At 40.9% G+C, this 72,089-nt stretch overlaps 2 protein-coding genes across 4 annotated transcripts; both read left to right on the forward strand.

Annotated features, from left to right (window-relative positions):
• The first annotated feature begins 1,829 nt into the window (after positions 1-1,829).
• On the forward strand, positions 1,830-23,426 carry LOC120058182 (regulator of nonsense transcripts 3A-like). 2 transcript variants are annotated; one of them, XM_039006664.1, is made up of 11 exons: positions 1,830-2,001; positions 3,762-3,868; positions 4,205-4,311; positions 7,110-7,208; positions 7,675-7,785; positions 7,865-7,920; positions 10,955-11,113; positions 13,109-13,242; positions 14,425-14,722; positions 18,488-18,580; positions 21,682-23,426. In XM_039006664.1, exons 1-11 carry the CDS (start codon positions 1,861-1,863, stop codon positions 21,847-21,849), a joined length of 1,473 nt encoding a protein of 490 aa, XP_038862592.1. In that variant the 5' UTR covers positions 1,830-1,860; the 3' UTR covers positions 21,850-23,426. The 2 variants fall into 2 exon arrangements, with proteins under 2 accessions (XP_038862592.1, XP_038862593.1); XM_039006665.1 differs by having other exon boundaries at positions 18,503-18,580.
• Positions 23,427-23,876: 450 nt separating this feature from the next.
• Positions 23,877-34,242, forward strand: asmtl (acetylserotonin O-methyltransferase-like). 2 transcript variants are annotated; one of them, XM_039006666.1, is made up of 16 exons: positions 23,877-23,955; positions 24,809-24,875; positions 25,142-25,250; positions 25,498-25,629; positions 25,760-25,807; positions 25,901-25,965; positions 26,077-26,141; positions 26,327-26,435; positions 26,888-27,188; positions 27,367-27,606; positions 29,946-30,114; positions 30,274-30,458; positions 31,250-31,382; positions 31,608-31,748; positions 31,930-32,052; positions 32,917-34,242. In XM_039006666.1, exons 1-16 carry the CDS (start codon positions 23,892-23,894, stop codon positions 33,120-33,122), a joined length of 2,157 nt encoding a protein of 718 aa, XP_038862594.1. In that variant the 5' UTR covers positions 23,877-23,891; the 3' UTR covers positions 33,123-34,242. The 2 variants fall into 2 exon arrangements, with proteins under 2 accessions (XP_038862594.1, XP_038862595.1); XM_039006667.1 differs by lacking the exon at positions 24,809-24,875 and having other exon boundaries at positions 23,878-23,955.
• The last annotated feature ends 37,847 nt before the right edge of the window (positions 34,243-72,089 follow it).

Raw genomic sequence — 72,089 nt, forward strand, 5'->3', positions numbered from 1 at the left:
AATCCATATGCATTGATATGCTTTAACATTAGGATTATGATGACATTGTAAAACAAAAACCCCTTCATGGTTGACTCAAGCTATCATCCTGTGAGTTCTCTAATAACCTCCTTCTCGGGGGGAACTTAAAGATAATATTTCTAGAGAGAAAAACCCTCCCTAGACCCAATAAGTTAGAGCAGTGCACCCACCCCTCGCAGTTTGAGGGTAGCGCTTTTCTCATTACAACCTCTCTGTTTTCCTGTCGCGAGTGGCATGGTCATGAAAGATCGGTATCTCAATGCATTCTTAGTCTAAATTACTATGAATTTCGCAGTGTGCATTCCTCCTCAATAAACCTGACACCCCAACTAAAAAATGATGGCATGGTTGACCACCCCCTCTTCTCCCGGCACTTATCTTTCTAGCGTGTCTTCATGGGTTCCTCTTCGGATAGTGTTATAGTTCATCTTCCCATCGGCACATATATAACTTATGCCTGTCACAGTTGATGGCCCTTGATAATGTCCCAATATCAATATCCACATAGATGAATCAGTTTTTTCCAAATACACGAGTCTCTCACCTGAGCGCCACCACCATTCTGTCTGGTCCATTTTTCCCACCGGTACACCACCAGCATGTGAGAAGTCTGAACGTGATCTCTCTCCATGCTCACTCCACATGCGCGGTCTCAGGAATCATGGCGCACTCCTGCCGCCCGTACCCATGTTGATGGCTCCGACTCAGGTCACAGTGTTAAAAGTCACGGTCGTTTTGAATGCCTTTGTTGCTCTTTCTTCAGCCAGTTAGGGAGGGTTTTGAGGTTCACACACTGTTCGTGGTCAAATGATCCCTTTCATGCATTAAGACACAATCTGAAGCCCACCTTGCCATTACTTGAGAGAGGACAGAGCAAAACAACAGTTTAAGACACTTAATGACTCCAACCTAATGTAAACTTCCAACTTCAACTGTAAATTAACCTTATAAAATTTCACAGACGTTTAATAAAGCTCTTTGGGTCATACAGCTGCATAAGACAAAATACATATTCACACAAGCACTGATATTTAACACTTTTTCCTATGCTGAGTCTCCTTCTACACATCTGAACAGCCAATGCATCTCTGTTGCTAGACAGAACCTTAGTGATATCTGTTCTCCCTCACGTCTGACCTCTTCCCCAAAGTGCTCACTCCTCCCCAACTCACGGCTGTCATGTTGACTCGAAAATGTTCTTAACTGATTTGCCAAGTAAATTTTGTTGTTGTTGCAGCGCTCCATTTTAAATTAATGTAGCCTACTTCTGGAGTATCCAAACGCAATCACTTTCGGTCTGATTGAGGCATAACTATAGGACTCTCCCTGCAACATCAGACGCGCACTGAGGTCCACGAGGAATCAAAATTCTCTTTTTACTTTCTTAAAGAACTTCAAGTTTGGGGAATGTTGATTTCCCTTATGGATGTCACTGATGTTATCGTTTATTGCCAAGAATATCCCGGGAAAGAACACAGTATTTCTTAAAACATCTTATTAAGATGCAGTAGACCTACTTCCTCACACATCCCACCAGCGACCAGCCTACTAACATAATATTGTCCTATTCGCAGCTCAGACCTGCAAAGACTGTTTATAACATGTGAATACTAAATAAATCAATAAACTATAGAAGTCGCACTTATTGTATATTAAAAACGTATTTTTTTTTATAGACAAACTGATAAATGAGAAGTGCGCACGACATAAACAACACAGCAGCACAAGCTCTTGCGGAGAGCGTCCTTGCTGAGGCATTGAAGAATCGCGGTACTTGGTTTAGAACTCTCGCGAGGGGACATAGTGACTTCCACAGGAGAGGAAGAGAGATGGAGAGAGATGAGGTCTGAAAAGGACCAAATGCCCGGAGGCAGGGAGAAAAGTATCGTCGAGATACAATTTAGAGACATTCCGAGGGAACAGGACGCCGTCTTTGTCAACTCAAAGCAGAAAGAAGAGAAGAAGGAGGTATTTACTAAGGTAGGCAGAGCGCTGTGATGGCGTGTTTGTTATTGCAGTCGGCCGCAGATGTGAACGAGGCAACATAATCGGCACCACAGGCAGCGAACGCGAGAGGTATGCTAAGATACAATTTATGCTTGATCCGAAAATGTTGTCGGTTCTCCTTATGGAGGGTGTGACGCATTTACGGAGCCTCCGGAAGGCACGCAGAGGCCAAATTGAGCTCTCTGTCTGTACTGCATCGCCATGCGCCTACCACATTTTCTAACGATCTGCATTAGGCGCATGCAATATATGTCAACAACAACATACACTACATGACCAAAAGTATGTTGACACCTGCTGTTGAACAGTTCATTCCAAAATCATTCATATTGAGTTGTTCCCCCCTTTGCTGCTATAACAGCCTCCACTCTTCTGGGAAGGCTTTCCACTAAATGTTGGAACATTGCTGCGGGGACTTGCTTCCATTTAGCCACAAGAGCATTAGTGAGGTCGGGCACTGATGTTGGGCGATTAGGCCTGGCTCGCAGACGGCTTACCAATTTAATCACAAAAGTGTTTGATGGGGTTGAGGTCAGGGCTCTGTGCAGGCCAGTCAAGTTCTTCCTCACCGATCTCGACAAACCATTTCTATATGGACATCACTTTGTTCATGGGGGCATTGTCATGCTGAACCAGGAAAGGGCCTTCCCCAAACTTTTGCCACAAAGTTGGAAGCACAGAATCATCTAGAATATAACTGGAAATAAGGGGCCTAGCCCAACCATGAAATACAGCCCCAGACCATTTTTCCTCCTCCACCAGACTTTACAGTTGGCACTATGCGTTCGGGCAGGTAGCCTTCTCCTGGTATCTGCCAAACCCATATTCGTCCATCGGACTGCCAGATGGTAAAGCGTTGTTCATCACTCCATAGTCAAATTTCTGCCCTGGAAATGCGTTCTAACTGATTTACTGGAAAGGTGCCATCTGATGACAGTGCCACGTTGAAAGTCACTGAGCTCTTTAGTAAGGCCATAATTCTGCCAATGTTTGTCTATGGAGATTGCATGGCTGTGTGCTTGATTTTATACACCTGTCAGCAACGAGTGTGGCTGAAATAGCCGATTCCACTAATTTGAAGAGGTGTCCACATACTTTTGTGTATATATAGTGTATCTGATGTAGTAGGCCACAGGTGTCAAACTCATTCCACGGGGGGGGGGGGCGAGTGTCTGCGGGTTTTCGCTCCTCCCTTGTACTTGATTGATGAATTAACATCACTAATTAGTTAGGAACTCCCCACACCTGGTTGTCTAGGGCTTTATTGAAAGGAAAAACCAAAAACCTGCAGACACTAGGCCCTCCGTGGAATGAGTTTGACACCCCTGTAGTAGGCCTATGTTTGAACAAAGTAATATGTCTGTTTGCTGTACTATCGTATGCATGTCACGCTACTGTAGCTTATGCTATGTTGATAAAGTGGCAAAGGTATAGGCGGTGCACTTCTGCCACAAGAATGCCTAGAACACATTGCTCAATTCAATGAACATAAATACCCACCTGTAAACAAGCACATGCTTGTGTATTATAGACTATATTTAGGTCTACCTGTCAAGGCAATGGAAATTGTCTATAACTAGATATGAAAAGACACACAGTACGAATTCAACGATTAAGAGTAAATTCCATCCAACTATTAACGTGACCATGAATGTCTTTGGTGTCTTGCCAATTCTAGTGTAATTTCAACCCACTATTTTGTGTTTGTGCATGTATGTCCTTCTCGGTTCCAGGTAGTAATAAGGCGACTTCCACCCAACCTGTCCAAGGACCAGCTGGAAGAACAGCTCAGTCCTCTTCCATCCTTTGACTACTTTGAGTTCTTCCCTGCAGATCAAAGGTGAATATTTGGTAGGATACTCCATGTGTTGGGACAGGGTGCCTGCACAGGTCAGTGTTTTTCTCAGATCTGCATCGGGTGATGCCAACATCATGATATTGACATTACCCACAGATATTAAACAATTGGCTTCACCAAACCTTGGTTTGTGGATGAATTCTAAATGATCTTGCCAAAACAAAGCTAAAACACTAGCACAGCAATCTAATCATTTGTTTACCACCTAAAATCAGGGTGTATCAGAGAATATGTCATCATCACCCTTTTAACTCCACATTTTAGATAGGCTGCTCTTGATGGAATGGCTTTCTAAAACAACCTCTTAATTCCACGCAGCCTCTACCCACACTTGTACTCCAGAGCTTACATCAACTTCAAAAACCCAGAGGACATCCTGCTCTTCAGAGACCGCTTTGATGGCTATGTTTTCATTGATAACAAAGGTATATTTATTATGTACACTACCGTTCAAAAGTTTGGGGTCACTTAGAAATGTCCATGTTTTTGAAAGAAAAGCTAAAAAATGTTGTCCATTTTAAAATAACAACAAATTGATCAGAAATACAGTGTAGACATTGTTAATGTTGTAAATGACTATTGTAGCTGAAAATGGCTGTTTTTTTATGGAATATCTACATAGGCTTACAGAGGCCCATTATCAGCAACCATCACTCCTGTGTTCCAATGGCACGTTGTGTTAGCGATTCCAAGTTTATAATTTTAAAAGGCTAATTGATCATTAGAAAACCCTTTTGCAATTATGTTAGCACAGCTGAAAAATTTAAAGAAGGAATAAAACTGTCCCTCTTTAGACTAGTTGAGTATCTGGAGCATCAGATACTCCAGAAATGTCCAGAAACAAAGACCTTTCTATTGAAACTCATCATTCTATTCTTGTTCTGAGAAATGGCGACTCTGGGATGCTGGCCTTTTAGGCAGAGTTGCAAAGAAAAAGCCATATCTCAGATTGGCCAATAAAAAGAAAAGGTTAAGATGGGCAAAAGAACACAGACACTGGACAGAGGAACTCTGCCTAGAAGGCCAGCATCCCGGAGACGCCTCTTCACTGTTGACGTTGAGACTGGTGTTTTGCGGGTACTATTTAATGAAGCTGCCAGTTGAGGACTTGTGAGGCGTCTGTTTCTCAAACTAGACACTCTAACGTACTTGTCCTTTTGCTCAGTTGTGCACTGGGGCCTGCCACTCTTCTTCCTATTCTGGAGATTCTCCATCGATCTTGCTTTTTAGTGCAGGTCTAGGCTTAATCTGTGTCGGGGAAACCTATCCTAAATATTTCCTATTACCAATGTGTTAGTGCTTAGTAGTTAGTGTTTACACAATGTTTTTGAGCAGATAGTCCTTTGGGTAGAAGTACGGTGCCTTTGGAAAGTATTCGGAACCCTTGACTTTTCCACATTTTGTTATGTTTACAGCCTTATTCTAAAATGTATTACATAAAAATAATTTCTCAGCAATCTACGCACAATATCCCATAATGACAAAGTGAAAACAGGTTTTTAGAATGTTTTGCTAATTTATGTAAAATATAAAACAGATACCTTATTTACAAAAGTATTCAGACCATTCGCTGTAAGACTCGAAATTGAGCTCAGGTCAATCATGTTTCCTTTCATCATCCTTTAGATGTTTCTATGACTTTATTGGACTCCACCTGTGGTAAATTCAATTGATTGGACATGATTTGAAAAAGGCACACACCTGTCAATGTAAGGTCCCACAGTTGACAGTGCATGTCAGAGAAAAAAACCAAGCCATGAGGTCGAAGGAATTGTTCGTAGAGCTCCGAGATATGATTGTGTCGAGGCACAGAACTGAGAAAGGGTACCAAAACATTTCTGCAGCATTGAAAGTCCCCAAGAACACAGTGGCCTCCAACATTCTTAAAAGGAAGAAGTTTGTAACCACCAGGACTGGCTGCCCCAAACTGAGCAATTGGGGGAGAAGGGCCTTGGTCAGGGACGTGTACAAGAACCTATGGTCACTCTGACAGAGCTCTAGAGTTCATCTGTGGAGATGGGAGAACCTTCCAGAAGGACAGCCATCTCTGCAGCACTCCACAAATCAGGCCTTTATGGTAGAGTGGCCAGACGGAAGCCACTCCTCAGTAAAAGGCACATGACAGCCCACTTGGAGTTTGCCAAAAAAGCACCTAATGACTCTCAGACCATGAGAAACAAGATTCTCTGGTCTGATGAAACCAAACTTGAACTCTTTGGCCTGATTGCCAAGCATCACGTCTGCAGGAAACCTTGCACCATCCCTATCGTGAAGCATGGCGGTGGCTGCATCATGCTGTGGGGATGTTTTTCAGCGGCAGGGACTGGGAGACAAGTCAGGATCGAGGCAAAGATGAACAGAGCAAAGTACAGAGATCCTTGATGAAAACCTGCTCCAGAGTGCTCATGTCATCAGACTTTGGCGAAGGTTCACCTTCCAACAGGACAACGCCCCTAAGTACACAGCCAAGACAATGCAGGAGTGGCTTCGTGACATGTCTCTGAATGTCCTTGAGTGGCCCTGCCAGAGCCCGGACTTGAACCCGATCAAACATCTCTGGAGAGACCTGAAAATAGCTGTGCAGCAACACTCCCCATCCAACCTGACAGAGCTTGAGAGGCTCTGCAGAGAAGAATGGGAGAAACTCTCCAAAAACAGGTGTGCCAAGCTTATAGTGTCATACCCAAGAAGACTCAAGGCTGTAATCACTGCCAAAGGTGCTTCAACAAAGTGCTGAGTAAAGGGTCTGAATACTGATGTAAATGTGACATTTAAAAAAAAAAAAATATTTTTTATTTTTTACAAATTGGTAAACATTTCTAAACCTGGTTTTACTTTGTCATTATGGGGTTTTGTGTGTAGATTGAGAGGGGGAAAAAAACAATTTGATCAATTTTAGAATAAGGCTGTAACCTAACAAAATGTGGAAAAAGTCAAGCGGTCTGAATACTTTCCGAAGGCACTGTAAATAGTGGGTAGAAGTATAGTGCTGCTGGATATATATAATGCAATTAAACACATCCTCAATGGTCAACGTTAAGTGTTTTCTTGTGATGCTTCTTGTTTTTTTTGTGGTGCTTTATTGTCTGTGTGTGTGTGTGTGTGGGCTCTTATTTGTCATGAGACAGGAGGGTTTCACAACCCCAGATGCCATGGTAATGGTTTGATCATTGTGTCAGGTGTTGTCTAATGATGGTCTGTCTCCATGTCAATATTTGCTCAGGCCAGGAGTACCCAGCTGTGGTAGAGTTTGCACCCTTTCAGAAAGTATCCAAGAAGAAACTCAAAAAGAAAGATGCCAAAGCTGGAAGCATTGAGGAAGGTGGGTGCTGGACCTGTGTCTTTTTTTTAATAGAAACTATCCAGACATATAGCCTGGATGCCTGATTGTTTCTGCGTTCAATGTCAAAACATGTTGGGACTGGCAAACACAGACTGGAACCCATGCTACCCTTTACATTTATAGTATATGGGTTTTCAGCCCCCTCATTGTATTTTATGCATTTATCCAGCATCTGATTAATAACACAAATAAAAAAATCTGGGATGTAGTGAAGGATAAACGCACACAAAGGCAGATAACAAAGCTTTCTATTTTCTGAATAGAGATACACACCTATTACACCAAATGAGCGTATTCAGCAATGATAACATTACCGCCTGTCATCTGAAGCTTTAACCCTATATTTTACCCCCCTTTTCTCTTTACCACCACATCCTTGGTAACAATGTGACGACTGGACCTCATCCCTCTCCTTGACTCATCCTAATCCTTCTCCCCCCCGCAGACCCGGAGTACTGTCGCTTTCTGGAGAACTACTCCTGTGATGAGGAGAAGTCCATGGCCAACCCTGAAACCCTGCTGGGAGAGATAGAGGCCAAGACGAGGGAACTCATAGGTACTAGGATCAAGCAGTCAACCAATAAGTCCGGCATTCGATCAATCTGACTTTGCATTATATGTGATTTTCATTTCAGCCAAAAGAACAACACCTCTTCTGGAGTACATCAAGAATAAGAAACTTGAGAAGCAGGTAAGAGTACTGTGACAGTGGAAAATAACGTGTTTATAGTTGTCCTTTGTGGACTCTTATCCAGATATGCAGTGGTTCCTCAATTAAAAGTTGCGTTATACTTCGACGAAGCCAATTTATGCTTGATCTGAAAATGTGGTCGGAGGCGCCGTATGAATGGTGTGACGCAATTACGGGGTCTCCGGAGTCATAGAGAGGCCAAATTGAGCTCCGTACCACATCGCTGTGCACCTCTCAAATTGTGTAACAATACGGAGGGCTCTGTGTAGCTCCGCATTGACATAATTGGTTGACGGTAGGTGAGGGCGGTAGGTCCTGTACAAACTCACTTCCTTGACAATTAATAGTGTTCTGTATTATGTTATGTTTTATGTGGACGTCAGAAAGAGTAGCTGATGCTTTTGCAGCGGCTAATGGTGATCCTAATAAATACCAAAACTTCCAAAAGTATGTTTGCTCTGACTTCTGCAGAGGCCACATCGCAGTAAATGCTGTGTGGCCAATGCAGACGTCGGATTGACCATGCAGCGCCTTTTACAGTGCTTGCCGTTAATGCTTCTTTTAAGATCACCATGACATGCAATTTGTGAATACACTTCATGATTAGAATTGAATTATATATTTCATTGTAGACCTATAGGAGGAAAAAAAGGAAGATCAAGCAAGCTGAGTCCCAATATGGACAGAATATTGTATGAAATATTTGGATGGTTATAGGCCGAAATCTGATTGTTTCTATTGAAATGTGACTCGTTCCATTATATCCTGGCCTTTATTTACGATAATTTTAGTTGTAGCCGGTTCTCCTATTCACAGCACTGTTATGGGTTTTGACTGACAGCCATTATAAACTTCAGCACTGTGTGACAAGAAGCCCCTATCTCTCCCGCTAATTGGAATACTTTTGGATATTTGTTGTGTAAATGAGGGAGGGATATTCTGTAAATCGAAATGCCACCAGATGTTTGTTTCTATTGTTGTTATCTATTCGGTAACATTCCATAAATCTATTCATTCAGAAGGTCAAAATCAATAGGCACACTGTGCTCGCTCCTATCCTCGCTCAGATGACGGACCGCAGCATTTAACAGTAGCCTAAACTGTGGCACAAATTGGGGTTTTAACACCTTGCCGAGTTATTGGTGGCGTGAATGTTTCTGTCCGAGAGTCTCTCCTCTCGCACTATAGAGTCTTGCAAAAATACAGCTTCGTAGTGATTTACCATGAATAAAAATAAAGAGCTATCTCATCAGCCCAAAAATCATTTGGCATGTGGTCCTGGAGTTGAGCGAGGAAAAAAGAAAAAGGATACTTGTGCCTTACATTATATAAACAAGGAGTGGGTGCTTGTGGAGAGGGAGCTATTGATCATGGAGTGGGACAGTTCCCAGCACAAAACTGCAGATAACAGCTATTGTGAAAGAGGGATGTTGTTGATGTCCTCTATCGCTTCAAAGAGGTCACACTCGCTGTTGAGGCAGGCAAACGGCCTACTCTTCACCTGGTAATTGTGTTGTTCCAAAGGGCAAAGTGTCACCTACAGCTGGATAGGCCTACAGTATATCTAACTTTTTTTTTTTTAATCAACTGAAAACATTCATCCATAATTCTACCAAGCCTACAAGCGTTTTGGCTCGAGAAGACTTTTTGGCTCGAGAAGACGTTTTGGCTCGAGAAACTTACAATGCAGTAAATACATTGATCATCTCAGCAACATTTTACCCATGGTCATGGAGTGGAAGTGCAACTTAAATTTAGTTCAAATGCAGTTGAAATAAACATCTGCATTTTAAAACATACTTTTTTAAATCATTATTTTATTGACATTAAGATGTTGATGAACAAATACTGTAGATCAGGGGTGTTAAACTCATTCCATGGAGGGCCTAGTGTCTGCAGGTTTTAGATTTTTCCTTTCAATTAAGACTTAGACAACCATGTGAGGTGAATTCTTTACTAATTAGTGACCTTAATTCATCAAATCAAAGGGAGCCTTGACTAAGTAAACAATAAATAAACCGCAACATGTTGGCTAAAGGAATTGCATTCACGAGTACATGCAAATGTTTTTAATCTTAGAACAGATAAAACATTCTTTATAAATGATTTTTGTATTTCTTGTGTTTACACTGTTCCAAATGGTAAAAAAGATTGTTCACCTGTTTGATACAAGTCCCTAAAAATAGAAATCAACTCGGCGTCAAGGGTCTATTGATATACTATGACAATGCATTTCAAAATAACAGAATAGCATGTTTTGAGTTTTCTTTACCCGTGCTTAGTAGCCGAGGCTATATGGCTGCACCACCAATTTATTAATTTAGGAGTCATCACTCGCGTATTTTCAGTCAACACATCAACACATATATTTTAAGATGATAATGGAATATAACATTACATTTTTGTTTGTCTTACAATAAAAGCATTACAGTGTAACAAGAGTTATAGTAAGTAATAGGCTACAGTCCACTTACAGCTTCTTCTGACAAGGTAGAAACAAAAAAAATACATGTCTTTTTCTGGGTGTGCACGCGGGACAGAGGAAGAGCAATTCTTATCCATTTTTTATTTCACCTTTAACTGCCTACCAGGGAACTGTGGGTTAATTGCCTTGTTCAGAACTACAGATTTTTACCTTGTCGGCTCGGGATTTGATCCAGCAGCCTTTTAGTTACTGGCCCAATGCTCTAACCACTAGGCTACCTGCCACCCTAAATGCAATCACCCTCTTCTTCTTCATCATTCAGTTTATTCAAATTCAATTGTGAATTCAAGAGGCAATTATCAGTTTCTATGACCCATTCATCAACGCACATCATTCAGATAGAAGAGAGACACATTGGCACCTAGGTACCAGTGCTTTACTCCCAACCCAGAAGCATAATCAGTGTTCTAGCTCCCCCTTGCGGTGATGCAAAGTACCACACTATACCACAATCTACCTCAGTGCTCTGCAGCATAAACTCAACACTTTTTAATTTAGGAACCACTGTAGATTAACTCTCACTACGAGATGCCATTTTTCCCCCTGCAGAGGATAAGAGAGGAAAAGAGAGAGGAGCGTCGACGCAGGGAGATGGAGAAGAAACGCCAGAGGGAGGAAGAGAAAAGGAAGCGGCGGGAGGAGGAGAGACGCAAACGCAAGGAGGCGGATAAACTGAAGAAGCTGTCGGAGAAGGAGATCAAGATTAAGGTGGTCACTGATTCTGTTGAAACTAAGTTCAAATCAACGAACATTTTGAGTAGTATATGCACATTCACTGAATTCAAGCGTTTAGGAAGCCCTTTGTATGCTGGGTTTTGTTAGTCTTAAGTTTTAGTTAGTTCGTAAACTTGGGACCTAGAGTTAAAGCTGCAATCAGCAGTAAAAATAATAACAAATCGCCGTCCCAGCCTGTTTCGGTAAAAAACTGAGGGATGGGGCTGGAGAAATGTAATCACTCTCAAATTCATAGTGCTAAGGATGACCAAAATTTGAGTTTTAGCCATATTTTGAGGCTATATAGTGTTTGTGTACATTTACTTTGTTTACAAACATTAGAGTAAAACAAACATATACAGTTGAAGTTGGAAGTTTACATAGACTTAGGTTGGAGTCATTGACACTTGTTTTTCAACCACTCCACAAATTTCTTGTTAACAAACTATACTTTTGGCAAGTCGGTTAGGACATCTACTTTGTGCGTGACACAAGTAATTTTTCCAACAATTGTTTACAGACAGATTATTTCACTTATAATTCACTGTGTCACAATTCCAGTGGGTTAGAAGTTTACATACAATAAGTTGACTGCCTTTAAACAGCTTGGAAAATTCTAGAAAATTATGTCATGGCTTTAGAAGCTTCTGATAAGCTAATTGACATCATTTGAGTCAATTGGAGGTGTACCTGTGGATGTATTTCAAGGCCTACCTTCAAACTCAGTGCCTCTTTGCTTGACATCATGGGAAAATCAAAAGAAATCTGCCAAGACCTCAGGAAAAAAAATTGTAGACCTCCACAAGTCTGGTTCATCCTTGGGAGCAATTTCTAAATGCCTGAAAGTTACCACGTTCATCTGTACAAACAATAGTACGCAAGTATAAACACCATGGGACCACGCAGCCATCATACCGCTCAGGAAGGAGACGCGTTCTGTCTCCTAGAGATGAATGTACTTTGGTGAGATATGTGCAAATCAAACCTAGAACAACAGCAAAGGACCTTGTGAAGATGCTAGAGGAAACAGGTACAAAAGTATCTATATTCACAGTAAAACGAGTCCTATATCGACATAACCTTAGTGGCCAGTCAGCAAGGAAGAAGCCACTGCTCCAAAACCGCCATAAAAAAGGCAGATTGCGGTGCAGGAGGGACTGGTGCACTTCACAAAATAGATGGCATCATGAAGGAGGAAAATTATGTGGATATATTGAAGCAACATCGCAAGACATCAGTCAGGAAGTTAAAGCTTGGTTGCAAATGGGTCTTCCAAATGAACAATGACCCCAAACATACTTCCAAAGTTGTTCCAAATGGCGTAAGGACAACAAAGTCAAGGTATTAGAGTGGCACAAAGCCCTGACCTCAATCCTATAGAAAATTTGTGGGCAGAACTGAAAAAGTGTGTGCGAACAAGGAGGCCTACATACCTGACTCAGTTACACCAGCTCTGTCAGGAGGAATGGGCCAAAAAGCTTGTGGAAGGCTACCTGAAACGTTTGACCCAAATAAAACATTTTAAAAGCATTGCTACCAAATACTAATTGAGTGAATGTGAACTTCTGACCCACTGGGGATGTGATGAAAGAAATAATAGCTGCAATAAATCCTTCTTTCTACTATTATTCTGACATTTCACATTCTTAAAATAAAGTGGTGATCGTAACTGACGTAAGACAGGGAATTTCTACTAGGATTAAATGTCAGGAATTGTGAAAAACTGAGTTCATATGTACTTGGCTAAGGTGTATGTAAACTTCCGACTTCAACTGTATTTTGGGTTCTGATTGGGTGGAAGAGTTGAATTCAGCTCATGAGGCATTTTTTAATAGATTCTTCAAGAATCAAATATAATTTATAAGTCAAAAAATGTATGTAGCAACTGGCCATTCAAGGATTAAAGAAAGAATAGATAGTTAGTGACTGTGTTTTGCTAATAACTGTTAGTAGTTTTTGGGTAGTAAGTGTGTTTTGGGCTTGCCTCAGCTCCTAAAGAAGAGTGACCGGGACGATGACATGGACTCTGACAGGCTCAAGGACAAAGGGGACAGTGGGGATATGGAGAGGGCCAAGTGGGACAAACCCAGTGGACAAATGAAGTTCAAGGAAGCCAAGGACAAGTAAGTACCTTTTTTTTAAGTGAACTATTCATGTAGATAACTGTTTATTTTTTTATTTTTTTTCAAGATGCTTTGTTTTTCTCAGTTCTGACAAACCAAAATTGGAGTTAGCTAGTGGTGGGATGTTTTCTATGCCTTAAGCCCTTTTCTCACCAACTGCATAGCAATCTTTTCATCCGAATTCACCCAAAATTACAAATTCAGATTTTGAAGCACTAAACCATTCACACAAAGTCTGATGCATATTTCCTTCCACTTTTCCAAACCATTCGTATAATATCACCAATGCTGCTGTGGTCATTCTCAGTACTAATTTGCTGTTCATAGTAACTAGAGAGGATGCAGTAATGAGACAAATAATACACTACTGGAAAAACCAATATGCGACTGAAAATATTAGGGATAGGCTTTTCATCTATAGGATGGATCATGACTCAATATGATATTATTGGCTACGTTTCATTCAGTGGCACATTTTAATAAGAGAGGAAACGCAAAACTGGCACCTGTCATCATTTCTCACACATACAGTATGCTGACCATCATGATGCTTGCTGCCTACAGTTTTCTTTCTATCTGATTAAAGAGATGAAGTCCAGACAGGCTAGGTCTATTTTATTAAACTATGTGAATGGACATAAAGAATTAACGAACTCATAGCCTACACGCACACCCACTCACCCACCTAAAAGGACCTATCAATCAAAGCCTCCTGCAGCGCATCTTACTCAGACACAGAAGCAAATCACATTTCTCCATTAACTTCAAAATCATTTCTGTTGGATATCAAAAACTAGTCTACGTTATAGAAAGTGCTCAATCATTAAAATTGATGAAGAAAGTCTGTACGGGAGTTGCAGCGATGAGAAAGGACTGTAACAACTACCAATTGGATACCACAAAATTGGGGAGAAAAAAGGGGTGAAAAATACAACAAAACCCCCCCAAAAAAGATGTGCTCGTATAAAAAAAAATTGTCCGAATCAAGGACTTGGTTAGAAAGAGCCTTTTACTTTGAGCGAAACTTCCTTATCACAGTGGGATGCCAACTTTGGCCATGACCCACCTACAACCTTACCTTTACAAAACAAATGTTTCTATTCAGGGCCAAGGTCTTAAACTGATACCACAACCCTCCAGTGTGATAACCATTCTAACTGTTCTTCCCTTTCCTGCCACTAGGGGTCAGATGGAGAGCGATAAGGGAGAACATGGCCGCAGGCAGAGAGACAAAGACCACAGAGGAAGAGACGAGGAGAGGAAACGACAGCGCCACCACTATGAGTTTGACAAGTTCATACGGCGCAAGGAGGAGACAAAGTGGGGTAAAGGCTACTGCCAGGACCGGGCCAAGAAAAATGGCGACCACCACGGCTCCTACTCCTACTGCCCCAGTATGGGCGACAAGGTGGGTAAGGAGGACAGGGAGGGCATTGGCGCTAGCAGGAAGGACCGCACCCGGAACAAGGTGAGCGACAAGGTGAGCAAGAGGTTCTGGTGTTGGGGTAGGTTCTTTTTGTGGTTCATTTTTATTGAAAGAACATTGGTAATGTACAGAAGGTTACGTTTTACATTACAGTGCCTTTATTACTGTGTAATTATTCCTGTACGTACACTGTAAAAACTATTGTTGCAAGGTTGGATTCGTTTGGACTTTTAAGTATTTTTAAGTTAACAAAGGTTGTTTTACATTCTTCTGATATATTCCGTTTTTTTTAACAATATAACCCCACCATACAGTGGTTTCTCCTTTAAAAGTTGTGAGCTTACACCGCGGGACTTAGAGGTACCCAGCGTCACAGCGTCATTGCTCCAGACCACCACAAGAGGGAGTTAGAGCACTCATTATGCATTTGGGTCCAAAGGTTTTTATATGACTAATCATATTGAGTGGTTCCAATGACGAATTTGACGCGGGCCACCTGTCCCTGGTGACTTCAGCAAAGATGGCTGACAAAACATTACTGGAAGCAAATGTATGTAGTTATAACATCATAACGAGTCAAGAATTTTTTTTACAATTGAGAGGAATATGTTAGTTAATGTAGAGACAAATGATTGTGAATATTTTTTTGTTATAAAGTTAATTTACAAAAATGGCTATTTAGCAAGTTTTTTTCCCCCCCCAGCCATATCCAATACCAGGTGTATCAAACTAATTCATTATAGCAAGCAGGGAGCAGGTTTTCGAACCCTCAACATTCTTGCCCGAAGTCCAGCATGCTATCGACTGTGCCCAAATGTATTCATTTGGGTTGGGGTCGATTGTGGCTAAAAACACTGTGTCAATTGGAATCTTTTACGTGGAAAGGGGAAAAAGTATTATTATTAGTTTTTCACAAGCATAGCAGGATGGGCTATTAGCTGAACAATAGACTATTCAACCTTTACTAAAGAATTGTCTAATAGCCAAGCTAGGTGTGAAACTCCCTCCTCCCCAGCTAACAAATCATTTTCAGGACTATCTAGAAAAAGCAGCGGAGATTCGCAATAGGTTTCTAAGAGGACGCTGTTCTCCACAATGTGTGGATGAAGCTCTTTAATTTTTTATTGGGGAAACCACGACAATGAACTGCTACAAAAAAGACCCGCTAAAGAACACTCTAATGTTCACAACTACATGTACTTTGAACACGCGGAAAGTGGGAGATGCGGTCAAGAAACACTGGCATGTTTTATTTATGCGATAAATTGGTCCACGCTAACTGCCAGCCACAAAAGAAAATCAGCCAAAATGTTTTGGGATTTTCACCCTCCAGACATTATTTCCCAAAGGTCTTAATTATGAAATGCCTATGTATGTAATGTTGTAAATTTGAACATGAATTATGCCCCTATTTCAGATTACTCGTTTTACTTACACTGGACCCAATGATTTATGAAAACTTGCTTGGTAGGTCGATGTCCTTATTGTGGTTTTACAGACGTGTTTAAGACGTTTTATGTACACACTTTATTTGAATATTTATGAAATGCATATTGTTAAATTTGGTAGCACTTATGTTTTTCCTTCGCCTCCAACCCCTTTCGATGTGTGGAACGGATGTGGGTGTGGCTAGGTCTACATCAGGGTGCTAATTTTAAAAAACTCATAAAAGCTCTGATGAAGGCTGTGAGGCCGATACGTAAAGCTTATTAATGATCAGTGATACGATCAAGAGCAGTGTGCGGGTTCCTTCTTTTTCCTCATCTTATCCGGCTGTTGCCATGCACCTGCAAAAAAGATAGCTCAGATGCGCGAGTGCCTTTTTGAATTTTGAATTTGACTTCACAAACAACAAGAGGGCTTAATTGGAGTCTATTTCTTCGGAGCCTAGACCTATATAAAATAACTTAACTGGCTGAGGTAGGCTGAGGCTTTATTAGGCCTACTTACAATTGCAACTGGTCAAAAATGTAGCATCCTACATAGAACAATCATTTAAAGAAAAAAAAGTCTGCACGTTCGAACTAAAACAATGTAACTAAAAATAAAGCGCACATTTGTAATTCCCAAACTCTAAAAGTAATTGAAAAGGTAGATACAAATGATGTATGACATTTTGGTTACAATAAAAAATGTAGCCCATCATGCAAATGATTCCTATTAGCAGGACAATATACTTTTTATAGCCCGGCTACTGTTGTGAAAATCCCTCAACTTGCAATGTATTCGATTAAGTACTCTAAAGTGTTACACGGAACCCAAACCGGCTGCGCGCGTGCGCTATCGTGCATAAATTTATTCCCCCCCCCCCCCACACCAAACGCGATCACAACACGCAGGTTAAAATATCAAAACAAACTCTGAACCAATGACATTAATTTGGGGACAGGTCGAAAAGCATTAAAAATGTATGGCAATTTAGCTAGCTAGCTTGCACTTGCTAGCTAATGTTAATTTGTCCTATTTAGCTAGCTTGCTGTTGCTAGCTAATTTGTCCTGGGATATAAACATTGAGTTTTTATTTTACCTGAAATGCACAAGGACCTCTACTTCGACAATTAATCCACACATAAAACGGCCAACCGAATCGTTTCTAGTCATCTCTCCTCCTTCCAGGCTTTTTCATCTTTGAACTTATATGGTGATCGCATGTAAACTTTCATTGTATTACCACGACAACCGGCAACAAAGTTCGTCTATCAGTCACCCACGTGGGTATAACCAATGAGGAGTTGGCACGTGGGTACCTGCTTCTATAAACCAATGAGGAGATGGGAGAGGCAGGACTTGCAGCGCGATCTGCGTCAGAAATAGGAACGACATCTATTTTAGCCCTTGGTGTCGCAGACGCTCGTTGGCGCACGCAAGCAGTGTGGGTGCAATAATTGAATAACATGGATTTCTATATTTATTTTGCGAGTAATTCTTTATGGATCCAACTAAATCAACATCTGCATTTTGAAATAGTTTTTGAAATAATTATTTTATTAACGAAATGTGTTTGTTTATTAGGCTACTGTGCAGTCTACAATACATACTGTAGTTAACATGGGACTCTTTCAAAATGCAGATGTTGATTTAGTTATGGATCCATAATGAATTACTATGGGAATAAATATCACTGATTTACAGAAATATTGGAACAAAGTTGTCTAATGAAGGCAAACAATTTAGAATCCTCCAATCCTGTAGCCTACTCCCAACCGTCATGTTGTACATCGCCGTATTTTCCATTCCATCCTAACGGAAACCCTGAGGGTTTTGTTTTTCGTTTTTCTCTGAATAGAAACACCATAATATTAATCAAATTAATTAAGCCAAATTTCTTAAAATCAATCCCATATTCTATGTTATTACAAAAAAGGTTTTAAATTCTCTGGTAATGCCAATATGGAATACTATCAAATGCTTCTCAAAGATGCCCTCTAGTGGTCAAACTAACATTAACTTGCAGTAACAGAAAAAATGGCTGAGAATTAAATGACATGCCACAGAATGCTGCGGCAGCACACAAGGTGTGCCACAGTACGACGCGACTTTTAAAGGAGGAACCACTGAACACATTTCCAGCTGCTTGTCACGCAGCATGTATACCCAAGTCTGTGTTTCGTCAGCTGCGAAGACCGTGTTATACTGTTACAGTGCAGTGGAGACATTTTTATTTCAATACAACTTTATTGTGCACGAGATGATGATTTACAGCATAAGATGATCGTATGTACTGTCATCCTACATCGTGTTGAAAACAGTGAAAATTACAGTACATATGCACTACACATAAGAATATTACATATCTACATGTTACTCCTATTGATCCAGGCTCGTGTCTCTCAGTCTGTGTTAGCCCATCAGGACAGAGGGACGTCCCAGTCAGAGGGGCCACACCAGATAGGAGGGGCTCTGCCAAACAAGGTACAGTCAGCTATCCTTTCCACTACCAGCTAAGGTACAGCTACAGCTAGGCTTTCTACATGGGGGAAGAGGGGGGGACAGGGTTTGCACTTTTGGGAGTAATTTATTCCGCCAGGCAAGCTCAATTAAAAGCAGATAAAGAAAGACAAAATACTTTTAAAACCCAGGTCTGATAGGTGGGGGCCAGGGGTTGGGGCATCTGCTAGTACAGCATCTAACATATCAACATCTAACAATATGCTTTTGATATAATTTGGAGAAAAAAATTATTAAACGTCTTCTCCAGAGCCACTGGAGCAATCGGCACCAAATTCGTTATATAGCATCTATGGATACACATCTTCAATATTTCCAAGACTAGCTGAAACAATATGGCCGCTATAAGCCAATGAGCTTGCATGAATATTTGTTCCTGTCCAACAGTACCACCATGCTGTCGAACTGAACCATACTTTACAGGTTAGCTAGATTCATATCCCTGAGCATTTATGCCAAATTGTATCACTCTGAGTCAAACAGATCAAGAGATATAAACATGCCCATTATAGCACCACTGTGTTGTCAATCTCAATGTGCTTGCATATTTTGAGTCTTGACAGTGTTAAGAACATGAATGTGTATTGGTCAGTAGCGACCATGTTGTTTGAGATGCTAACCTGGAACATATTGTGTTGAGAGACCTTGATCCATAGATGCTATATATTAAATTTATTCTAGATCGGTTCAGTGGTTCCGGAGTAGATGTCATTTAAGTGTTTTTCACAAAATTCAAAATGGCAGAAAATCCATTATGGTGGACCTTATGGGTTCATGAGGCAAATTTGTTCCTTGTGAGAAGAGGGACCTATGTACTGAATTATGGGATGAGTGGCGTGAACTTTTTAAAGGTTGCATTTTCACTCGCTTATTGTAGCGCCACCATGTGGCTAATGGCATTGCATCAGCGGGTGTGGCCCATGGCCATTTACCATCATGCAACTTTACTTCCTCCTAGGCCTTATTATCTCACGGGAATTATATATATTTTTTTCACAAAATTTGCAGAATTGGTATAATAATAATGACGAGAAGAAATACAAAATCGGTTTCACCAGCTTCACTGCTTGAACCCCTAATAATCAACAGCAACAAATTCAATAGGATCTCACCAGCTTAGGTGCTGAACCCCTAATAATAATCAACTCAGCAAAACATAACGTCCCTTTTTCAGGACCCTGTCTTTCAAAGATAAATCCAAATAACTTCACAGATCTTCATTTGTAAAGGTTTTAAACACTGTTTCCCATGCTTGTTCAATGAACCATAAACAATTAATGAACATGCACCTGTGGAACGATCGTTAAGACACTAACAGCTTACAGACGGTAGGCAATAAAGGTCACAGTTATGAAAACTTAGGACACTAAAGAGGCCTTTCTACTGACTCTGAAAAACACCAAAAGAAAGATGCCCAGGGTTCCCTGCTCATCTGCGTGAACGTGCCTTAGGCATGCTGCAAGGAGACATGAGGACTGCGATGTGGCCAGGGCAATAAATTGCCATGTCCGTACTGTGAGACGCCTAAGAAAGCGCTACAGGGAGACAGGACGGACAGCTGATCATCTTCGCAGTGGCAGACTGTAACAACACCTGCACAGGATTGGTACATCCGAACATCTGCGGGACAGGTACAGGATGGCAACAACAACAGCCTGAGTTACACCAGGAACGCACAGTCCCTCCATCAGTGCTCAGACTGTCCGCAATAGGCTGAGAGAGGCTGGACTGAGGGCTTGTAGGCCTGTTGTAAGGCAGGTCCTCACCAGACATCACGGCAACAACGTCGCCTATGGGTGCAAACCCACCATCGCTGGACCAGACAGGACTGGCAAAAGTGCTCTCCACTGACGAGTCACAGTTTTGTCTCACCAGGGGTGATGGTCGGATTCGCGCTTATTGTTGAAGGAATGAGCGTTTCACCGAGGCCTGTACGCCTCGATTTGGAGGTGGAGGGTCCGTCATGGTCTGGGGCGGTGTGTCACAGCATCATCGGACTGAGCTTGTTGTTATTGAAGGCAATCTCAACGCTGTGCGTTACAGGGAAGACATCCTCCTCCCTCATGTGGTACCCTTCCTGCAGGCTCATCCTGACATGACCCTCCAGCATGACAATGCCACCAGCCATACTTCTCGTTCTGTGCATGATTTCCTTTCCCCTCCAAGACATGAATGTCAGTGTTCTGCCATGGCCAGCGAAGAGCCCGGATCTCAATCCCATTGAGCATGTCTGGGACCTGTTGGATCGGAGGGTGAGGGCTAGGGCCATTCCCCTCAGAAATGTCCGGGAACATGCAGGTGCCTTGGTGGAAGAGTGGGGTAACATCTCACAGCAAGAACTGGCAAATCTGGTGCAGTCCATGAGGAGGAGATGCACTGCAGTACTCAATGCAGCTGGTGGCCACACCAGATTCTGACTGTTACTTTTGATTTTGACCCCCCCCCCGCCCCCTTGTTCAGGGACACATTATTCAATTTCTGTTAGTCACATGTCTGTGGAACTTGTTCAGTTTATGTATCAGTTGTTGAATCTTGTTATGTTCATACAAATATTTACACATGTTAAATTTGCTGAAAATAAATGCAGTTGTGAGAGAACGTTTCTTTTTTTGTTGAGTTTACATGGGACTTATTTAGAGCTTTTCAATTACCCAAAGTCGTTTAATTAATATATTAACATAGACACTCCCATTCTCAATGATAAAAATGTAGATCTTGAAAGAATAGTACAGAATAGGCACAGAACTCTGACACTATCAGAATCTTACAGTAAACTTCCATTAGACAGGTTTAATTTTCTTTCTGTCCTCTGTCAGAATGAACGTTATTCACTTACTGTAAATAGCCCTCTTATGGATGATTTCCCGGACAAAGATTAAGCCTAGTCCTGGATTAAAAGCACTCTCAATGTAGAATCTCCATTGAAATAGCTTTTTTTGTCCAGAACTAGGCTCAATATGTGGCCACGAAAATGACTCTGATAGTTTAGCAGCCATTTTGCGTTGTTGTTGTGAAACAGATTGTGTCGCTTTTCTCTCCCGTGTTCCTGCCTCCTCTCCATACAGGACCGACCGGCCATGCAGCTCTACCAGCCTGGCACTCGCAAATGCATGGGCTCAGCGAGCAAAGGTTACGAGCTCCCCATCGGCCAGTCGCCAGAACACGTTGCGATAGATCACTGCTATGAGGCCATTGCCATGGGAACAGGCTCGGAAAAGAGTAGTGAAGATTAGTCCAGTCCGTAGTCCGCTCCGTCGCTCTGATAGGCCTTTCACATTCTTTATGCGTATTGGGCTGCCAGATTGTAGGCTTGTGCATTACTAAACAACACGCATGCTCAAGGCTTTGGGGTTGATGGAGCTGCACTCACAGGTCACATCATTTGAACTTTCCGACACTTCTGCATCAAAACCTTTTGCGCAAATAATGTGAAAGGCTTGTAAGATTGGCCCGCCCTGACAGAAGGAGGAGGGTAACAAAAATCAAACATTCCCAGAACATAATGGAAACATTTTCATTGTGTTCCCATTTGGTTGTATACTGTACATCACAAGAGTATGTTCTCTAAGCATGATGGGACCGAAGTTATAGGAAGTTGTTTGTTTCTTGCCTGTGTGTTATTCCCATGTTGTGTCACCCTTGGGTACAATAGCACAATAATGACCTTCATTCATGATGCTTTTTTTTTTACCCTGTATGTACAGTTGTTTCATGACAGGATAGTTCATCTGTGGTGTTTAAACGTCTGGTACATTCACTCATTTCAGAAACCACTGCCTGATAACAGTTATTTATATATATATATGTTATAGTTATATTTTGTATATTCCACATGAGACATTGTGTCATTGTTTTAATGAGAGTGTACCTGAGGCAGCACATTATAAGCCAGTTTCCCGGACACAGATTACGCCTAGTCCTGGAATAAAAAGCATGGTCAACGGAGTAGCTTTTTAGTCCAGGGCTAAAATGTATCTGTGTCCTGTAAACTTCCCCTATGTGTCTGTCTACTAAGGAATATCTCATCAAGTGAGATCATATTTATAAGCCTTTTTAGTGATTCCATTTGACTGGGATGTTTTTCAAAGAAAGTCTATAGATTTTATCACAAAGAAAATATATGAAGTAGTGAGAATTATATTTAAGATATTCAAAATGTATTTGCAGTGTTGGATGTAGAACCTTTTAGAATATATTAAGCAAATAATTGTGTGTGCGTGTGTGTGTGTGTGTTTCAGCGTTTGAGTGTGTGATAGGAGACAGAGAGGAAAATGTTTAGGTTGTCAACAATATGCTTTGTCAATTGTTCCCTTGTATAATGTGACTTATGACAATTCTTACATCATCGTGTTTCTAGTTGTCATAGACAGTAGCTATTTGTGTTAGGAAACATAAGGTGATGTGAACTGTCTTATAAAAGCAGTATTTCACACTTGAGCCAAGAAGAACAATAATTATCCATCATGGATTTAGAGCCCAGAGTTTTTCCTGGTGAGGTTACATGATCAACTAAAACTTCTGCCACTTAAATGTCATGATGAAAAGGAGGCAAAATTACATTAAAGGTGCTGAGTTTGATGCTGTTGAAAGTCTACATTTTCTAAACTGTTTGCACGGTTTTCTACCAAGTTGTGAACTGTTGGATTCAGCTGATACCTGAACTGCAGTGTGTTATGTTAGATATGTGTAACATGCCTTAGATATTTTTTGCACATGACAGTAAAATCACATTCTGGTTAAGACACTTTCCTTCTGTTGTTTGTTTTCATGAAGAGATTTGAAAAAAAGTTAAATAAAACTATCCAATAGAGGTTTCCCTGTTCCTCGATTGAATTAATATTTTTTCTGTTTGAAAAAAAAGGATGTCCACTTCTTTATGGCTAAGAGTACACGTATAATATCCACTCAGTAATATCTTAATATTTCCATTACACTTTCTATGAATACCCTCTTCATGATGAGTACATTGTAATGCCTCATGGGCTATGCATACTGGCATTATGGTGCTCAACATAGGTGCATAGCTGTTCTATTAATAAAGCATAACAAGCCGACAAAGACAGCCCAATGTTTTAGAAAGCTAAATGATATAATCCATATTCTGACGCATTGTTTGTGCAATGAGGAATGATTGCCATGAATCTCCATTGAACTCCATCCATTCGACTCTTACTTGATGTACGCCCTCTGTTGGCTGGTAGGCTACTGTACGTTTTATGATGACACGCAAAAAGATGTCATAGGATTGGCTGAATCGCTCGATTCTTCTTCCGCTATGCTTGCGCATGCGTTGTCTCTTGTAGCGCAACAAGGAATTCATTCGTATGGAAGATCAGCAGGTAATGTTTTTTCATTTAGCGGCCGTAGATTTCAAAGTGTAATTTATTGAATTACACTTAAAAGCAGCTTTGCCCAAGGTTGTATGCTGCATGTTGTAAACATTTCTTGAGGATTGAGATGTCGTAACTGAATAGCTGAACTTGCATGATCTGAGGAAGAGTTTATCAAGCTAAGCAGTGAAATGTGCAACATGGTAACGTTAACGTTGCTTGTTTCCATGTCAATAATTATCACTGATCCATACAAACATTAACCAGACCTTTCCCTTTTAAGTTGTCAACTAACTTCTAAGTCAGCTAACATAATAATTCGGTCTATTCATGGCATATTCTAGGATAGCCCAATAAATGGCTAAATGGAGCCTAACGTTACTCCGACCTTATTGTCCAGTGACCTTACATTTTCTTTTTAAATGGGAATTGGCTCAGGCAGCTAAAACACTCAAACACTCAATCTAAACCTGAATCGATTCTTAATTGCGTGATGCTTCTATAAACATAAAACGCTCTACATAATTTCACAAATGTTAAATATACAGTTACTGTACACTGTTTTAACACAGTTGCAGGAGTATTTTTCAGTGTCAACACATTTGTGGTGTATGTCTTCTGTTTACACACGTTCAGAGACGCAGTTAGCTAATTAGCACAGGTATGCTTCTGTCTTCCATCTGTTTTCCGTAAATAAGTGCAGTAACATGGGAAAATGGTCGTGTGGGAACCTTAACCATAACCCTATAAAGGTGTGAAGTAATTTAACCTTTAGTTTAAAAAAAAAATGTATAGCTGATATGAAAGGTATGTTCCTTGTGTTTCCAAAACCGTACCGCATGCAATGTGTTTTAACATTCAGAACGATCGTCGGGGCTCTCAAAAAAGCTACACCAGCCAGAAGATAATATTGCCAATAGGTGCGAAAGGTATTTACCGTCAATGAATAGGTTCATTCAAGGATAGCCCTTTGATCCATTGCCACAAATTCCACGTCAGTGTGTTTTTGATACAAGAGAACAATGAGGTGTAGCCTACAAAAGCATATTGACCTGAATACGTGCATTGTATGTAGGCAGTAACGTGTGACCGCAAATGGTATGTACGCTACTTCAAGGCAAAGTCACAGGCATCTGACACCAAACAGTTGACAGAGACGAACTAGTAGCCTAATGTTTAACTTGTATATGCGCAGTGAGGAGGTCACCATGGTGTTGATGAATCCTGTCATTTCCAAGCTGACCGGTAAACTGGTCGTCCTGGCTAGTGCGTCTCCAAGGAGGCTGGAGATACTCACCAATGTGGTAAGACTGAGGCCTCCTTCCTTACCCTCTTCTTCTTTGATAGGATGAATAAGTGAAAGCAAGGTTTCTACAATATTGGACATTTGCAATCACCTATCCATGTCATGAAAGTTCAATGACTACTTCCGTTAAGGGAGTAAGAAAACAAACTTTTTTTTAAAGCCTATTCAAACTGAGCCTCTAAGGTACAGTAATGACATGTAGTATCTGATGGTGACGATGCCTTGTTATTCCATTTATGTCACAGGGTTTACGATTTGAGGTTGTCCCATCCTGGTTCAAGGAAACGTTAGACAAGAGGCTCTTCAAAATGCCCCATGAGTATGCTGTGGAGACTGCCAAGCAGAAGGCCCTGGAGGTGGCCAAGAGGATGCCATTTGTCAGTGAAGCCTTTGCTTACTGTTATTATTATTACAATATCATTACCATATTTGTCTGTTAATATTCTTACCTCACTGAAGAAACAAATATATACTTTTGAATGTCTGTGGTTTCTTAATTTGTTCTAGAAACACCTGAAAACTCCAGACATTGTGATTGGAGCAGACACTGTTGTTGTAAGCAAATTCAGCTATATCAATGTCTTCTATCCTTCATATCATAGTGGTTATTATCTCCTTTACACTGTATTGGTTGTCTTCTTTTCTCAGACAGTGGATGGACTGATTCTTGAGAAGCCAGTGGACAAGCAAGATGCATACCGAATGCTTTCAAGGTTTTGAGAGAATTTTGCCTCTGGCTAATTCTGTGTACATTTAAAAAAGATTAATAACAATAGGAAAACGTAGTTATCCCATTTCATCTTTGTTTTTGTGTTTCTGAACAGGTTGAGTGGTAAAGAACACAGTGTTTTTACCGGAGTGGCGATCATTCTCTGCCATGAGAAAGAAGGTATGCCTTAAACATAAAATGGGTAAAAGGGTAGGTTGGGAAGTTGTCTGCCTTAAAGTTGTACATGTTTATATCATTATATTCAATGGTTCCCTCTCTGATTCAGAGGGGTTGGGTTAAATGGGAAGACACATTTCAGTTGAATGCATTCAGTTTTACAACTGACTAGGTCCCGTTCTTTCCAGGTGAAGAGATTGATTATCAAGTGATTGACTTCTATGAGGAGACTAAGGTGAAGTTTGCAGATCTGTCTGACGATTTACTCTGGGAGTACATCAATAGCGGAGAACCCATGTGAGTTTCACCTCTCTTCTTCTGTTTGCATTACTGGCTATGGTGTAATGCCAATAGATTTTTCTAAGTTTAGAACCCAACCTCACCTCTCGCAGAGGCAATTGGGGTCACTTCACTGAATTCAAACCTTGTGAACCCATGGTTTTGTGGACTTTGATACAGCCAACCGGTCCATGTTTGCGTCACTTTAGATAAGGTATGGATTTTGTGTTATAATTTCAGCCTGAAAGAAATAAGTGAGGGTCAATGAGCCTTAGATCAATCATAGAAGCATGTTCTGCTGTGTGGTCTCGTATACCGTGGCCAGTTCTGACACTATGTGGCCCCTCTCTATCGCTCTCTGTCTCTGTGTGTCTCACTGTCTCTCAATTTGTGTGAGACGTGTGTGTATGTTTCTCTGTTTGTGTGTGTGCATGCGTCTGGGTCTCTGTATGTGTGTGTGTGTGTGACAGGGACAAGGCTGGTGGCTATGGTATCCAGGCTCTGGGTGGTATGCTGGTGGAGTATGTACACGGAGACTTCCTGAATGTGGTGGGCTTCCCGCTCAACCAGTTCTGCAAGAAGCTGAGTCTCATCTTCAGCCCCCCAGGCAGCCTGAAACAAAACAAAATCCAGACCAGCCCCCAAGGCAGCCCTGTCGACACGGTCCCTCCAGCCGAGCCAGCCGCCAGCAGCCCCTCAGGCAGCCCAACCCATAACGGCCCTCCGGACAGCCAAGGACAAAACATCCCTTCAGCCAGTACAGCCCACAATGTCAGTACACATGTCAATGCATTGAAATATGTCTTTTGCCCTTAGCAATTATTGCAGAACACTTAATTTGTCATTTGTCAATGTTGGTGTTTTCAATTAATTGTTTTTAATGTGTTACATGGACAATAAAGTTTATTGAATTGAATCCATTTATAATTTATCCCATTCATCCATCAAGGTGAAACAGGAGGAGAGTGGGTGTGGAGAGGGCGAGGTGCCCTGGACGTTGGTTAACAACCTGTCTAAGAGCTCTGAGAACGGGGAGGCTGAGCCCCAGGGCATCAGCGACCCTGCAGCACCAGACTTGACCAGCAGGGGCACCATGCAGATGCAGAATGTGAGGGAGCACGAGACGGAAGACATCAAGGAAAAGTTGAGCAAGATGATCGAGCTCATGGATGGATTTAAAGCCTCAAAGGTATTCTGTGGATGGATATGTATTTACAGTTGAAGTCGGAAGTTTACATACACTTAGGTTGGAGTCATTAAAACTCGTTTTTCAATCACTCCACACATTTCTTGTTAAAAAACTATAGTTTTGGCAAGTCGGTTAGGACATCTACTTTGTGCACGACACAAGTAATTTTTCCAACAATTGTTTTCAAACAGATTATTTCACTTATAATTCACTGTATTCCAGTGGGTCAGAAGTTTACATGTACTAAGTTGACTGTGCCTTTAAACAGCTTGGAAAATTCCAGAAAATTATGTCATGGCTTTAGAAGCTTCTGATAGGCTAATTTACATAATTTGAGTCTATTGGAGGTGTACCTGTGGATGTATTTCAAGGCCTACCTTCAAACTCAGTGCCTTTTTTGCTTGACATCATGGGAAAATCAAAAGAAATCAGCCAAGACTTCAGAAAAAAATTTTTTACACCTCCACAAGTCTGGTTCATCCTTGGGAGCAATTTCTAAATGCCTGAAGGTACCACGTTCATCTGTACAAACACCATGGGACCATGCAGCCGTCATACCGCTCAGGAAGGAGACGCATTCTGTCTCCTTTTTTATTTATTTGATTTATTTCACCTTTATTTAACCAGGTAGGCTAGTTGAGAACAAGTTCTCATTTGCAACTGCGACCTGGCCAAGATAAAGCATAGCAATTCAACACATACAACAACACAGAGTTACACATGGAATAAACAAAACATACAGTCAATAATACAGTAGAAAAGAAAAAAGGTATATATACAAAGTGCAAATGAGGTCAGATAAGGGAGTTAAGGCAATAAATAGGCCATGGTGGCGAAGTAATTACAATATACCAATTAAACACTGCAATGGTAGATGTGCAGAAGATGAATGTGCAAGTAGAGATACTGGGGTACAAAGGAGCAAGATAAATAAATACAGTATGGGGATGAGGTAGATAGATGGGCTGTTTACAGATGGGCTATGTACAGGTGCAATGATCTGTGAGCTGCTCTGACAGCTGGTGCTTAAAGCTAGTGTGGGAGATATGAGTCTCCAGCTTCAGTGATTTTTGCAGTTCTCTCCTAGAGATGAACGTACTTTGGTGCGAAAAGTGCAAATCAGTCCCATAACAACAGCAAAGGACCTTGTGAAGATGCTTGAGGAAACAGGTACAAAAGTATCTATATCCACAGTAAAACGGGTCCTATATTGACGTAACCTGAAAGGCCGCTTAGCAAGGAAGAAGCCACTGGTCCAAAACCGCCATAAAAAAGCCAGACTACGGTTTGCAACTGCACATGGGGTCAAAGATTGTACTTTTTGGAGAAATGTCCTCTGGTCTGATGAAGCAAAAATAGAACTGTTTGGCCATAATGACCATCGTTTTGTTTGGAGGAAAAAGGGGGAACATCATCCCGACCGTGAAGCATGGGGGTGGCAGCATCATGTTGTGGGGGTGCTTTGCTGCAGGAGGGACTGGTGCACTTCACAAAATAGATGGCATCATGAGGAGGAAAATTACGTGGAAATATTTAAGCAACATTTCAAGACATCAGTCATGAAGTTAAAGCTTGGTCGCAAATGGGTCTTCCAAATGGACAATGACCCCAAGCATACTTCCAAAGTTGTGGCAAAATGGCGTAAGGACAACAAAGTCAAGGTATTGGAGTAGCCATCACAAAGCCCTGACCTCAATCCCATAGAAACTTTGTGGGCAGACCTGAAAAAGCGTGTGTGAGCAAGGAGGCCTACAAACCTGGCTCAGTTACACAAGCTCTGTCAGGAGGAATGGGCCAAAATTCACCCAACTTATTGTGGGAAGCTTGTGGAAGGCTACCCCCAGGTAAAACAATTTAAAGGCAATGCTACCAAATACTAATTGAGTGTATGTAAACTTCTGGCCCACTGGGAATGTGATGAAAGAAATAAAAGCAGAAATATATTATTCTCTCTACTATTATTCTGACATTTCACATTCTTAAAATAAAGTGGTGATCCTAACTGTCCTAAAACAAGGACTTTTTACTAGGATTAAATGTCAGGAATTGTGAAAAACTGAGTTTAAATGTATTTGGCTAAGGTGTATGTAAACTTCCGTCTTCAACTGTATATACTATAACAAAACATTGAGTCCCATGTTTTAGTTTCCCATACATCTAGGTTTTATGTTGTTCATGTATTCATGTTCAAGCTGAGGTTGCATGAAGTTTAATTTTAGGCTTATTAATTAAACTACTTTTGCTTGAGGTAGGTTAAAACATGATTTTGAGTTTTCTATTGCTCCTCTTTGTTCTCTAGTCTCGCATTGATCGTTTTTCCCTATTGTTTTGTATCCTAGGTGTTGTTCACAGCATCCAAGCTGCGTGTGTTTGACGTGTTAAGGAGCAGTAAGACAGGGGAGCTGCAGGCTGAGGATGTGGCCCAGGGGATCAAAGCATCTTTGAAGGGGACCGAACGCTTGCTGGAGGCCTGCGTCTCTCTGGGACTCCTGCAAAGAACGGGAAAAGGTATACTGTCTCAATTTCTCACATTGTCTCCCTCTATAATTTGTTTCCTTCTGTTAGACATATTCTTTCTTTTTTCCGAGACATTGTTCATGGCGTCTAAGCTGTGTGTGTCAAGGAGTGATTTATGACATGCCTCCTGACATGCCAATTTCTCCCTAGAGTACGCAAACACAGCGATGTCCAGGCATTTCCTGCTGTCGGACGGTCCCCTCTCTCTGCAAGGGTACATCCAGCACTGTAACGAACTGGTGTGGCCTCTGTTCACCCACCTGGAGACTGCTGTGAGGGAGGGGACCAACCAGCACGAGAAGGCCTTCGGGAAAACCTCTGATAACCTTTTCCAGGTAATAATCAAGTTTCATGTCACATTCCAGTTACCTTGGTAATTATTCAGCAGATCAGTCTTGTTCCTGGAGGGCCACAGTATGGCAGCTTTTTGTTCAAGCTTAGCAGAATCAGCTAGTCAAGGTGTGGGAGACGTGTTGATTATTCTATCCAGTTAACACCGGATAGAATGGTTTTCTATTATTGTTTATAAGTAAACAATTGAATATACAAACATTAAGAACACCTACTCTTTCCATGACATAGACTGACCAGGTGAATCCAGGTGAAAGCTATGATCTCTTATTGATGTCATTTGTTGAATCCACTTCAATCCTTGTAGATGAAGGGGAGGAGACAGTTTAAAGAATTATTTTTAAGCCTTGAGACAATTGAGACATGGATTGTGTATGTGTGCCATCAGAGGGTGAATGGGCAAGACAAAATATTTAAGTGTCTTTGAATGGGGTATGGTAGTAGGTGCCAGGTGTACCGGTTTGGGTCAAGAACTGTAACGCTGCTGGGATTTTCACGCTCAACAGTTTCCCGTGTGTATCAAGAATGGTCCACCACCCAAAGGACATCCAGCCAACTGTGGGAAGCATTGGAGTCAACATGGGCCAGCATCCCTGTGGAATGCTTTCAACACCTTGTAGAGTCCATGCCCTGGCGTATTGAGGCTGTTCTGAGGGCAAAAGGGGGTGCAACTCAATATTAGGAAAGTGTTCCTAATGTTTTGTTTTCTAACTGTAGAACTGAGTATTGGAGTGGTAACTGTTATTGTTTTCGTCCTTGTTGTTCATTGTTATAGGATGCCTACTACAGCAGACATGAAGTGAAGCTGCGATTCATGAAGGCCATGCACAGCATCGCAAAGGTTTCTGGTAGAGACGTGGCGACGGCCTTTGACCTCTCCAAGTATAAGACGGCCTGCGACCTGGGCGGTGAGGTCATAGTAACCTAAACCTCAATTCCATTTAAAATGGCCATCACATTGTATTGCTACAATATTGTAGTAAAATCTCAAATGGCCCTTCCATTATTATCTTTATTGTGATTTACATTACAAAGCCTCTGGCTAGAATAGAGAAAGCCTCTTAAATAGAGAATCGGGTGTAGCCTATCAGAATCAATCCATACCAATCATCAGTGTTTTACCTATCACCCAGGATGCACTGGGGCCATGGCGTATGAGTTTGCCAAAGCACACCCGGGGTTGTCTGTGACCATGTTCGACTTACCCGAAGTCATTGAGATGAGCGGTCACTTCCGGCCACATGACGCAGATGACAGAGTATCTTTTGTAGCAGGTTTGTTTAATGACTTACAGAGGGTGGAATGGATTTTAGAATACTGTTGTCATCATGGGTAATGTGTTCTGTGGATGCACAATAGCATTTAGCAATAAGTGCCATTTTGATCATGAATTTGTTTTCTGTCAGGGTACATGTCAAATGTAATGAATAGTTTTTCTTTTTAATGTCTGAACAGGAGATTTCTTCAAAGATGAGCTTCCCAAGGCAGACGTATACATCCTGGCAAGAATTCTCCACGACTGGTCGGATGAGAAAGTACACATCTTGCTGAGTAAAATTGCGAAAGCATGCAATCCTGGTAAGAGTGAAAAACAATATATTATTTTTGGATTCTGATTTCTGACCCTGATAAGGATAATGATTCACACATTGGCTAGACATTCTTTTGTGTATCACTTGTGCTTGTGTAAAGAGTTAGCCTGGTCCCATGCTGTATGTGCCAAAGCCAACTCATCTGTTGTTGTCATGCCATACATTACTCATACATTTAGCAACAGAATTACAATTTCCATCCAACAATTTTATGTGGATGAATTCCCTGACCCATAAAAAAACTCACGACAGGCCTGATAAAAACAGAAAATCTTTCTGTAAAATGTCCTAGTGTTGACATTTTAGTCGATGAAATAGATAGTGACATTTGCGGTGTAAATGCTTTTCTACTCAAATATTGATAATAACAACCATCATGTCAAAGTAAACTTTGAGTCACGCGATGATATGTTCTGTTATGTTGCCCACCCACCAAAGTGTGTAAAAAGCATAAGTTTATTAGGCAGATTAAATAAGTTCTAATGAACTTGAATGAACACAGAGGAGTTGGCTCAAGCCTAAACGGAATGAACCACAAGGTTATAATAACAACGTAGTGTTTTAACAGTGTGCAAGTTGCATGTTAAACTCTTCAAATCAAAAGTGAGAAGCAGAGGGCACACATCATTGACTAGCCTAGGTACCTGACTGTTTCTGCTTTTAAGAAATACTACATTATTGCCGTATTAAAAAAACGACCAATTGACTAGTCCAAATTATGTGTATCATAGTTCAAAATGCCTTTATTGCATATTATGAATGTGACTTTCACATGCTAATGTAAATACTGATTGTATACACAACGTTAAATATGTATGCGTACATCCTGTGTACGCCATATCCGTCCCAGGCTGCTGCGTGCTGGTGAGTGAGATCTTTTTGGATGAGGACAGGAAGGGGCCGAGCAGAGGCCTACTTCAGGCCCTCAGTATGACCGAGGGGAGACAAAGGAGCGCCTCTGAATACAGCCTCCTACTGAAGAGCCACGGCTTCACCTCAGCGCAAATCAAACACACACACAACCTCCTGGATGCCATCCTGTGTGTCACTGAGTGACTTGGAGACAAACCTTGAAACCAATAAAGAAAATAAATCAATGAAATACCTCCCCAGTCTAGAATCAAACTCTTTCCCCAACCACTAGACACTGAGGCCCTGTTTAAATACTAAAGGTTCACTGATCTGACATGACGCAGGGATGGGTGATTGCAAACTGTGCTTACAGCCATCCTGTCATGTCAGATCAACGATTACTTCAAGAAAGGTAGGAAGGAAGGTCTTTTTTTAGAAATATTCAAACAGGGCCTCATTCCATATTACTTTTACCCATCCATTTCTTGTTGATCTTCAAAGGGGTCAGGAAGTGTGACTTTTAATTAATTATAAAAATGGACCACAGTGAAGGCATTTCTTTCAAACACTGCAATATAGACTCTAGCAGAGGTATGTCTATGCAGCTGACTTTGATCTCACAGTAATCCTTGAAGTCTGTGTCATTAAGCCAGCCAGGTCACCCGTGATATAAGTCAGTATTCGATGTCCATCCATTTCTGAGGACGTAGGGAGATGACGTGGAAACCAGCCACTGGTGGCAACAGTGAGTGCCGTTACCTTCAAGTAGGTTTTGGTTTTGCTAGGGCAGGGTTTCCCAAACTCGGTCCCCGGGACCCCAAGGGGTGCATGTTTAGTTTTTTGCCCTAGCAGTACAAAGCTGACTCAAATAATAAACTAATCATCAAGCTTTGATCATTTTAATCTGCTGTCCCGAGGACCGAGTTTGGGAAACGCTGTACTAAGGGTGTTGGGGATGATGGATGAGCGTAAGCCTATCCCGAACCTTAACCCTTACCTTAACCATTTGGAGATAATGCCTGAACTTAACCATAACAATTCAGAGTTAATGCCTAAACTTAACCTTAATCACTTCAAAATGTGATGGTTGGAACAACTTCTAAATTTGACGTTTGAGAAACATGGATGAACTTCTAATTCTGAGACTGTGAGAATTGGTAGCATAAAACTGTCATGACAGCAAAGACAACCAACATTGTTTAACTGACCACTTTCCCAACATTGTGAGACTTTTGAGACCACCACAACACTTCGTTGTTTGCCGTTTGACAATTTTCCTGTCTGAATTGTTTCAATAATGAAATAAATATTTTGTCTGAAATAATTCAGCTGTTGTTTTTTTCTCTTTCTGTGTACACTATTTGTAACAATGTGTTTGCAGTATTTCTGCTTTGGCAGGGCTTGTCTGAAATCTGATTTGTCCCCGTGTTTTGAATAACAATGTTGAAATGTTAACATTTCATGTAATGTTAATGCAACTGTGTAGAGCAGTGGTCACCTAATCCTGGTCTCAAAGCTATGGTGTGCAGGGTTTTACTCCAGCCCAGCACTGTCACACCTGATTACACTAAGATGAGCTAAGACAAGCTAAACACCTTCTTCACCCGCTTTGAGGAAAACCCAGTGCCACCAACACGGCCCGCTACCAAGGACTGTGGACTCTCCTTCTCCGGGACCGACGTGAGTAAGACATTTAAGCGTGTTAACCTTCGCAAGGCTGCCGGCCCAGACGGCACCCCTAGCCACATCCTCAGAGCATGGGCAGACCAGCTGGCTAGTGTGTTGACGGACATATTCAATCTCTCCCTATCACAGTCTCCTGTCCCCACGTGCTACAAGATGCCCACCATTGTTCCTGTACCCAAGAAAGCAAAGGTAACTGAACTAAATGACTATCGCCCCCTAGAACTCACTTCTGTCATCATGAAGTGCTTTGAGAGACTAGTCAAGGATCATATCACCTCCACCTTACCTGTCGCCCTAAACCCACTTCAATTTGCTTACCGCCCCAATAGATCCACAGACGATGCAATCGCCATCACACTGCACATTGCCCTATCTCATCTGGACAAGAGGAATACCTATATAAGAATGCTGTTAATTGACTATTGCTCAGCATTCAACACCATAGTACCCTCCAAGCTCATCATTAAGCTCGAGGCCCTGGGTCTGAACCCCGCCCTGTGCAACTGGGTCTTGGTACCTTAAAAACCCTCACAAACTTTTACAGATGTGCAATTGAGAGTACCCTGCCGGGCTGTATCACTGCCAGGTATGGCAACTGCACTGCCCGCAACCGCAGGGCTTTCCAGAGGATGGTGCGGTCTGCCCAACGCATCACCGGGGGTAAACTGCCTACCATCCAGGACACCTACAGTACCCGATGTCAAAGGAAGGCCAAAAAGATCAAGGACCGCAACCACCCGGGCCACTGCCTGTTCACCCAGCTATCATCCAGACGGTGAGGTCATTACAGGTGCACCAAATATGGGACATAGAGACTGAAACCGCTTCTATCTCAAGGCCATCAGACTGTTAAATAGCCATCACTAGCACATTAGAGGCTGCTGCCTATCTACATAGACCCAAAATCACTGGCCACTTTAATAAAAGGAATACTAGTCACTTTAATAATGTTTACATATTTTGCATTACTCCTCTCATACGTATATACTGTATTCTATTCTACTGTATCTTAGTCTATGCTGCTCTGACATTGCTAATCGATATATTTATATATTCTTAATTCCATTCCTTTACTTAGATTTGTGTGTATTGGGTATATGTGAAGTTTTTAGATATTGCTGCACTGTCGGAGCTAGAAATGCAAGCATTTCGCTACACCCGCAATAACATCTGCTAAACACTTGTATGTGACCAATAAAATTAGATTTGATATGAGATAGGTCTTGATGATAGGTTTATTGATTGAAACTTTCATTGCAGTGTGGAGTTGGAAAGCCTGCACGATGAACAGGTTGGTTTCTGGATAAAGTGATAAAGTACCCAGTCAAGCTCTAACAAAATGGCCTTGTGTTTTGGACCAGGAGGTGCTTTGATCATAGCAGAGAGAGACCATGGTGGGTGGAACCTACACGGATCCCCAGTATCTCAACATGCTGTTCCAGACTGAAGGAGAGGAGAGGGACAGGACCCGATACTTACACCTTCTGTATGGACATGGGTTTAGAAGCGCATGTATGCAGAGCAGCAGAAACCAACCTTTCATGGATGCCATGATAATGCTTAAATTGTGAAATCAAAGTTTCTATGGATTTTTTGTTTTGTATCATCAAAACAGATATTTGAATACATGTACACTGAACAACAATATAGCCGCAACATGGAACAATTTTAAAGATTTGACTTTTGATACAGTTCCTATAAGGAAATCTGTCAATTGCAATACATCCATTAGGCCGTAATCTATGGATAGCACATGAATGGGAATACAGATGGCTTCAAAAAATGTAGGGGCGTGGATCAGTATCAGATGTGACCACCATTTGCCTCATGCAGCGTGACTCACCTTTGCATAGAGTTGATCAGGCTGTTGATTGTGGCCTGTGGAATGTCGACCCACTCCTCTTCAATGGCAGTGCGAGGTTGCTGAATATTGGCAGGAACTGGAACCCGCTGTCATACACGTCGATCCAGAGCATCCCAAACTTTTTCAATGGGTGACATGTCTGGTGAGTGTGCAGGCCATGAAAGAACTGGGACTTTTTCAGCTTCCAGGAATTGTGTACAGATCCTTGCGACATGGGGCCGTGCATTATCATGCAAAAACATGAGGTTATGGTGGCAGATGAATAGCACAACAAAGGGCCAAAGGATCTTGGCACGGTATCTCTGTGCATTTAAATTGCCATCGATAAAATGCAATTGTGCTCATTGTCCGTAGCTTATGCCTGCCCATACCATAACCCCACCGCCACCATGGGGCACTCTGTTTACAACGTTGACATCAGCAAACCATTCGCCCACACAATGCCATACACGCGGTCTATCATCTGCCTGGTACAGTTCAAACCGGCATTAATCCATGAAGAGCACACGTCTCCAGCGTGCCAGTGGCAATCGAAGGTGAGCATTTGCCCACTGAAGTCGGTTACAATGCCGAACGGCAGTCTGTTCAAAACATCATGCAGATTAGCTTCCTGGCGGCGGTTTCTGACAGTTTGTGCAGAAATGATTTGGTTGTGCAAACCCACAGTTTTATCAGCTGTCCGGGTGGCTGGTCGCAGACGACCCCGCATGTAAAAAGTATAGATCCTGGGCTGGCTTGGTTGCAGAGGGTGTACGATTGTGAGGCCGGTTGGAATTATTACCAAATTCTCTAAAAATGCCCGGAGGCGGCTTATGATAGAGAAATTAACATTCAATTATCTGGCAACAGCTCTGATGGACATTCTTGCAGTCATCATGCCAATTGAGTTGTGTGACAAAACTGCACATTTTAGTGTGGCCTTTTATTGTATCTAGCACGGGCTGTTTAATCAGCTTCTTGATATGCCACACCTGTCAGGTGGATGGATTATCTTGGCAAAGGAGAAATGCTCACTAACAGGGAAGTAACCAAATTTGTGCACAAAATTTGAGCGAAATAAGCTTTTTGTGCCTTTAGAACATTGTGCCTATAGGGATATTTTATTTCAGCTCATGAAACATGGGACCCACACTTTAGATGTTGCGTTTATATTTTTGTTCAGTGTGTATATATATACAGTACCAGTCAACAGTTTGGACACACCAACTCGTTCCAAGGTTTTTCATTATTTTGACCATTTTCTACATTGTAGAAAAGACATTAAACTATGAAATAACACATACGGAATGCATTTCAATTAACAGGTGTGCCTTGTTAATTTGTGGAATTTGTTTCCTTATTGCGTCTGGTATACAGAAGCTAGCCCTATTTGGTAAAAGACAAAAACCATATTATGTCAAGAACAACTCAAATAAGCAAAGAGAAATGACAGTCCATCATTACTTTAAGACATGAAGGTAAGTCAATCCAGAAAATGTCAAGGGCTTTGAACGTTTCTTCAAGTGCAGTAGCAAAAACCATCAGGCGCTATGATGAAACTGGCTCTCATGAGGACCGCCACAAGAATGGAAGACCCAGAGTTACCTCTGCTGCATAGGATAAGTTCCAGCCTCAGAAATTGCAGCCCAAATAAATGCTTCAGAGTTCAAGTAAAAGACACATCTCAACATCTACTGTTCAGAGGAGACTGCATGAATCAGGCCTTCATGAACAAATTGCTGCAAAGAAAACACTACTAAAGGACACCAATAATAAGAAGAGACTTGCTTGAGCCAAGAAACATGAGCAATCGACATTAGATCGGTGGAAATCTGTCCTTTGGTCTGATGAGTCCAAATTTGAGATTTTTGTTTCCAACCGCCGTGTTTTTGTGAGACGCAGAGTCGGTGAACGAATGATCTCCACATGTGGTTCCCACCGTGAAGCATGGCGGAGGAGGTGTGATGGTGAAGGGTTGCTTTTCTGGTGACACTGTGTTCAATGGTATTTATATGTTTAAATTAATGATTAGAATATTCCACCCTGAAACCATATAATTGTTTGAAAATGATTAGAATCATAATATTATTATTAATGATGTGTGTAGTTTTAGTCAGTAAAATTATAATAAATGATGTGTGTAGTTTTAGTCAGAATTAGGGTAAACCAATATATCTGTACATTATGTCTTTATAGTATCTTAAACATGAGCAAAATTCGGTGCTGACCTTGGCTAGGGGACACAGAGATTTGGGAGAGGGCAGGGAGTGCTTCTCACGGTGTCCATAATCTTTGTCGGCTGGGTAGTGATACAGTATGTGCGTAGGATACCTACTGTTCGTGTGTATGTATGTGCGTATGGTATCTACTGTTTGTGTGGAAGTATGTGCGCCGCTATAAAATGGATGTCTTTGTATTGTGGACTTCAGAACGTTCTCGTGAATAAACATTTGACTATTGTAGGCTGGGCCTCTGTTTTCATTTCAACCAGTATCTTATAAATTCTGGGTTGCAGACTGAGTAGTTAATTGAAGTTCAGTTTATGAACATTGAGAACATAATTCTCTTAACACACTGTCAGTGATTTATTTAGAATTCAAGGCACACTTAACCAGCATGGTTACCACAGCATTCTGCAGTGATACTCAATCCCATCTGATTTGCACTTAGTGGGACTATCATTTGTTTTTTAACAGGACAATGACCCAACACACCTCCAGGCGGTGTAAGGGCTATTTAACCAAGAAGGAGAGTGATGGAGTGCTGCATCAGATGACCTGGCCTCTACAATCACCCGACCTCAATCCAATTGAGATCATTTGGGATGAGTTGGACCACAGAGTGAAGGAAATGCAGCCAACAAGTGACAGCATATGTGGGAACTCCTTCAAGACTGTTGGAAAAGCATTCCAGGTGAAGCTGGTTGAGAGAATGCCAAGAGTGTGCAAAACTGCCTGCAAGGCAAAGGGTGGCTACTCTGAAGAACCTAAAATATAAAATGTATTTTGATTTGTTTAACACGTTTTGGTTACTACATGATTACATATGTGTTATTTCATTGCTTTGATGTCTTCACTATTATTCGACAATGTACAAATAAAGAAAATCTCTTGAATGAGTAGGCGTGTCCAAACTTTTGACTGGTACTGTATATGGGCTTACTTCTGTGTGGACTTTTATGACATTTCACACTTTATTTTCTGATATTTACTATACCAAGTATGGGATCCCAAAGGTATATAGACCCATGTACCTGTTTTGTTGCTGAGTAGTGAGGCATTTAGTGCACCCCATATTTTACCCACATGAGGGCAGTGTTGGCCAATAAAACAGCAACGTGGATATTTTAGTTAAAGTGACGCTACACCAATATACAGTATGTCTTCACCAATATAGTGCTATTTTTCTCTGTGCAAAAAAATGTAAACCTCAAAAGGAACTACAGGAGCAAGTTCTTATGGTTAACAATAAATCATTTGTATCCCTTTTTGTTGTATCCAATTGGTAGTTACAGTCTTGTCCCATCGCTGCAGCTCCCGTACGGACTCGGGAGAGGCGAAGGTCGAGAGCTGTGCGTCCTCGGAAACACAACCCAGCCAAGCCGCACTGCTTCTTGACACAATGCCCGCTTAACCCGGAAACCAGCTGAACCAAAGTGTCAGAGGAAACGCGGTACACCTGGCGACCGTGTCAGCATGCATGCGCCTGGCCCGCCACAGGAGTTGCTAGAGCGAGATGGGACATGGACATCCCTGCCGGCCAAACCCTCCCCTAACCCGGGTGACTCTGGGCCAGTTGTGTGCCATCTCCCGGTTGCAGCCAGCTGCGACAGAGCCTTTTATTTCTTTATTTAATTTAACTAGCCATGTCAGTTAAGAACAAATTCTTATTTACAATGACGGCCTACACCAGCCAATCCTGGACGACACTGGACCAATTGTGCGCCGCACTATGGGACTCCCAATCACAGCCAGTTGTGATACAGTCTGGATTTGAACTAGGGTGTCTGTAGTGACGCCTCAAGCACTAAGATGCTGTGCCTTAGACCGCTGCGCCACTCGGGAGCCTGGACTCAAAAAAATCTACATTTTGAGATTGTCTGTCTACTCCCATTTTGTTTAATTGTTGTCCAACTAAGAAATTGCTGTCCTGAAAGAAAGTCTATGCTGTAGAGTTATATTATGTCGTACTATATTGTGCTATTTTTCAGAGTTGACAAAACTATCAATTCAAATAAATGTGTGATGATCAACAATTTTTACAATAATTTATTAAGTACAGTATCACTGCTATTCATGTGTGCTTTTAGACAATCAATTTGTTAATTGTCTAATTCTTTCAAATGGAACAAAAAGGCACCTACAGTTGAAGTCGGAAGTTTACATACACCTTAGCCAAATACATTTAAACTCAGTTTTTCACAATTCCTGACATTTAATCCTTGTAAAAATTCCCTGTCTTACATCAGTTACGATCACCACTTTATTTTAAGAATGTGAAATGTCAGAATAATAGTAGAGAGAAGGATTTATTTCAGCTTTTATTTCTTTCAACACATTCCCAGTGGGTCAGAAGTTTACATACACTCAATTAGTATTTGGTAGCGTTCCCTTTAAAATGTTTAACTTGTTTAACTCAAATGTTTTGTGTAGCCTTCCACAAGCTTCCCACAATAAGTTGGGTGAATTTTGGCACATTCCTCCTGACAGAGCTGGTGTAATTGAGTCAGGTTAGTAGTCCTCCTTGCTCGCACACGCTTTTTCAGTTCTGCCCACAAATTTTCTATAGGATTGATATCAGGGCTTTGTGATGGCCACTCCAATAGCTTGACCCTGTTGTCCTTAAGCCATTTTGCCACAACTTTGGAAGTATGCTTGGGGTCATTGTTGATTTGGAAGACCTATTTGCGACCAAGCTTTAACTTCTTGACTGATGTCTTGAGATGTTGCTTCAATATATTCACATAATTATCCTCCCTCATGAAGTCATCTATTTTGTGAAGTGCACCAGTCCTTCCTGCAGCAAAGCACCCGCACAACATGATGCTGCCACCCCCGTGCTTCACAGTTGGGATGGTGTTCTTCGGCTTGCAAGCATCCACCTTTTTCCTCCAAACATAACGATGGTCATTATGGCCAAACAGTTCTATTTTTGTTTCATCAGATCAGGGGACATTTCTCCAAAAAGTACAATCTTTGACCCCATGTGCAGTTGCAAACCGTAGTCTGCCTTTTTTATGGCGGCTTTGGAGCAGTGGCTTCTTCCTTGCTGAGCGGCTTTTCAGGTTATGTCGATATAGGACTCGTTTTACTGTGGATATAGATACTTTTGTACCCGTTTCCTCCAGCATCTTCACAAGGTCCTTTGCTGTTGTTCTGGGATTGATTTGCACTTTTTGCACCAAAGTACGTTAATCTCTAGGAGACAGAACGCTTTTCCTTCCTGAGCAGTATGACGGCTGCATGGTCCCATGGTGTTTATACTTGCATTTTATTGTTTGTACAGATGAACGTGGTATCTTCAGGCATTTGAAAATTGCTCCCAAGGATGAACCAGACTTGTGGAGGTCTACAATTTTTTTTTCTGAGGTCTTGGCTGATTTCTTTTGTTTTTCCCGCGATGTCAAGCAAATAGGCACTGAGTTTGAAGGTAGACCTTGAAATACATCCACAGGTACACAGGTAAATTATGTGAATTAGCCTATCAGAAGCTTCTAAAGCCATTACATAATTTTCTGGAATGATGTAATAGCACAGTCAACTTAATGTATGTAAACTTCTGACCCACTGGAATTGTGATACAGTGAATTATAAGTGGAATAATCTGTCTGTAAACAATTGTTGGAAAAATTACTTGTGTCATGCACAAAGTAGATGTCCTAACCGACTTTCCAAAACTATTGATTGTTAACAAGAAATTTGTGGAGTGATTGAAAACGAGTTTTAATGACTCCAACCTAAGTGTATGTAAACTTCTGAATTCAACTGTAAATAATTACTGACTAGACCACTACTTCAGCAAACAATGAGTATAAGTGAGATGATAGCTAGCTCCTCAACATTTAATTTGCACAATTGTTCAAATTAGGAAGAGTTTCATTAATTTGTTTCAAAGATAGAAGAAAAAATAACAGGAGTGCTTCTACCAGTTTGAAATAACAATGGAGACTTGCTGGAGTCTTGTTAATGTGTATCTCTCAGGTTGAGGAGGAATATTGAGGGAAAGAACTGTATGTGTGGACCGTGTGATCATAAACGTATATCGGCAGGTTTAAGGGACAGAGGACCATTTTCACAACCTGCATGGATCCTGTCTGCCACCAAAGATGATGTATCAACTTTCGACAAGAATTACATGTTGTATAATAATAACTAATAAGACAAAATGTCTGAAACATGCCAAGATTTCTAATTAGTGACATTTTTTTTGTGAATAATTAGATTTTATTTATTTTTATTTCACCTTTTTTTAACCAGATAGGCCAGTTGAGAACAAGTTTTCATTTACAACTGCGACCTGGACAAGATAAAGCAAAGCAGTGCGACAAAAACAACAGCACAGAGTTACACATGGAGTAAACAAACATACAGTCAATAACACAATAGAAAAATCTATACAGTGTGTGCAAATAAAGTAAATAATTATGTTCCATGTACAGTATCACAACTTAATTTGTGTAAAACGCTCAGAGCCCTTCTCAATTCACTCACTCACTCACCCACCCACTCATTCACTCACCCACTCATTCACTCACCCATGTAGGATGGAATATGTGAAAAATAGAATAGAGTAAATGGAGAGAATTGAGTGTTCATTTTGATATTATCTCATTAGGTAACATTGTATTTGGAAAACCTCATCATAGTCAAACAGACAACTAGAGATTTCCTCTCTTACCTTTCCTTAAAGATGATGTCAGTTAGTCAGACCTACAGTAGGGGAGGGGACTTTCCGTTTCTTTCCATGCTGAAATGGTTGGAGACGGGCCTTCATCTGACCCACTGAGGGCCCCTTTCTTGTTATTTTGGATCTCTCACGAGGGCAATCTCAGCTAGCAGCAGACCGACTTGGTATCATCTCCACTCATTCACACACGCACACACACACACACACACACACACACACACACACACACACACACACACACACACACACACACACACACACACACACACACACACACACACACACACACACACACACACACACACACACACACACACACACACACAATACGCTGCAACATGTTCACTGTGACTGTCAATCATACAAGCTTGCATGTTGTGGTGGAGAGAAGTGTGTGTGTTAGGTGTGTTTTGACTTACAGTGCCTTCAGAAAGTATTCACACCCCTTGACTTTTTCAACATTTTGTTGGATTACAAAGTTGGACTAAAATGGATTTGGCATTTTTTTGTCAACAATCTACACACAATACTATGTAATGTGAAAGTGGAAGAAAAATTCTAACATTTGTCAAAATGTTATGAAAAATAAAACACTAATATATCTTCATTAGTTAAGTATTCAACACCCCTGAGTCAGTACATTTTAGAATCACCCTTGGCAGCGATAACAGCTGTGAGTCTTTGTGGGTAAGTCTGTAAGAGCTTTCCCAAACTTGGATTGTGCAACATTCGGCCATTATTATTTTCAAAACCAACCATTTTCAGGTCTTGCCATAGATTTTCACGCAGATTTAAGTCAAAACTGTAACAGGAACATTCACTGTGTTCTTGGTAAGCAACTCAAGTGTTTTAGGTTATTGTCCTGCTGGATGGTGAATTAATCTCCCATTGTCTGGCGGAAAGCAAACTGTATCAGGTTTTCCTCTAGGATTTTGCCTGTGCTCAGCTCCATTCCATTTCTTTTTATCCTGAAAAACTCCCCAATCCTTAAGGATTACAAGCATACCCATAACATGATTTAGCCACCACTATGCTTGAAAATATGGAGAGTGGTATTCAGTATTGTGTTGTATTGGATTTGCCCCCAAACATAACACTTTCTATTCAGGACAAAAAGAGAATTGCTTTGCCATATGTTTTGCGGTATTACTTTAGTGCCTTGTTGCAAACAGGGTGCATGTTTTTTATTCTGTACATGTTTTGGAATATTTTTATTCTGTACAGGCTTCCTTCTTTTCAATTATGTTAGTATTGTGGAGTAACTACAATGTTGTTGATCCATCCTCAGTTTTCCCCTAACACAGCCATTAAACTCCTAAAGTCACCATTGGCCTCATGATGAAATTTCTTTACGGTTTCCTTCCTTTCGGCAACTGAGACGCCTGTATCTTTGTAGTGAATGGTTTTATGATACCCTATCCTTAGTGTAATTAATAACTTTACCATGCTCAAAGGGATATTCAGTGTCTGCTTAAAAAAAAGACTTCTACCAATAAGTGCCCTTTGCGAGGCATTGGAAAACCTCTGTGGTTTTTGTAGTTGAACCTGTGTTTGAAATTCCCTGCTCGACTGAGGGACCTTACAGAATATTTTATGTGTGGGGTACAGAGATGAGGTAGTCATTCAAAAATGACATTCAAAAAATTATGTTAAACACTATTATTGCACACAAAGTCCAAATGTTCAGCTTTTCATTTTTTATTCATTTGTAAAAATTCGAAAAACATATCTACTTTGACATTGTGGTATTGTGTGACAAAAGTCAGTGACAAAAAATATCTTAAATTCAGGCTGTAACACAACAAAATGTGGAAAAAGTCAAGGGGTGTGACTGCTTTCTGAAAGCACTGTATTTCTTAATTTTGTGCTTTCAATATAATCACCTGTTTTACCCCTCATTATTTTTGGGCATTGATTCATTGCTGTCACTTCGACTGTCGGATGGAAAATGAAAATAGTGTCCCCCTGCTTAAGCCAGTACATGTCCAGGCCCGTCTGAAGTTTGCTAGAGAGCATTTGGATGATCCAGAAGAAGATTGGGAGAATGTCATATGGTCAGATGAAACCAAAATATAACTTTTTGGTAAAAACTCAACTCGTCGTGTTTGGAGGACAAAGAATGCTGAGTTGCATCCAAAGAACACCATACCTACTGTGAAGCATGGGGGTGGAAACATCATGCTTTGGGGCTGTTTTTCTGCAAAGGGACCAGGACGACTGATCCGTGTAAAGGAAAGAATGAATGGGGCCATGTATTGTGAGATTTTGAGTGAAAACCTCCTTCCATCAGCAAGGGCATTGAAGGAGTGGCTTCGTAAGAAGCATTTCAAGGTCCTGGAGTGGCCTAGCCAGTCTCCAGATCTCAACCCCATAGAAAATCTTTGGAGGGAGTTGAAGGTCCGTGTTGCCCAGCAACAGCCCCAAAACATCACTACTCTAGAGGAGATCTGCATGGAGGAATGGGCCAAAATACCAGCAACAGTGTGTGAAAACCTTGTGAAGACTTACAGAAAACGTTTGAACTCTGTCATTGCCAACAAAGGGTATATAACAAAGTATTGAGATAAACTTTTGTTATTGACCAAATACTTATTTTCCACCATAATTTGCAAATAAATTCATTAAAAATCCTACAATGTGATTTTCTGGATTTTTTTTCTCATTTTGTCTGTCATAGTTGAAGTGTACCTATGATGAAAATTACAGGCCTCTCTCATCTTGTTAAGTGGGAGAACTTGCACAATTGGTGGCTGACTAAATACTTTTTTGCCCCACTGTATATGCCTTATCACAATTCTGTCTTGGAGATCTACGGACAATTCCTTGGACTTCATAGTATAGTTTCTGCTCTAACATGCACTGTCAACTGTGGGACCTTATATAGACAGGTGTGTTTCTTTCCAAATTTTATTTTTATTTGATTTTACCGTTATTTTACCAGGTAAGTTGAATGAGAACACATTCTCATTTACAGCAACGGCCTGGGGAACAGTTACAGGGGAGAGGAGGGGGATGAATGAGCCAATTATACTGTAAATCATGTCCAAACAATTGAATTGGCCACAGGTTGACTCCAATCATGCTGTAGTGACATCTCAAGAAGGACCAATAGCAATGCGGTGTGAATACTTATGTAAATGAGATATTTCTGTATTTAATTTTCAATTCATTTGTTAACCTTTCTAAAAACATGTTTTCACTTTGTCATTATGCGGTATTGTGTGGAGATTGGTCAGAAAAGGGGGTATGTTAAGCGGTATGAATACTTTCTGAAGGCACTGTATCATTAGTCTTTTTCTCTGGATATTTTGCCAAAAATGTAAGTCCTCCCCCAATAACGGAAGGAAACACAGCAACAGATATGACTTGTTTTATACTTGCTCTAGGCCTTTTTGTTCTCTCTTTTTTTTGACGTGTATTGTAACTCGAGCTCCGTCTTGTCTGCTGAGAGGAACCTGTGGTCTGGGTTGTGGTTGACAGCTGGGGAACTATTACACTAAACAAAAGTTGTCATGACGTCACTGTTCCCATGACAGTGAGTGTAATCTGATCTCGATCAAAGATGGTGAATTTTACTGTGTATGCGGAGAACTACATCAATAGGCAACAATATTCTGCTTTTCAAATCTATAGTTACATGTATGAACAGCATTCTTTTCTTACATCTGGCAGGATGTGATTTCATTTTCAAATAGTTCACAAGGACATTCGTAACCCTGTGTCACCTTATACCACAAAACAAATAGACAACTTAGCCTATGTGGCTTGTGTTGAGTAGATATTTATGTTGGCTACGAAGTGCACCGTGCATCTGTTTTTGTGCAAGTGCAAGTGAAGTTGGTGGCCCTCAGCCACAGATAACAGAATGCTGCTGGTTAAAACAGACGAGGCAGTAGCTCTCTCTCGCTGTGATACGTTGACCCCTGCTCTTAACCCCCATACTATTCTTAACCCCCACCCCACCCAGAGAACAACTTATAAATTATGATCATCTCCTGCTGGTCCCACGGCATATGCCTTGACTTTATTGTTCTGTTATCTCTTATCCTGCCAAAGCTTTGATTTATTTTCTCTTTCACACTTTTAGCTAAACATATCATGTGAATTTGGAACTTTGTTCCTGACAGGCCTTGTCTTACCTTGCTCTCACCACAGGCTCCAATCTCTTCCCAGAGGATGCATGCAGTGGAGGCGGAGAGGAATTCTGCGGGATTCAAAGACTTTGCCTATCCTCTCCGGTTTCTTTCTTTGACTCTTTACTTTCCTTCCCCCTCCCCACGTTGACCTGTTCTGTCTGTGAGTGTCTGACGCCTCTCATCCCAAACCCACAGCCCAGCCCAGGAGTACCATGAGTAGAGAGTCAAGGCTGAGGAACTGCAGCCCTGGTGTGCAGGATTTTGTTCCAGCCTAGCTCTTAATTGTTTTCAACTTGATTGAGATCTTTTTTGGACGATTATGATTAGTTTATTATTTGAGACAGGTGTGCTGAACTGGAGAAAAAAAAGTTGGGTATTTTAAATTGTCACAATTGTTTGTATAGGCTACTGTTTTGGTTTTGGTTTGGATTCACAGTCCAGTGTGGAAACTAAGAGTAGCCAGTGAGTGTGTAATAGAAAGTGCAGCGTGCAAGGAAGGTCCCAGGGTTCCGGTCCGGAAGCACGCTTTCCACTGCATCTACAGGCTAGCTCCTGTATTGCAGTTCAGCTGAAATCTAGCCCAAAAAGGCAATTCCCATAGATGACCCGAGAGAAGTCAAATTTGAAAATTCGCAATACCATGTAGTAGTTTCTGTTACAGCAACACAGCTCTACATATCCTCAACACTACCAAACAGAAGTTAAATGCACAGAAGTCAAATGCTAAGTACATGCATTAACACAGCAGGCACATTTCCAGACCACATTCAAATATCACGATTGATATGACTAGAGCACTGCGACAGACCTGTAGCCCCCATCCTACAGAGAGAGAGAGAGAGAGAGAAATAGAGCTTGGCTATCATCTCTGTCTTCCCCCCTCTTCCTCCTCCTAATACTGGGGACAGCTTCTAAGTAATGTTGTTGTCTGGCTGAGGTGAGATGTTCACAGAACTGTCTGATGGGCCGTGGAGATAAACGGTACACACTCAGCCTCCTGCATGTCACAGAGTCAACTGTAATTAGTGGCTGTGGAAACTGTGGGGAAATGTTTCTATTTGACAAAAAACAAAAAAAAACAACAAAAAAAACACATGCAATGCATTTAAAAATCCTTGAGGACAACACAAAAACATTTAAAAACGTATTTCCATTGTTGTCCTCTTGTTGATTTGATCACGAGCGCCTTGGGAATTGTTTGGCGTCCATCAGTGTGTTGATGGCTTGATTGAGAATGGGTGGCCAGGGTGAACATGCATTGTGTTATCAGTCATGGAACAAAAAATCAGAATTGAAAACATTTAAGGGCTTTTTGAAGAGGATAAGGATGATTTTTATGTCGATGTATGATTACTATCATACTCATTCACATTAGGATACAAATGCCTTAGTGATTTTACAGCTTTGAGCACAATTGTAGGTAGCATCTGCTTGTGCAGCCATATCACAGTGGTGGTGTCCGAAATCTGTCTTGCCTACTACTTATTTAAACTGCATACTGTGTACTAATCGTACTACATACTATTTAGAACATACTGTTTAGTAAAAACGTATGCAGTAAGCAACAAATACTAACATACTACTCATCCATACTGAGAAGGTGTCACCTGAATGTGCAATCGCGCTTGTTCCCAGTGCTTCATTTGAGCTGGATCCTGCACCTGTTTCTTTCCAGAACCTATTTGAGATTCACTTTTTATGATCTCTCTATGCTGTGATAGACGTGAGCCTACAACTCTCACCTCTACAGCGTTGCACGTCATCATTATTTATTTCCTTATAGAATCATAGCCGCGTGAAGGGTTCTGGAGGAGCTGCAGCACCCGGGATAAATTGAAATACATTTGCTAAAGTTATAGAGTTACTGCTGTCTGTTCAGAAAGAAATGAAATCATTTAGAATAGCCTACTACATCATGAAAATGCATATGATGAGCCACAGAGGATCAATAGCTTCTTAAAAAAATTGCCTAGCTGTGAATTCGCTCATTTGTGTGGTTTTAAAAAGATTCTGCCGAAGTCTCCAGTTATGTCAAATGACATACAATTGCATGAAATGCGTTCATAAATGGCCACATTTTCCCCAGACTATGCCAATGCAATGATATGCATGCAATGCCTTATTATAAAGGTGATTTCTTTCCCCTTCATGTGATCCGGTACCTCAGCGTCCCCCAAGTCACACCCCTCTTGCGCTCACTTTTTGATCCGACACCTCCCAATTTACAAAATGAAGCACTGTTGTTCCCCACCATTCATACATTTTTGTAGAGTGCATCCCCTATTCTAGTTATCAGCTGTTGTCGGACATAAAGAAAGAACAATTCTCTTCCTCAATAGTGTGCATCGAATTCTATTAGATGAAAAAACTAAATTAGTATGACATCCTGGCATTTAATTTCATGTATACTTGCTTTTCTAAATTTCCCATACTATAAAACTATATTTTTTCCTCAAACGGCCTACTATTTAGGACTCAAGTATGGGTATTCAGACACGGCTAATGTTTGTTTCTGCGGTCCCAGTATTTTGTCTAACCAGATTTTTTTTAAATCACACTATCAGCTTGTTTTAACATCTATCTGAAATACCCCCCAAAAACAAGATTTACTCAGACTGCACAGTGGCGTGCTGTGGGCCTGGGGCCTGGGCCTTCAGTGAGGTACTACACAGTCCCACCCGAATTAATCCACCTCATTATGATGCCATGGCTCTAGACACTATACATTTAGACAGAAACGCGGTATAACCAGGCGTTGCGTCACCTTGAAATTGACAAATTGACATTTTTGGGTAAACAGTGTTTACCCAAAAACATGACACAATCAATGAGTCTTTTCAATATTTCCCTTCACCTTTTCATTGTGCAGCTCCGTTGCCCTGCGCGCTTGTTCTTTGAGCTGTAGATCCACTCCGGTGTCCCCAAAAGTTTTCAAAAGCACCATTGCTTGTTTGGTGTCTCGTTGCTGCCTTGGTTAGACAACTCAAGTTTGCAAAGCCAGTGTGGCTCCAAACACCAAATCGATCACTTGCAAATAATAGGCATTCCCAGCAGTACAGTTTGCAGTGCTTCTCGGAGCCAAGGAGCCTGTGAGCCATTGACAGCGCTCGTAGTTGAAACTTTGAAAGTGGCGAGCGAACGAAGCCCTTTCTCGCCCGTGACATGCTTTGTGGCGTCGGGCGACCTCTCCTTACAATGTCTAACTTTTCTTGAAAAGTTCGTCTTGAGAATGGCGTTATAATTATATCCTCGACCAAATCGATATCTTCTCCTCCTTCCGCCATTGTGGGTTGAAAAAACAGCTTAGTAGTACGCGAATTAATTCGTTTATCAAATTCAGTTTCCTAGATCTCCATAGGACCTGCCTCTCAATATTGGTAATCCAATCAAAAGACGTGCACGCACTACGCCTGCTAGCTGGCTCCTGAGTAACACTGGAGCCAGCCAGCAGGCGTACAATAGCCAACTCTAAAGCTGATTGGTTGACACTAAATTTTCATTTCCATTCACTATAAGCTACAAGCGCCCGCACTGTTGATTCTGAAGGCCTGAGGGCAGATTTTAGACCCCTGGCAACACATGATGGCTGAATATGATTGGATAAAAGATCTAACATAAAGACCAGCCCTCCAAATCTCAACCTGGGGCTGGAAGCAGTGCAACCAAGAGGAAAGCTATGAAATGAAGAGTATAACTCTTACTCTGGGGAATAATTTAATACATATTTGTGGGAAAATATATTTAAAAAAAAATTATATTCTGATGATGTTTAGGCCAGCAGAGAAGGCCTTGCAGGCCCTGACGGCCCACCACTGAGACTGCATATATATGAGGTTGTACAAAAATGTAATCTTAGCATATCTATAATCTTGTTCCCAGACTCACTTCCGCCCCAATTGCGAGGAGAAACTGGTGGACCAATGCGTCACACTTGGCCTTTGTTAGCCAATAAGAAAGACGTGTGAAACTCCTGCCATGATAGGAATTGGTTTAATCGGCGTAATCTACCAACCAATCATATCCCACAACACCTTCCCTCACTTGTATTGTACACCTCTGTCATCCAGGTCCAACATCTTGGCAATAAAGATATTGTGTTTGTAACTCTTATTGGGATAGTTTTCCCCACAAGCGCGACACACATCAACCACAGATTTTAAGGGTGTAGTCATTCTTCTCCTCAGTGAAGCCATAGCTAGCTATGGTAGGGCCTGTAGTTTTTTCTCTCTTTGAGGCCAGGGGGAATGCTTTTGCTAGCGATGGAGAGCAAACTTTTCACTCGTAGACTGTCCAGTCTGCTCAGGTAGATTACTGGACCACATCTAACAGATAAAAACACACACACACACACACACACACACACACACACACACACACACACACACACACACACACACACACACACACACACACACACACACACACACACACACACACACACACACACACACACACACACGTCTCATACGAGATAAGAAAACAAGCATACATTTCTGTCAAGAAAATTCATATTGAGGTGTATATACGCAAGACGACCCAAGAATCACTTTAATGGGAGCAGATACATGTATTATAATGTTCTGTACACCAAACTCAGACAGTATCTACACCTTCGCCATTCAGCTATGTGATTGAAAATCTTGAGAGCAGAAGTAAGGGGAGCTTTGATACAACAAAGCGTCAATATAAAATCAAAAAGGTTTGCGTCCTATCCCTTTGACCCCTAATTTTGAGGGGACATTTTGCCCCTAATACTGGTATTTGTGAGCGAAGAAGAGAGCCTCGTCACACGTCGAATCACTGCAAGGTTATTGTGCCTTTGTTTACCTCTAACACTAACACATTTTTCCCCTACTACCAGCCTTTGGTGGGGGGTAACAAGGTGGGCATCAAGTATCTGGGGAGTCCCCTGTGTGTGGGCACGGATGCCCTTTTATAGGCAGAAGAGCAGGAATACACTGTCGCATCATGGGTACTGCAGGAAGGCAGTGGGAGGCATGAGGAAAGATGAAATATGACACTTGACTGGTGAGGCATCACACGTCAGAATATGAGCCACCTCTGAGTTAGGTGGAGGTGTCTTGATGTGGTTGACACTGACTTTAGTAGCTGAGACTGTGTCATTCTGTGGGGACTAGTGACAGAGGCTCAGAGAGTGTGTTTTGAGAGTGTGTGTTTGTATCACAGAGAGTTTTTCTAGGAGTAGAGGGCAGGTGCGTTCACGTGTTTGTGCCTGCATACAGAGGGGTCAGGAGTGTGTATCTGCAGAGTAAGGGGGTCAGGTGTGTGTGTGGAGTGTTGTGTATGTGTAGGGAGAATTTTTAGGGTAGCATGCCATGTGTACCAGTGCTCTCTTCGCTTGGCTCTTGTCTATGCTGGTGCTCTGCTCTGAAGCCAGGAAAGACCATCCAAAGAAGACCAAAGAAAGAAGAATAACATTAGATCATCAAAAGTCCATTAGAGAAGGTAAGAGGGGCTTTACTGTAAATTATCAGGTTACCATTCATAATTAGCATTTTATGATGTAATTACATGTAAATATTCACACATTGGTGCCACTCTATACTGTGCCATGGTAAGAATCAGCTATGGTCTTTAGGAATTTGGTGCACAATAGGTAACACACAATTAGTTAACTGCAAAATATATTTGCCACAGCAAACCATCTCCAAACAAAATACACAAGTCTGTTTTCCAAAGCTCTTTAGGAGTACCTTTCCCCCTCTAGTTTATGATCGCGGATTGCATACCTGGGCTCAAATAGCATACAGTTTCTTTCAAATACTGTATCTTTGCTGTGCTTGATTGAGCTTGCCTGGCGCAATGGAATCAATGTAATAGTACCAAAAGTGCAAGGCTCAACACACTCAAAGTATTTGAAAGAGAACAAATAATATTTGCACTTATCAGAAATGTATGTCAAAGCAGAGTTCTAGGATCCCAAGGCAAACACAGCCACAGAGACAGGTGTGTACAATGAAAAAGGTTATTTATTAAAAGTTCATGATGACAAAGTGACAACCCACTGGGCACAGACATCATTGTAATGTCTAGTTTTGATTTACATTTGGTTGAGTTGTCAACGAACGTGAATTCAATATGAAATCAACAACAAAAAAATCACCATGTCTTTAGATTTTGGTTAAAAGTTGGGTGAAAAAAAATCCAAATTTCCCTTACGTTAGTGGTAGTGGATCTCTACTCTGAATAGCTTGTTCCATCTCATCCCACAGATGATCAATTAGATTGAGATATGGTAACCTGGCAGGTCACTGCAGTAAGCTGAATTCACTGACATGGGGCATTATCCTGCTGAAAAAAATCAATTTGCAGATGGATACACTGCTGCCATGACGGGATGCACCTGATTGGCAATGATTTTCAGATATCCTGTGGCATTCAAAACGTTGCTCCACTTTTATCAAGGACCCAATGTGTGCCATGAAAACACACCCCACACCATCACACCACCACCACCGCCACCCTGCAATGTTGACACGTGGCATGATGTATGCACCTACCTCATGTGGTTTTCTCCATACTCTAGTCATCACATCAGCGTGAAACAGCAAGAACCGCAATTCATCAGACGAGGCAATGTTTTTCCAATTCTCCAGTGTCCAACGTTTTCGTTCGTTAGCCCACTGCAACCGCAATTTCATAGATTTTTGCCTCAAGTCTCAAGTCTCAAGGCTTAAAAATCCTGTCCTCTCCCCTTCAGCTACACTGATTGAAGTGGATTTAACAGGTGACATCAAGAAGGGATCATAGCTTTTATCTGGATTCACCTGGTGAATCTACGTCTATGTCATGGAAAGAGCATTCCTAATGGTTTTGTACACTCCGTTTACTGTACCAGTCAAAAGTTGTTCTTTATTTTTTACTATTTTCTACATTGTAGAATAATAGTGAAGACATCAAAACTATGAAACAACACATGGAATCATGTAGTAACCAAAAAAGTGTTAAACAAATCATTTCCCCCCCCGATTCTTCAAAGTATCCACCATTTGCCTTGATGACAGCTTTGCACATTCTTGGCCAACTCATGCCAAACCATCTTTGTTGGGTTGAGGTCGCGTGATTGTGGAGGCCAGGTCATAATTGAAATGCATTCCAGGCGACTACCTCATGAAGCTGGTTGAGAGAATGCCAAGAGTGTGCAAAGCTTTCCTCAAGGCAAAGGATGGCTACTTTGAAGAATCTCAAATATAAAATGTATTTTGATTTGTTTAACACTTTTTTGATTACTATATGATTCCATGTGTTATTTCATAGTTTTGATGTCTTCACTATTATTCTACAATGTAGAAAATATTAAAAATTAAGAAAAACCTTGGAATGAGTAGGTGTGTCCAAACCTTTGACTATCAAAGCTAGAAGTTTGGTCTTATTTGGCCCCCCAAGTATAAGAACTGTCATTGTTGGACATAAAAGACTGTAAAACACCAGGAAATCTGCTCCAATTGATTTTATTTTCGGAAATCTCTTCCCAAGTATTCCCACGCATAGTAGAGAGACACTTGATTGTATTCAAATGAAAGCAAGGTTTGAAATGATTATATTTTAGTTAACTTCTTCAGGCTGCAGGGGGCGTATTGACTAACTTGGAAAAATGTGCACATTTCAAACGGCCTCGTACTCAATTCTTGCTCGTACAATATGCATATTATTATTACTATTGGATAGAAAACACGCTCTAGTTTCTAAAACCGTTTGAATTATTTCTCTGAGTGAAACAGAACTCTTTCTTCAGCCCACTTCCTGACAGGAAGTGAGTTTCTGAAATCGGAGGTCTCTGGTCAAGAGCTTTCCTATAAATGGGCATGACACGTACTGATATACATACACGTCATACACCTTCCCCTGGATGTCAAGCGGAAGTGAGAGGAGAAATGAGTGGATTATCTTGCTCTGAAGTGGAATATATCCTCTTGGAATGACTGGTCCGCCGTTTCCTGTATTTTCGAAAGCGCGAAGTAGAACCTGGAATCGCCTCGTGGAAAACCGTCGTTATAGGCGAATACTATCTCCGGCTTTGATTTTATTTGATACATGTCACAATATCATCGTAAAGTATGTTTTTTCAATATAGTTTTATTAGAATATTGAAATTTTTTCGGGACGTTAGGCGTGTTGCGTTAGGTCCCTTTGTTCAGGATGGAGAGCTTCATGCTACTTGGCCAGTGCGCTTGCTAATTCAAGAGGGAAAGAAGTCGTTCTAAACCCAAACAAAGACTGTTCTGGACAACGGACCCCGTGTACAACATTCTGATGGAAGACCACCAAAAGTAGGACCCGTTTTGGGATGCTATTTCATATATCTGTCGAACTGTGCTATCGGTACCGTTCGCCTTGAATCAATGCTGTTGTGTTTTAGCTATTGTGCTAAGCTAATATAACGCTATATTGTGTTTTCGCTGTAAAACACTTAAAAAATCGGAAATATTGGCTGTATTCACAAGATCTTCGTCTTTCATTTGCTATACACCATATATTTTTCAGAAAAGTTTTATGATGAGTATTTAGATATTTGACGTTGGTGTCTGTAATCACTCTGGTTGCTTCGGTGCTATTTTTGACGGTAGCTGTGATGGTAGCATCAATGTAAAACTGATTTATACCTCAAATATGCACATTTTTCGAACAAAACATAGATTTATTGTGTAACATGTTATAGGACTGTCATCTGATGAAGTTGTTTCTTGGTTAGTTTGGTTGGATCTTGGTTAGTTAGGTTGGCTTTGTGCATGCTACCTGTGCTGTGAAAAATGTCTGTCCTTTTTTCTATTTGGTGGTGAGCTAACATAAATATACGTGGTGTTTTCGCTGTAAAACATGAAAAAAATCGGACATGTTGGCTGGATTCACAAGATGTTTATCTTTCAAATGCTGTATTTGACTTGTTAATGTGTGAAAGTTAAGTATTTAAAAAATATATATTTTGAATTTCGCGCCCTGCACTTGAGCTGGATGTTGTCATAAGTGTACCGACCTCGGGCTTGCAGCCTGAAGAAGTTAAAAGGCTAGGCGTCCCGCTAGCGGGACAACTTCCGGTGAAACTGGAGGGCGAGCAATTCAAATATATAATCATAAAAATTATGGATATTAAACATTTAGGTACATACAAGTGTCTTATATCGGTTGAAAGCTTAAATTCTTGTTAATCTAACTGCACAGTCCGATGTACAGTAGCCATTACTGCGAAAGCATGCCATGCGATTGTTTGAGGACGGCGCCACACATCAAATATTTTTCCACCGGCACAGGTTTCATAAATTCACAAATAGCGATTAAATATTCACTTACTTTTTGAAAATCTTCCTTGGATTTGTCATCCAAAGGGTCCCAGCTATAACATGTAGTGTCGTTTTGTTAGATAAAATCCTTCTTTATATCCCAAAAGTCTGTTTAGTTGGCGCCATCGATTTGAGTAATCCACTCGTTCAACATGCAGAGAAAGGAATCCTAAAATCTATCGCTAAACTTTGTTAAAACAAGTCAAAATACGTTTCCATTGACTCCTCAGATACCCTACAACGTAATCAAACTATAATATTTCATACGGAAAGAAGTATATTCAATAGGAAACCGATATTAGCAGGTGCATCTTGTCTTCATCGCGCGCATACATGAATTTCCAATAGTGTGTCCCAGTACTAAAATGAATTATTCTTACTCGTTTTGGAAGAAACAAGCCTGAAACCTTGAACATAGAGTGCTGACACCCTGTGGAAGCCATAGGAATTGCATACTGGGAAGTAGATTTAATTATTTCCCTATACTTTCCACTGTAAGAGCATGGGCTCTCAAAAACAAAACATTTCCGGTTGGTTTTTCTTTGGCTTTTCTCCTACATTATTTAAACATTTCTACAAACTTCAAAGTGTTTTCTTTCCAATGCTACCAATTATATTATATATGCTTCAGGGCCTGAGCAACAGGCAGTTTACTTTGGGCACGTCAGTCAGGCGGAAATTGAGAAAAAAGGACCCTAGACTGAAGAAGTTTTAAAAATTGCATCTGTTTGGGCTTCTTGCGGTCAATTTGCAGTCTGCAAATGATTTGTAGTTAGGGGTGCATCTGAGCTCCATCAGCTAGGACTTGACATTGGTTAATCAAATCTCCCCATTCTTTCTCAATTTTGCATTCCTTCCCAAACAGCTACAACTGTATATGTATGTCCACATCAAGTCTTCCCTTCAGTTGGGCTTGGGGATGGAACATCTGTTGAACATCTGAGCTTGTGGTCGTTTTGGGGGGAAGGGTGGGGAGTGTGTATGAGTGTGGTGTGTGTGTATCCCACATCTGTTGCTATGGGGTAATGATGTTAGGATGAATCACAATAGTTGTTCGCCAAAATAATAATTGCTTTCCAAAATGTAATTTTTGTAATGGCAATCCTGGTTTTAGGTAACAACTCTTTCATATGAACTGCCTATATTATTATGCATATCATACGTTAATTGTAGAAATAGATTAACCTTTCTAGCGCAGGCGTTCTGCTAGCGGAACCCCTCGACAACATTCCGCTGAAAAGGCAGCGTGGGAAAATAAAAAATAATTTTTTAAAATATGTAACTTTCACACATTAACAAGTCCAATACAGCAAATGAAAGATACACTTCTTGTTAATCTACCCATCGTGTCCGATTTAAAAAAGGCTTTACAGGGAAAGCACAACATATGATTATGTTAGTTCAGAGCCAAGTCAAAAAAACACACAGCCATTTTTCCAGCCAAAGATTGGAGTCACAAAAAGCAGAAATATAGATAAAATGAATCACCCACCTTTGATGATCTTCATCAGATGACACTCATAGGACATCATGTTACACAATACATGTATGTTTTGTTCGATAATGTGCATATTTGTATCCAAAAATCTCAGTTTACATTGACGCGTTACGTGCAGTAATGTTTTGATTCCAAAACATCCGGTGTTTTTGCAGATAGCCACAGAAATCCCAGAAATACTCATAATAAACATTGATAAAAGATACAAGTGTTATTCACAGAATTAAAGATAGACTTCTTCTTAATGCAACCGCTGTGTCAGATTTCAAAAAAACTATACGGAAAAAGCATAATCTGAGTACGGCGCTCAGAGCCCAATCCAGCCAAAGAAATATCCTCCATGTTGGAGTCAACAGAAGTTAGAAATAACATGATAAATATTCACTTACCTTTGATGATCTTCATCAGAATGCACTCCCAGGAATCCCAGTTCGACAATAAATGACTGATTTGTTCCATAAAGTTCCATAAAGTCCATAATTTACGTCCAAATAGCCACTAGTTGTTAGCGTGTTCAGCCCAGTAATCCATCTTCATGAGCACTAGGTCCAGACAAAAACTCTAAAAGTTCCGTTACAGGTCGTAGAAACATATCAAACGATGTATGGAATCAATCTTTAGGATGTTTTTAACATAAATCACCAATAATGTTCCAACCGGAGAATTCCATTGTCTGTAGCAAAGCACTAGAACGAGAGCTAACTCTGTCGGGAGTGCTCGTCACGAGCCTGAGACACTCTGCCAGACCCATGACTCATTCAGCTCCCATTCCCCCCTCCTTTATAGCAGAAGCCTGAAACAAGTTTCTAAAGACGGTTGACATCTAGTGGAAGCCTTTGGAAGTGCAACTTAACCCCATAGACACTGTATTCGGTAGGCCAAGCTTTGAAAAACTACAAACCTCAGATTTCCCACTTCCTGGTTGGATTTTTCTCAGGTTTTCGCCTGCCATATGAGTTCTGTTATACTCACAGACATCATTCAAACAGTTTTAGAAACTTCAGAGTGTTTTTTATCCAATACTACTAATAATATGCATATATTAGCATCTGGGACAGAGTAGCAGGCAGTTTTCCACCACCGTCAACAAAACAACAATTGCTGGAATTTATCCTGGAAGAATGGTGTCACATCCCTCCAATAGAGTTCCAGACACTTGTAAAATATATGGCAAGGCACATTGAAGCTGTTCGGGCAGCACAACGCCCTATTAAGACACTTTACTTTATTTTTCTTTGATTTAGCTTCTTATGGCTGCAGTCCCGTTAACGGGATCGATATGACAACAGCCAGTCGAAGTGCAGGGCGCCAAATTAAAAAAACAGAAATCTCATAATTAAAATTCCTCAGACATTCATGTGTCTTATATCATTTTAAAGGTAATCTTGTTGTTAATCCCACCAAAGTGTCCGATTTCAAATAGGCTTTTCAGCGAAAGCACTACAAACGATTATGTTAGGTCACCACAAAACCACAATAATCACAGCCATTTTTTCCAGCTAAAGATAGCTTCACAAAAACCAGAATAGAGATAAAATTAATCACTAACCTTTGATTATTTTCATCAGATGACACTCATAGGACTTCATGTTACACAATACATGCATGTTTTGTTTGATTAAATTCATATTTATACAAAAAAATCTGAGTTTACATTGAGGCGTTAGATTCACTAGTTGCAAAAACATCAAGTGACTTTGCATAGCCACATTGTTTCAACAGAAATACTCATCATATACACATGGAATTATAGATATACCTCTCCTTAATGCTACCGCTGTGTCAGATTTCAAAACAACTTTACGGAAAAAGGAACCCACGCTATAATCTGAGAAGGCGCTCAAAAGTAAAACACCACAGATGCAAAGATAAACAAGAAAATACATGATAAATATTCCCTATGATCTACATCAGAAAGCACACCAGGAATCCCAGGTCCATAATAAATGTTTGTTTTGTTCGAAAAAATCCGTTATTTATGTCCAAATACCTTCTTTTGTTAGCGCGTCTGGTATACATATCCAAACACTAATTCTGGTCAGCGTTATATCGGACAAAAACTTCAAAAAGTGATATTACCGGTCGAAGAAACATTTCAAACTAAGTACAGAATCAATCATTAGGATGTTTTTAACATATAGCTTCAATAAAGTTCCAACCGGAGTATTCTTTCTTGTCTTGGAACGCAAGTGACTACCATGAGGAATAAGCATGATCAGAAAATGGCTGCTTGATGGACACCTAACTGATTCTGCTATCATTCACTCCCACAACACCATAGAAGTCTCATTATAATTTCTATAGTTGACATCTAGTGGAACCCCTAGGCAGTGCACAATCATTCATATCTCAAGGGGATTTCATTGGGGACTCTGGTGAGCTCAGATTTCTGACTTCCTGTTTTGATTTCAACTCAGGATTTTGCCTGCCAATATGAGTTCTCCTAATCTCACAGACATAATTCAAACAGTTTTAGAAACTTTAGAGTGTTTTCTATCCAATACTAATAATAATATGCAAATATTAGCAACTATGACTGAGGAGCAGGCCGTTTGATATGGGCACCTTTCATCCAAGCTACTCAATACTGCCCCTTCAGCCATAAGAAGTTAAGCAATTACCTGTAGCTCGCTGATAGCACTGGCCACTAGCTGTGGCATGGTGATTTCATTGGCATTATCAGTGACCACTGCAGCATACAGTGCCTTCGGAAAGTATTCAGATCCCTTGACTTTTTCCACATTTTGTTATGCTGCAGCTTTATTCTAAAATGGGTTCAATAAATACAAATCCTCAGCAATCTACACACAATACCCCATAATGCCAAAGCAAAATAAAACACAGAATGACCTTATTTACATAAGTTTTCAGACCCTTTGCTATGAGACTTGAAATTGAGCTCAGGTGCATCATGTTTCCATTGATCATCCTTGAGATGTTTCTACAACTTGATTGGAGTACACCTGTGGTAAATTCAAATGATTGGACATGATTTGGAAAAGCACACAGCTCTCTATAAAAGCACACACCCGATAAAAAGTATTTTCTTTCTTTGTCATTATGGGGTATTGTGTGTACATTGATGAGGGAAAAAACTATTTAATCAATGTTAGAATAAGGCTGTAACTTAACAAAATGTGGAAAAAGTCAAGGGGTCTGAATACTTTCCGAAGGCACTGTATATGGCTTTCTTTACTTTTTTTGTAAGCAATTATTTAATAACAACAATTGGGTGGGCTTTTATAATGTCTTATAATATATGTTATGTCTCTATATGAAGGGCATTTTTGACTGATCAAAAATGGCTGCCATTTATCAGGATCATTACCAGATGACAATTAGACATTAGGGGGTCACACATGCTTATGACAAGTCTTACAATGCATAGCCAAACCACAGCATAATGACATAATAATGCATTCATATTTTCTCATATCCTAAATGAATATATTATTTCTTAAGGATCCTATCCATAACACTGGACTGGTTGAGGCATCATCCGAACTGACAGGGTATTAAAGCTATTTGGGACCTTAACCTTTTTATATAACCATAAAAGTGACTGACAACATTTTTTCCCCAGCTATAAACCCAGACAAAATTTGTTTGGACCTATCTGACAGCTCTGATGTTGTCTTTGTGTCGTGGAGGAACCCTAACCGTGAAGTAGGAGACCACTGCTATGAGAGCACAATACAATACAGGAACCACTGTGACACGGACTGGCAGGTACAGGACTTTCAATGCTCTTCTAAGTTCCTACAGAGAGAAACTATTTTAGAACGCATGTTAGCTATAGTAGGATTATAGCTAATGAAAGTAAAGTGGTTGCTACCATAGAAACAGAAGGTTGCCGTCTGCTCCTTTTTCTCAGTACCTAATAAACGGTCAGTCACAGGTGCATAGGTTTCGAACAGAAAGATAAATACCCACACACTGCCTGTCACGCCCTGACCCTGACCTTCGAGAGCCTTTTTATGTCTCCATTTGGTTTGGTCAGGGTGTGCTTTGGGGTGGGCCTTCTATGTTTTGTTTTCTATGATTTTGGCCGGGTATGGTTCTCAATCAGGGACAGCTGTCTATCGTTGTCTCTGATTGGGAACCATACTTAGGTATCCCTTTTTCCCTCCTTTCGTTGTGGGTAGATGTCTTTGATTGTGGCACTATAGCCCTTAAGCTTCACGGTCGTTTTTGTATTGTTTATTGTTTTGTTGGCGTCATTCCAAAATAAAAGTAATGTACGCTAACCACGCTGCACCTTGGTCCGCTTCTTCCAGCATCGGCCGTGATACTGCCAAAAAAAATCCAATATAGAGGGTCAGATGTCTTGCCATTGCCAGCTTACGTAAAGATGTGGAAACAGATTATATTGATACTAACAGATACTAGATATGAATTACAGTGCATTCAGAAAGTATTCAGAACCCTTGACTTTTTCCACATTTTGTTACGTTGCAACCTTATTCAAAAAGTATATACAATACCGCATAGTGACAATGTAAAAACAGATTTTATGAAATTTTTCCAAATGTATTAAAAATAAAACTGAAAAACCTTATTTACATCAGTATTCAGACTCAAAATTGAGCTCAGGTACATTCTGTTTCCATTGATCGTCCATGAGATGTTTCTACAACTTGATTGGAGTCCACCTGGGGTAAATTCAATTGATTGGACATGATTTGGAAAGGAACACACCTCTCTATATAAGGTCCCACAGTTGACAGTGCATGTCAGAGCAAAAACCAAGCCAGGAAGTGAAAGGAATTCTCTGTAGAGCTCGGAGACAGGATTGTGTCGGGACACAGATCTCAGAAAGGGTAGCAAAACATTTCTGCAGCATTGAATATCCCAAAGAACACAGTGACCTCCATCATTTTTAAATGGAATAAGTTTGTAACCACCAATACTCTTCCTAGAGCTGGCCGCCTGGCCAACTGAGCCATCGGGGGAGAAGGGCCTTGGACAGGGAGCTGACCAAGAACTCAATGGTCACTCTGACAGAGATCCAGAGTTCCTCTGTGGAGATGGGAGAACCTTCCAGAAAGACAACCATCTCTGCAGCACTCCACCAATCTGGCCTTTATGGTAGAGTGGCCAGACGGAAGCCACTCCTCAGTAAAAGGCACATGACAGCCCGCTTGAAGTTTTCCAAAAGACACGTAAAGGACTTTCAGACCATGAGAAACAAGATTCTCTGGTCTGATGAAACCAAGATTGAACTCTTTTGCCTGAATGCCAAGTGTCACGTCTGGAGGAAACCTGGCACCATCCTTACGGTGAAGCATGGTGGTGGCAGCATCATGCTGTGAGAATGTCCTCCAGCGGCAGGGACTGGGAGACTATTCAGGATCGAGGGAAAGATGAACGGAGCAAAGTAGAGAGAGATCCTTGATGAATACCTGCTCCAGAGCCCTCAGGACCTCAGATTAGGGCGAATGTTCACCTTCCAACAGGACAACGACCCTAAGCACACAGCCAAGATAATAGAGGAGTGGCTTTGGGAGAAGTCTCTGAATGTTCTTGAGTACATTCAGAGACAATTTTCCTTATCTTTGGGGAGTCTCTCACATGCCTTTTGGCGAACACCAAATGTGTTTGCTTCTTTTTTTCTGGCCACTCTTCCGTAAAGCCCAGCTCTGTGCAGTGTACGGCTTAAAGTGGTCCTATGAACAGACACTCCAATCTCTGATGTGGAGCTTTGCAGCTCCTTCAGGGTTATCTTTGTTCTCTTTGTTGCCTCTCTGATTAATGCCCTACTTGCCTGGTCCTTGGGTTTTCGTGGGTGGCCCTCCCTTGGCAGGTTTGTTGTGGTGCCATATTCTCTACATTTTTTTAATAATGGATTTAAATGGTACTCCGTAGGATGATCGAAGTTTTGGATATTTAGTTATAACCCAACCCTGATCTGTACTTCTCCACAGCTTTGTCCCTGACCTGTTTGGAAAGCTCCTTGGTCTTCATGGTGCCGCTTGCTTGGTGGTGCCTCTTGCTTTGTGGTGTTGCAGACTCTGGGGACTTTCAGAACAGGTGTATATATACTGAGATCATGTGACAGATCATGTGACACAGATTGCACACAGGTGGACTTTATTTAATTTGTTTTGTGACTTCTGAAGATAATTGGTTTCACCAGATCTTATTTAGGGGCGTCATAGCAAAGGGGGTGAATACATATGCACGCACCACTTTTCCATTTTTTATTTTTAGAATTTTTTTATCTTTTTTTTGTTTTTTTTTCACTTCACCAATTTGGACTATTTTGTGTATGTCCATTACATGAAATCCAAATAAAAATAAATTTAAATTACAGGCTGTAATGCAACCAAATAGGAAAAACGCCAAGGGGGTGAATACTTTTGTAAGGCACTGTGCTTGGCTGTAACTTAACAACATTTGGAAAAGGTCAGGGGGTCTGAATACTTTGATTGCACTGTATATTACTGTGTTTGATTCTGAACAGGATGTTGTACTGAAGGAGTTCTCCTACCAGGTGGACAAGCCAGACAGGAAGAGGAGATATTACTTCAGGATACGGATGAGATACGACTGTCTGTTTGGTGAGACTTGGAGTGGATGGACACCAACGAGATACTGGAGAAATGAGACCGAGACAGGTAGAGCGATTCTTTCTGCCTTTGGCTTTCTATTTTCCATTCCTTCTCCCCCTCACTTTCCTTTTATTTCTCACTCTCTCACATTTAACCATAGGTCAATTGTTTAGCCCATTAACAAAATAAAGGAACAGTAGTATATTTGATGAATGAGGCTAAAATGACTTTTTCAAATACTCATACTCTTTCTGTCAACAGGTCCCTGTGCCACAGAGATAAATGCCATTGTTTATGTTGTGAGCATTGTACCTATGTTGATCTGTTTCCTGCTGATAGTCACTTTCTCACAGAAAAGGCAAGTGGTCAAGTCTATTCTATTCTGCAATGATATGCTAACGATTTAAGAGCAATTTGGAATTGTGTAGATCCTGAGTAGGTCATACATACATATAATCATAATGCAATAATTGTTTGCCAACAGGGTCAGAAGACTCTTCCTACCTCACATCCCAGACCCCAAACACACCTGTGAAACTCTCTTCAGTATGGACCAGATTCAGGTAACAGACTGAAATTATATTCATAGTTGATAATATAGTTTGGTAAACACTTACTTTAACTTACTTTGTGGGGTATACGTAAACAGTCATAAAACCTGTATGAACAAAGTATTCTTCAAAATACATTTATTCAACACCATTCATATGGAGTATAAGTTCTACAGAGTTGCATACAAGAGTTGTAGCGACCTACAGTACCTCAATTAACCTCTTACCTTTCTATCTCCCTGTTGGCAGTGGCACAGTACTTTCACAGAGCCCAGTGTGGAATGTCAGACAGTTGACATAGAAATTGTCAGCACAGCAAAGACTGAGCAGGAAGAGGAAGAAGAAGCAGAGAGGGAAGATGGACAAGCTGAAGAAGAATCCACTCATATTGACCCGGTTGCTCATCTAACAGACCTAGGCCTCCAGAGCTACCCTGACTTGGAGGTCAATGGAACGTACGTGTTCTGGTGAGGGACGGACCAAGATCTTTATTTAATTTTGAATTAAATTAACATGACTGAAATTGTGTTGATGAGGTGCTTGTGACGATGATGGTCTTAGACCAATGATGTACTGTATATGACTGTATGTGACATGATTGATAGATAAAACAACAGTAGTACAATAAATAATAAGGACAATTTATATTATATACTGAACAAAAATATAAGAGCTGGCAACAATTTACAGCTTATGCCTGCCCATACCATAAGTCCACCACCACCATGGGGCACTCTGTTCACAACGTTGACATCAGCAAACTGCTCGCCCACACAACGCCATACCCTTGGTCTGTGGTTGTAAAGCCGGTTGGATGTACTGCAAAATTCAAAAATTATGTTGGAAGCGGCTTGTGGTAGAGAAATGAGCATTCAATTATCTGGTAACAGCTCTGGTGGATATTCCTGCAGTCAACATGCCAACTGCACGCTCTCCCTCAAAACTAGAAATATCTGTGGCATTGTGTTATGTGACAAAAAGTCACATTTTGAGTGGGCTTTTATTGTCCCCCAGCACAAGGTACACCTGTGTAATGATCAGGCAATTTAATCAGTTTCTTGATATGTCACACCTGTCAGGTGGATGGATTATCTTGGCATAGGAGATATGCTCACTAACAGGGATGTACAGAAATTTGTGCACACACTTTTAGAGAAATAAGCTTTCAGTGCATATGGAACATTTCTGGGATCTTTTATTTCAGCTCATGAAACATGGGACCAAATCAAATCAAATTGTATTGGTCACATACACATGTTTAGCAGATGTTATTGCAAGTGTAGCGAAATGCTTGTAACCAACACTAAACATGTTGCGTTTATATTTTTGTTCAGTGTATATTGTTGTTTTGACATATTATTACACATTTTGTACATTTTGCAGCATTAATTAATACATACATGTTCAAAAATATACTTTGTACGTGTTTTTGAATTATGTACATGTTAAATCGTCTGGATGTTTATATTATTTTGAGTGTTCTAGAACGATAAACAAAGAATAACACAAACACAAATGTAAATGTTGAATAAAACATACAAAAAAACAATAATCAAATAAAAGGAATGGCTTAGCTTGAGAATATTTGGGGCTCATGATGGTGGGTAAGAGATTATGTTTTGAGCTCATGTAAGGGGTGCATAACTGGTGGCAGTGAAGTCAAATGCAGGAGAGTAGAACTTGGTAAATTGCCGGAGCCGTTTAATACACATAACTACCGGCATACAAAAAACAACAAACACATGGGCACAAAACCCGTATCGCACCAGTCACACAATGCACATGTACTTACAATAAATATTTCCCGACAAGGACATGGGGGAAACAGAGGGAACATATATAACATGTAATTAGGGAATTGAAACCAGGTGAGTGTGAAAACAGGACAAAACAAATGGAACATGAAAAATGGATAGGCGATGGCTAGAAGACCGGTGACGTCGACCGCCGAACACCGCCCAAACAAGGAGAGGAACCGACTTCGGCAGAAGTCGTGACAGGATCCCCCCTTGACGCGCGGCTCCAGCAGCGCGCCGACACCGACCTCGGGGACGACCCGGAGGGCGAGGTGCAGGGCGATCCGGATGGAGACGGTGGAAATCCCGCAGCATAGAAGGGTCCAACACGTCCTCCTCCGGACCCCAGCATCTCTCCTCCGGACCGTACCCCTCCTAGTCCATTAGGTACTGTCATGACGTTGCCCTCTTTGGACACAGCTCTGCACCATCCCCCTACCTCTGCACCATCCCCCTATCTCTGTCTCCCACACCCAGGCTGCTGTGGTCAGAGAGGTCGTAAATTCCTGGATGAGATTATCTCCTCATGGCCACAGTATAGAGAGAGAGTGAGTTTTCATAGAGAGAACAAAGGAATTTCTTCCACCTCACAGAACTTGAGGTTCGAACAATATTTATGTTCTGGAGAATGTATAAAAGATTGGTGAAGAATCCAGCTAAGAACTGGTCCGTTTGATACAATTTTGTGAAACTCATGAGAGACAATACGGCCACATTACCATAACGCTGTTTATACAATAGCCTCAGCTATGAGGCTTACATCTAATTGTTGTATAAGATGAATGAGTGAGGATGATACTGTTTGTGAAATTGTGCAATGTGATTTTGGACTTCTTTGGGGTAGGGGGCAGTATTTTCACGTCCGGATGAAAAGCATGCCCAGAGTAAACGGCCTGCTACAAAGCCATAAAAGCTAGAATATGCACATTGTTAGTATATCTTGATAGAAAACACTCTCAAGTTTCTAAAACTGTTTGAATGATGTCTGTGAGTATAACAGAACTTATATGGCAGGCAAAAACCCGAGAAAAAATCCAACCAGGAAATGGGAATTCTGAGGTGGGTCGATTTTCAACTCAGCTCCTATTGAAGATACAGTGGGATATTTGTAATGTTGCACTTCCTAAAGCTTCCACTAGATGTCAATAGTCGTTAGAACCTTGTCTGATGCTTCTAATGTGAAGTGGGGCCGAAGGAGAGAGGAATGAGTCAGGTCTATCATGACCTGAACATGCCCTGACCATGCGCGTTCACGTGAGAGCGAGCTCTGTTCCATCGCACTTCTGAAGACAATGGAATACTCCGGTTGGAACATTATTGAATTATGTTAACTTCTTATGGCTGGGGGGCAGTATTGAGTAGCTTGGATTAATAAGTTGCCCAAAGTAAATGGCCTGCTCCTCAGTCTCAGTTGCTAATATATGCATATTATTATTAGTATTGGATAGAAAACACTCTAAAGTTTCTAAAACTGTTTGAATGATGTCTGTGAGTATAACAGAACTCATATGGCAAGCAAAATCCTGAGGAGAAATGAAATCAGGGAGTGAGAAATCTGAGCTTTGTATGTATTCACCAGAGTCCCCAATGAAATCCCCTTGAGATATTAATGATGTTGCACTGCCTAGGGGTTCCACTAGATGTCAACCATCAATAGAAATTATAATGAGACTTCTATGGTGTTGTGGGAGTGAATGATAGCAGAATCTTTCAGGTGTCTGGCAGTCAGCCATTTTCTGATCACGCTTATTCCTCATGGTACCCACTTGCGTTCCATTGCTCATGAAGACAAGAAGGAATACTCCGGTTGGAATACACCCGGGTTTTCTATGGAGACCAGCTTACCTCGATAACGAGAGGGCCAAGGTTTGAGAGGAGACCGAGTTTACCTCAGTTATGAGAGGGCTAAGGGTTGAGATGATTGCTGAATCTTTTAACCATCCCACATGGTTAAACTCTTAGACTATCGATACCGATAGAATAAGAACAAGTCTTTGATATTAATTACTAGTCTGCAGCTAGGAATTCGGTATCATTGAACGCGAAGACCGACAACCGCCGAAACATCTATTCTATAACAACATGAATGAATGTCACTCTGAACTATCCACTCTAACCACGACAGAGAGAGAGGGCGGACAGACTCTCCAACAGAAACAGAGTTTTCAACAGAGATCCCGACGACACACTGAGCGTAAATATATATATTGATTACAATTGTTCCCGAATGAGTGAGCGTTCATGTGCAAAGGATTAGCATTTCAATTGTTATAATTATCACTCTGTCTAACAAGCCGCCATACCGGTTTAGCCCACTAGGGCACCCCCCCTATCGTTTCTTATTTTGTTTGTTTGTGTGATGCATTTCTGTGAATTAGTTAGTAAATAAATTATTTTAAGACAATTGATGTATGGATGACTCATAGTGAGGACTGGGTTCGTGCAGATAACCAACAATTTACGACGTTTGGAATGAGACGAACGTGAGGTAAATAATAATTCATTAATCAGAAGACAAAGTGATCAAATATTAAAATATCTGAAATTTATTAGGAAAATTATAACTTTATAATCTGAATATTTTCCTTGGTGCCCCGACTTCCTAGTTAATTACAGTTACATGATTAGTCAGTTTAATCACGTAATAATAATTAAAGAGAGTTTTCTGATAAATAAGTCTTCAGTTTTAATGATGCCAAAGACAAGACATATTTGACGCCCCCGTGCGAGGAATCTAAGATAAAATTAGACTTTGCTGTGGAATTCTATATATCAATTGTGCAAACAGAATTGTACAACAGACTGCTTTCTATATAAATTGATTGTGTGTGTATTCCCATTGTAACAAGCTATTATGGAGCTCCTCCGGTCGTGTGTCGTTAGCGTCAGAGCAATGAGTGAAACATTCCAGATTTAGTCCGTTAGGCCAAACGGTACTATTTCTGTCGGTCAATATTAACTTCTAGAGCAAGGTCATAGAGCCAGTAAGGTTAGAAATTAGAAGATATCTGTTCGGTGACCGAGCCAAAGTAGTCTGTCCGCCTACCGCACGAAGCAAGTGTGGGCAGACCACAGGCATATCTGTATTTATGTACCATGTCGCTCCGGTCAACATAACGCTATGCCGAATGGGTTAACTTCTCTAGAGTATGTGGGACGGTAACGTCCCACCTCGTCAACAGCCAGTGAAACTGCAGGGTGCCAAATTCAAAACAACAGAAATCCCATAATTTAAATTCTTCAAACATACAAGTATTTTACACCATTTTAAAGCTACACTTGTTGTAAATCCAGCCAAAGTGTCCGATTTCCAAAAGGTTTTAGGATGAAAGCACACCAAACGATTATGTTAGGTATGAGCCAAGTCACAGAAAAAGACTGCCATTTTTCCAGCCAAAGAGAGCAGTAACAAAAAGCAGAAATAGAGATAAAATTAATCACTAAAATTAATCACACTCATAGGACTTCATGTTACACAATACATGTATGTTATGTTCGATAAAGTTCATATTTATATCCAAGAATCTCAGTTTACATTGGCGTGTTATGTTCAGTAGTTCCAAAACATCCGGTGATTTTGCAGAGCCACATCAATTTACAGAAATACTCATAATAAACATTGCTAAAAGATGCATGGAATTTTAGATCCACTTCTCCTTAATGCAACCGCCGTGTCAGATTTCAAAAAAGCTTGACCGAAAAAGCACACCATGCTATAATCTGAGTACAGCGCTCAGACAAGAAAACAAGCCATACAGATATCCGCCATGTTGTGGAGTCAACAGAAGTCAGAAATAGCATTATAAATATTCACTTACCTTTGATGATCTTCATCAGAATGCACTCCCAGGTATCCCAGTTCCACAATAAATGTTTGATTTGTTCGATAAAGTCCATCATTTATGTTCAAATACCTCCTTTTTGTTTGCGCGTTTAGTACACAATCCAAACTCACGAGTTGCGGGCAAGTCCAGGGGAATGTCCAGACGAAAAGTCATGTTACAGTTCGTAGAAACATGTCAAACGAAGTATAGAATCAATCTTTAGGATGTTTTTATCATAAATCTTCAATAATGTTTCAACCGGAGAATTCCTTTGTCTGTAGAAATGCGATGGAATACAGCTAACTCTCACGTGAGCGCGAGTGATCAGCTCATTCCAGACCCCTGACTCAATCAGCTCTTATTCCCTCATCCTTCACAGTAGAAGCATCAAACAAGGTTCTAAAGACTGTTGACATCTAGTGGAAGCCGTAGGAAGTGCAATCGGACCAAATTTACACTGTATCTTCTATAGGCAAAGAGTTGAAAAACTACAAACCTCAGATTTCCCACTTCCTGGTTGGATTTTTCTCAGGTTTTTCCCTGCCATATGAGTTCTGTTTTACTCACAGACATCATTCAAACAGTTTTAGAAACGTCAGAGTGTTTTCTATCAAAATCTACTAATAATATGCACAATTTAGCAACTGGGACTGAGTAGCAGGCAGTTTACTCTGGGCACGCTTTTCATCCAAATGTGAAAATGCTGCACCCTAGCCATAAGAAGTTTTAACAGCGCATTCATTCACCACTCTGTCCAACGGGAAACTCCACCCACGACATAGGCAGAGAGGTGAAACAAACTACCTCAGCCCAGACTTACAGTGGCAAGTAGCAGAGATGCCGCTGACAGTGGGAATTATATTAACATCACTCGATTCCTGTGGTGTCAACAGACATCCCCAAACAACTCCTCCACCCCCGACTCTCTGAAAATGAGTGTGCAACTGGTAGTCGCTGATATTTCAGTCAGATGTCGAGCGAGTTAGGTATCTCAAGGGCTCTAGCTATTAGACAGATAGCTAGATATAACTAGCAGGCTAAAAGGATGAAGTTAGAAGCTAACGTTGTACAGAGCCTGACC

Source organism: Salvelinus namaycush, chromosome 13, assembly GCF_016432855.1.
Source record: "Salvelinus namaycush isolate Seneca chromosome 13, SaNama_1.0, whole genome shotgun sequence".
Classification (NCBI taxonomy): Eukaryota; Metazoa; Chordata; class Actinopteri; order Salmoniformes; family Salmonidae; genus Salvelinus; species Salvelinus namaycush.

What these genes read in the sequence shown, in the direction of transcription:
- LOC120058182 (XM_039006664.1), top strand. Translation starts at nt 1,861, where the DNA reads ATGAGGTCTGAAAAGGACCAAATGCCCGGAGGCAGGGAGAAAAGTATC. An exon ending in AGCTGGAAGCATTGAGGAAG is followed by an intron (nt 7,209 to 7,674) that starts GTGGGTGCTGGA and finishes TCCCCCCCGCAG; the next exon opens with ACCCGGAGTACTGTCGCTTT. An exon ending in TTCAAGGAAGCCAAGGACAA is followed by an intron (nt 13,243 to 14,424) that starts GTAAGTACCTTT and finishes TCCTGCCACTAG; the next exon opens with GGGTCAGATGGAGAGCGATA.
- asmtl (XM_039006666.1), top strand. Translation starts at nt 23,892, where the DNA reads ATGCTTGCGCATGCGTTGTCTCTTGTAGCGCAACAAGGAATTCATTCG. An exon ending in TTCGTATGGAAGATCAGCAG is followed by an intron (nt 23,956 to 24,808) that starts GTAATGTTTTTT and finishes TTTAACATTCAG; the next exon opens with AACGATCGTCGGGGCTCTCA. An exon ending in CAGAGTATCTTTTGTAGCAG is followed by an intron (nt 31,749 to 31,929) that starts GTTTGTTTAATG and finishes ATGTCTGAACAG; the next exon opens with GAGATTTCTTCAAAGATGAG.